Source organism: Rattus norvegicus, chromosome 9 (genome assembly GCF_036323735.1).
Source record: "Rattus norvegicus strain BN/NHsdMcwi chromosome 9, GRCr8, whole genome shotgun sequence".
Taxonomy (NCBI): Eukaryota; Metazoa; Chordata; class Mammalia; order Rodentia; family Muridae; genus Rattus; species Rattus norvegicus.
Window position 1 is genome coordinate 17,869,994 of NC_086027.1, and position 56,582 is coordinate 17,926,575.

A 56,582-nucleotide genomic window follows, 5' to 3' on the forward strand; every position below is an offset into this window, starting at 1 on the left:
TAGCAGGACCCAGGGCTTCTCCTTCCACTGGTGCTCTTACTAGGATATTCATTGCTACCTATGAGGTCAGAGTCCAGGGTCAGTCCATGTATAGTCTTTAGGTAGTGGCTTAATCCCTGGAGGCTCTGGTTGCTTGGCATTGTTGTACATATGGGGTCTTGAGCCCCTTCAAGCTCTTCCAGTCCTTTCTCTGATTCCTTCAACGGGGGTCCTATTCTCAATTCAGTGGTTTGCTGCTGGCATATGCCGCTGTGTTTGCTGTATTCTGGCTGTGTCTCTCGGGAGAGATCTACACCCTGCTCCTGTCGGCCTGCACTTCTTTGCTTCATCCATCTTGTCTAATTGGATGGCTGTATATGTATGGGCCACATGTGGGGCAGGCTCTGAATGGGTGTTCCTTCTGTGTCTGTTTTAATCTTTGCCTCTCTATTCCCTGCTAAGGGTATTCTTGTTCCCCTTTTAAAGAAGGAGTGAAGTATTCACATTTTGATCATCCGTCTTGAGTTTCATTTGTTCTAGGCATCTAGGGTAATTCAAGCATTTGGGCTAATAGCCACTTATCAATGAGTGCATACCATGTGTGTTTTTCTGTGATTGGATTACCTCACTCAGGATGATATTTTCCAGTTCCGACCATTTGCCTACAAATTTCATGAAGTCATTGTTTTTGATAGCTGAGTAATATTCCATTGTGTAGATGTACCACATTTTCTGTATCCATTCCTCTGTTGAGGGCATCTGGGTTCTTTCCAGCTTCTGGCTATTATAAATAAGGCTGCAATGAACATAGTGGGCATGTGTCTTTTTTATATGTTGGGGCATCTTTTGGGTATATGCCCAAGAGAGGTATAGCTGGATCCTCAGGCAGTTCAATGTCCAATTTTCTGAGGAACCTCCAGACTGATTTCCAGAATGGTTGTACCAGTCTGCAATCCCACCAATAATGGAGGAGTGTACCTCTTTCTCCGCATCCTCACCAGCATCTGCTGTGACCTGAGTTTTTGATCTTAGCCATTCTCACTGGTGTGAGGTGAAATCTCAGGGTTGTTTTGATTTGCATTTCCCTTATGACTAAAGATGTTGAACATTTCTTTAGGTGTTTCTCAGCCATTCGGCATCCCTCAGCTGTGAATTCTTTGTTTAGCTCTGAACCCCATTTTTTTTTATTAACTTGAGTATTTCTTATATACATTTCGAGTGTTATTTCCTTTCCCGGTTTCCGGGCAAACATCCCCCTCCCCCCTCCCCTTCCTTATGGGTGTTCCCCTCCCAACCCTCCCCCCATTGCCGCCCTCCCCCCATAGACTAGTTCACTGGGGGTTCAGTCTTAGCAGGACCCAGGGCTTCCCCTTCCACTGGTGCTCTTACTAGGATATTCATTGCTACCTATGGGGTCAGAGTCCAGGGTCAGTCCATGTACAGTCTTTAGGTAGTGGCTTAGTCCCTGGAAGCTCTGGTTGCTTGGCATTGTTGTACTTTTTGAACCCCATTTTTTAATAGGGTTATTTGACTCCCTGCGGTCTACCTTCTTGAGTTCTTTGTATATTTTGGATATAAGGCCTCTATCTGTTGTAGGATTGGTAAAGATCTTTTCCCAATCTGTTGGTTGCCATTTTGTCCTAACCACAGTGTCCTTTGCCTTACAGAAGCTTTGCAGTTTTATGAGATCCCATTTGTCGATTCTTGATCTTAGAGCATAAGCCATTGGTGTTTTCTTCAGGAAATTTTTTCCAGAGCCCATGTGTTCCAGATGCTTCCCTAGTTTTTCTTCTATTAGTTTGAGTGTGTCTGGCTTGATGTGGAGGTCCTTGATCCACTTGGACTTAAGCTTTGTACAGGGTGATAAGCATGGATCTATCTGCATTCTTCTACATGTTGACCTCCAGTTGAACGAGCACCATTTTCTGAAAATGCTATCTTTTTTCCATTTGATGGTTTTGGCATCTTTGTCAAAAATCAAGTGCCCATAGGTGTGTGGGATTATTTCTGGGTGTTCAATTCTGTTCCATTGGTCTATCTGTCTGTCTCTGTACCAATACCATGCAGTTTTTATCACTATTGCTCTGTAATACTGCTTGAGTTCAGGGATAGTGATTCCCCCTGAAGTCCTTTTATACTGAGGATAGTTTTAGCTATTCTGGGTTTTTGTTATTCCAGATGAATTTGCAAATTGTTCTGTCTAACTCTTTGAAGAATTGGATTGGTATTTTGATGGGGATTGCATTGAATCTGTAGATCGCTTTGGTAAAATGGCCATTTTTACTATATTAATCCTGCCAATCCATGAGCATGGAAGATCTTTCCATCTTCTGAGGACTTCTTCAATTTCTTTCTTCAGAGTCTTGAAGTTCTTATTGTACAGATCTTTTACTTGCTTAGTTAACGTCACACCGAGGTACTTTATATTATTTGGGTCTATTATGAAGGGTGTCGTTTCCCTGATTTCTTTCTCGGCTTTTTTCTCTTTTGTGTAGAGGAAGGCTACAGATTTATTTGAGTTGATTTTATACCCAGCCACTTTGCTGAAGTTGTTTATCAGCTTTAGTAGTTCTCTGGTGGAACTTTTGGGATCACTTAAATATACTATCATATCATCTGCAAATAGTGATATTTTGACTTCTTCTTTTCCGATCTGTATCCCCTTGACCTCCTTTTGTTTTCTGATTGCTCTGGCTAGAACTTCAACAACTGTATTGAATAAGTAGGGAGAGAGTAGGCAGCCTTGTCTAGTCCCTGATTTTAGTGGTATTGCTTCAAGTTTCTCTCCATTTAGTTTAATGTTAGCAATTGGTTTGCTGTATATGGCTTTTATTATGCTTAGGTATGGGCCTTGAATTCCTATTCTTTCCAGGACTTTTATCATGAAGGGTTCCTGCGTATTCTTGCTGGCGAGAGACAGCGCGGGACAGAGTCACCACACCCGGGATAAGAACACAGAAGCCACAGATGACAATGCCAAATGGACTCCCTCCTGAAATAATGGACCCATTAAAATTGAGGTTTAGCCTAACCTTAGGCCATTCCACTCCCTGCCCATCTGCCTGAGTTTTATGTTTGCTCTGAGTAAAAGATCAGAGTGTAGCGCCAAATATCCTCATGATTGGACTTGGAAATTCAGGAAGAATGATATTGGAGAAGGGATAGCCATGTGGTTACAATGTGGTAACTAGTTTCTGACCAGGAACCTCATCCTTAGCCAATGGGGACTTCAAGGCCAGGCCTCCTGCTTGTTCCAGTGCAGGCTAAGACTTGAGGGTCAGGCCAGCTCCTGAGCCCCACACAGGGCTGCCTGCATACCCTTGTGACTGCATTAGAGCCAGAGTGCTCTCTGCCCAATCCCCTTCTCTCCTCTTAGTCACAGCCATTGTCCCCAAGGGCACTTGTCAAACACTTTTATACATCTATGTCAATCTCAAAGTCAGGTTCCCAGAGAATCAATCCCTATAACTGACCATAAATGAGGATTCACTGTGTGTGTGTGTGTGTGTGTGTGTGTGTGTGTGTGTGTGTGTGTGTGTGTATAATGTTTTAGAACACAGAATGGGGATTCTTGGTGAAAGCTTCATGGACATGTATGTTTGCTAGATCTCTTTGCACTGGGATCTTTCCACATGACTTAGATATCCTTGCCATGGGGTCATTACCCGTCACCTTGCCATTTCACTTTTGTTTTTCTTTTCGATGCTACTGCTGTTTGACATAAGATCCAAGGATGAACTTCCATAATGGGTTATGGTTTCAGACTTGATTTACAGCCATGTGCCCCTCGGGTTGCTTCCTTTTGATCCTAGAGGTTGATTAATCTTTCCAGCAAGGCTTCCAGTACTTGATAGGATTGTGCTACATGCTGTCAGAGCAGAGTTACACAGAATTCACATGCTGGCCTTCCTCTGATGGTGCTTACCCTTGACTAGTCCTCAAACAGGGCAGCGTTTGGATAAAAAAACACTGCAAGCAAAGAAATCATATATGTGGGTCTACCCTGGCTCTGTGAGAAATGAAAGAGGAATATGTCTTGGCTTACTGGAAGTCTTATCCCAAGTCTAGGGAAGGGGACTCCCAGAGATCACGAAGCCTTCTCCTCATCCATCGTAGTCTGTACAGCCTGTGGCTTTCATTTGGTCGGTGTGATGACCTTAAAATGTTTCAGGTATTTCTGCCATGTTATGTCTGAATTATTTTTAATATTGCTGTGACCCTTTTCTAGCTTCTAGATGTAGATACATTAACTGATTAGAAGGTTTTATTTTTAAAGATTTATTTATTTATGTACATGAGCACTCTGTTTGCGAGTGTGCCTGCATGTCAGAAGAGAGATTCAGACAGAAGAGGGCATTGGATCCCACTACAGATAGTTGTGGGTCACCATGTGGTTGCTGGGAATTGAACTTGGGAGCACTGGAGAAGCAGCGCTCTTAACCACCATGTCATCTCACCAGCCTGATAAAAAAGATTTTAAATTTCATTCTTTTCGTGATTGTTTGCAATCTTTCTTCTTGAGAACACTGTGATGGAATGTCCAAATGGTGATTAGTGGCGGTTGGTAGAAGGAGCCATATGTGTGATGCTGCCATATGTGTGAGGGGCTGGCAACAAGGTGCAGAGCCAAGACCATGGCCCTGTGCCCTGAGGCTTGCCTGCTGGATGTGGGCTCTCAGCCCCATCAGGATGCCTTCAGGTGAGGACAGCAGGTGGTGGCTTGCACCCTGCTGAGCCGGCCTAGGAGAGTGGCAACCACAATCACCATGCCCAAGCCTCAAGCATGGGGCAGCTGGAAGCTCTGGAGGCGATGGCCGCGGTTAGGTCACGGTGGGCCTGGGGGCCGCAGAAGCCGCCCGGCCTCCGCCGAGCCCTGAGAGGGGACTGACTGGCCTGAGCGGAGCCGGGAGATCCACACCACGCGCCTCCCCGTGTCACGCCTCCCGGTGTTGTCTGCCCCACGGAGTGGGCACACGTGTCCTTCCCACCCCGCCGCACGACCGCGCCCGAGCCGGGCCTCAGGGTACGCGGAGCTCGTGGGTGAGCGCAGGGCCTGAGGGGGCGGGGCGCGCGTGTTATATTTCGCGCCCGCAGCAGCGCGAGTTCCTGGACGAGTTTTCCTTCCGCAGGTGCCAGCAGCCAAGGCGCCGCCGCCCAAGCTGACTCCTCTCTCTCCCTCTCCGACCCCGGCAGGGCCCAGAGGTGATTCTGCCTGCACGATGTCCTCCTTCCTGGAGACGAGCTCTTCGCAGGCGCCACGTCGCGAACAAAGAGAGAAAAGAAAAAAATGAAAAGAAAAATCAGAAGAAGCTGACAGAGAAGGGGGCGGTAACGGCGTTGGGGGGTCACCTCGGCCACGGGAGGGCGCGCTAAGACAGTGGCGGGGTTTCCAACCGGGACTCCACCCTGCAGTTTCCAGGGAAGAAGCCGAGGCTAGTCCTGCCAGGGGACCTGGAGGCCTGGCGCCCGCGCGGACCCCTAGCCCGACCTCCGGTCTGCTCCCCAGGGACAGCAAGCCTCAAGCAGGGCGGTCTGCACCTTAAGAGCAGTATCATCAAGGTAGGTAGGAGACCCATGCCCGCCCGCGCCCCTCCTTAGGCTCCTTCTGCTCCCCTCCCCCGCCCTGGGAAAGCAGTGGCAGAAGGAGGCAATGCAAAGTGAGCCCATTGGGTAGGGGAAGGGAGGGTTCAGGGATGTATGGAGAGCTGAAGCAGGGATTGGAAAGCCTATGGCATTGGGAAAGAGTGGAGAGGTGCTCTGGAGTGTGCATGAGAGCTGTGCTCTGACATCCCCAGAGCAACTTGGGGCTGTCACACCTCTCCAGATGACTTGGAATTAAATGGCCTGTACCTGCCAGGGCAGGACAGGCATTTCAGAGGCAGCTTAGCCTGGTGGCACACTCCCTGTAATTTTTCCATTGTATGTTAAAGGACAGGGATCATAGGAAAATATTTCCTTAAAACCTCAGGCAATGAATGATTATTTAATAGATTTCTTCTGTTCTACTTTGTAATTGGTTGCCCCTTGCAAGAAATTGTATTTGGAGGATGTAAAATACCCTCCTTCAATTACTCGGAGAAAGGGAACATAAACAGAGATTTCCTCTTTTTTAGCCTCCAAAAGCTCTGAGAGATTACAGTTCTGCATAATTTAATTCTTTCCTACCTGCTATGAGCAGGCCTCCAGATGAGCAAGTTCCTTTGGAATGGTTTTCTTGTTTTTGTTTATTATCCATGGTGCTGATTAGAAAGCCATGAATTGTTTTGTGAATTTTAAATTTCAAGAGGTGACACCCAGAGTTGATGGTGGTTTCCTTCAAACACTGCAGTGTAGTTGCAGCATAAAAAAAAAATACTTCTTGTGACAAGAAGTGGAAAAAGAAAGTTGATGAGCTAAGAAAAGTAGAGCCTTGAGCCAGATCAACCATTTGGCTTCCTCAAATATGGAGCAAGCATGGAATGTCGCTTTTTCAGAATCGAAGGGTGTTTTTAGGGTAGGGCAGTGAATACTGTGTGGTGCTAACTGTCACTTTTGTGGCTGACAACCCTTAGGAGACAGGTCAGAATGTGTCAACAGCACAGAGTTGGCACTGGTGGTGTTTGAACTCAGAAGTGCTCAGGAACTGTGAAAGTTTCTCTGTTATCATCCTGGAGCCATCTAGTGAAATAGACCACTGTGATGCTGTGTAAGAGGCCGTTGTGAGGGCTGGAGAGATGGCTCAGTGGGTAAGAACACCAAGTGTTCTTCCAGAGGTCCTGAGTTCAAATCCCAGCAACCACATGGTGGCTCATAACCATCTGTAATGAGTACTGATGCCCTCTTCTGTTGTGTCTGAAGACAGATGCATTGTCTCACATATAAATAAATAAATCTTACAAAAGAGTGTCATCTACTGCAGTTTCTATGTGGACAGGGCACAGTTTAAGGGCTTTAAGATCAAATACACTGCCTGTCTTTAAAGATCAAGTGTATCACCTAACTTTTAAACCAAGAAATGTAGTGTCTTTTTTGCTGCTTCTGTACCTTTTAATGATGTATCTTTTCTCCTATAACATCATTTGTTTCCATAATAGTTCTTTTCAAGTATATATGATCATTGATCCTATTTGCAGAGCTATTCAATATTTCTGTTTTCATTGGTTAAATATTTGTGGTATATTTACATTGTTATATCAGTAAAATGCTAAGTGAAAATTTTAGAGAATATACCGGTTTGGGTAATTGTAATAACCTTTCCCCTCAAGTGGTGGCCTGTTTACACATTAAAAAGACTGGAATGTATTACCATCCATAGCAGGATTGATAGGGAAGCACAATGGACAGCAACAGTGTTGTTCCCTTTGACAGTTTTGAGAGCCAAGAATGAAGTGTGAGTTGCCTATTTGTGTCTTACAAAATCAAGGCTTAGTGTCATTACTGTAGGAGCCCATGGAAAAAATGATGAGTTTTTCAGAAATCACCAGTTAAAGAAATGGTGGTATTGCTTATATTTAACTCTGAGTTTCAAAATTATGTTTCATTTTTCTTTATTCCTTAATGAAGCTTTTTATTAAGTTTTTTATTCACCATTACACCCTTAGATACACAGTGCTAGGATCGTAGTAGGTGCTCAATAAATCACTGACCATTGGGGAGGAGGAATGATAAGAAAGTATGTATTTTCTGTAAGTTCTGTTACTTTCAGGAACAGGGGGTTTTAGGCTTACCAGTTATAGAAACAGAGAGAGCACTACCAAATTCCTTCTCTGAAGGCACAATTACTCTTATACCTAAACCACACAAAGATAGAGTAATTCAGACCTATTTGATTTATGAATATTGATGCAAAAATGCTCAATAAAATTCTTGCAAACTGAATCCAAGAACACATCCAAACAATCATCCATCATGATCAAGTAGGATTCATGAAAGGATGCATGGATGGTTTAATATACAGAAATCCATCAACGAAATTCACCATATAAACAAACTCAAAGGAAAGAAAACACATGATCACTTCATTAGATGCTGAGAAATCATTTGACAAAATTCAATACCCTTTCATTTATAAAGTCCTGGAAATATCAGGAATTCAAGGCCCATATCTAAATATAGGAAAATGCAAAATACATCAAACCAGTAGGTAACATCAAACTAAACTGAGAAAATTGAAGGAATCCCACTAAAATCAGGGACTAGACAAGGCTGCCCACTCTTTCCCTACTTTTTCAATATGGTACTTAAGGTCCTAGCCATAGCAATCAAACAATGAAAGTAGGTCAAGGGATAAAAATTAGAAGGGATGAAGTCGAAATAGTAAAATTTGAAGATGATATGATAGTCTACTTAAGCAACACCAAAATTCCACCAGAGAACTACTTAACCTGATCAACAACTTCAGCAAACTGGCCGAGTATAAAATTAACTCAAACAATTCAGTAGTCTTCCTCTACTCAAAGGGTAAACAGGCTGAGAAAGAAATTAAGGAAATGACACCCTTCACAACAGTCCCAAATAATATAAAATAACTTGCTGTTACTTGAACCAAGCAAGTAAAAACCTGTATGACAAGAACTTCAAATCTCTGAAGAAATTGAAGAAGGTCTCAGAAGATGGAAAGATCTCTCATGCTCATAGATTGGCAGGATGAATATGGTAAAAAATGGCCATTTTGCAAAAAGCAATCTACACATTCAATGCCATCACCAACAATATTCCTACTCAATTCTTTATAAAGGTAGAAAGTGCAATTTGCCGTCATTTGGTATAACATAAAACCCAGGATAGCAAAACTATACTCAACAATAAAAGACCTTCTGGGGGAATCACCATCTCTGACCTCAAGCAGTATTACAGAGCAATAGTCTGTATGGTATTGGCATACAGACAGGCAGATCAGTGGAACATAATTGAAGACACAGAAAAGAACCCACACACCTATGGTCATTTGATCTTTGACAAAGGAGTTAAAACATCCAATGGAAGAAAGATAGTATTTTTAACAAATGGTGCTGATTCAACTGGAGGTCAACATGTAGAAGAATGCAAGTTGACCCATTCTTATTGCCCTGTACAAAGCTTAAGTCCAAGTGGATCAAGGGCCTCCACATCAAACCAGATACACTAAAAGTAATGGATAAAAAAGTAGGGAAGAGTCTCGAAGACAAGAGCACTAAGGAAAATTTCCTGAACAAAATACCAATGGCTTATGCTTTAAGATCAAGAATTGACAAATGGGACCTCATAAAACTGAAAAGCTTCTGTAAGGCAAAGGACAGTGTTATTAGGACAAAAAGGCAACCCACAGATTGGGAAAAAATCTTTACCAATCCTGCATCTGATGGAGGTCTTATATCCAAAGTATACACAAAACAGAAGAAGTTAGAGTACAGAGAGCCAAACACCCCTGTTAATAAATGGGGTTCACAGCTAAAGAAAACATTCTCATCTGAGGAATATAGAATAGCTAAAAAGCACCTAAAGAAATGCTCAATATCCTTAGTCATCAGGGAAATGCAAATCAAAACAACCCTAAGAATCCACCTCACACCAGTCAGGATGTCTAAGATCAAAAACTCAGGTGACAACAGATGCTGGCGAGGATGTGGAGAAAGAGGAACACTCGTCCATTGTTGCTGGGATGGCAAACTGGTACAAGAACTCTGGAAATCAGTCTGAACATTCCTGTAAAATTGGAAATTGCACTACCTGAGCACACAGCTATACCTGTCCTGGGCATATACCCAAAAGATACTCCCTCATACAACAACACATATAATCCACGATGTTCATAGCAGCCTTATTCATAATAGCCAGAAGCTGGAATGAACCCAGATGCCCTTCAACAGAGGAATTTATTCGAAAAATGTGGTATATATACACAATGGAGTACCACTCAGCTATCAAAAACAATGACAACGTTCAATTCATAGGCAAATGGAAAGAACTAGAAAATATCATCCACATTGAGGTAATCCTATCACAGAAAAACACACTTGGTATGCTGTTGGGAGCGATGGCCTTGAAGCCCTCCATTATTGATGTTATTATTATGGTGAGCATTAAGTATGACTGGGTTCATGGAAAATCCCCAGCCAGCTGCAGAAGACTAATACAAAAGTGGTGGTAAAATGAATAATCATATGATAACGTGTGACGTTAAGATACCCAATGTCATGACCTGTAACCTTTCTGATAAACCAACATCCTGCTGACTAATAGATATGACAAACCCGTGACCTTTCTGACAACCTGTCAACACCAGCCAATTCTCTAACCACAGGAATATTGTGTCCTTAGCGTGGGTAAATGTTTCTTACTTCCCCCCCTCTCTCTGTTACCCTTTTTATGGTACAAAATCAGCCTTGGGGAAAAATAAAAGTGTCGCCTTGATTAGACTCTTGTCTTGGAGTTCTTCGTCACATCTCTTGTCCCCCATTCTCTTCCAGGTACTCAGCACCCCTCATTGACAGTATGCACTCATTGATAAGTGGATATTGACCAAAACCTCGAATTACCCAAGATGCAATCTACAGATCTCAGGAAACTCAAGAAGAAGGATGACCAAAGTGCAGATGCTCCCATTCCTTCTTAAAATGGGGAACAAAAATATCCATAGGAGGGGATATGGAGGCCAAATCTAAAGCAGAGACTGAAGGAACAGCCATTCAGAGTCTGCCCCACATGTGGCCCATATATATATATACAGCCACCAAAACTAGGTAAGATTGATAAAGCTAAAAAGTGCTGACTGAAAGGGACAGAATATGCATCTCCCCTGAGAGACACATCCAGAGCATGTCAAATAAAGAGGTCAGTGCTAGCAGTAAACTACTGAACTGATAACAAGACGCCCTTTATGGGAATTAGAAGAAGGATTCAAAGAGCTGAAGGGCTTGCAACCCCATAAGAACAGCAATGCCAACCAAATAAACCACTAGCAAAAGACTATACATGGACTGACCCAGGGGTCCAACTGCATATGTAGGAGAGAATATCCTCGTTGGGGCACCTGTGGAAGGGGAAGCCCTTGTTCTTAACAAGGTTGGACCCTGAGTGCAGGGAAATGTCCAGGAAGGGGTTTCTAAGTGGCATGGATTTGGGGACCATACATATGGGAGAGGTCACGGCAGGGGGGCTTATGGACCAAAAGCTGGGAAAGGGAATAACGTTTTATTAAAACATATATATCTAGTAAAAAAACTGAAATTTAAAAAATGATACTGATACCAAAAAATAATCAAAAAATGTGAATAAGAAAGAAATTTTAGGTTTTGGAAAAAGATGAATGCCAGGTATTTAAAAAACTGTATGACCATGGTAAACACTTTAATATACTTGAGAAATTTTTTACATGTTAATGAACTGCATCTTTTTTTTAAATAGCGAATGGAAATCCAGTCCCTTCCTAGATGTGAGGCTAGGTATCCAGATGTAGTGGAATTCATTATTTGTTGAGTCCTGAACCTTTTAGTCTGCTTCTAAGTCAGCTTATGCCAAGGAAACTAGGCCAGGGTGATATCTAAGCCATTGACCAAACTATCTGGACTAACAATTACATGTGAAATTCCACCTTGTTTAAATGGGAGGAGAGGAATAAAAGATACCTTTAAGGATTTAAAAAAGATGAAATGTACCCAAAAAAATCCAATAAAAAAGTTTAAAATAAAAATAACTTAGGAAATACAAAATACTGGGGTGCCATTCCACAATCATGATGTGTTTCTTCTGTGATAGCTTACAGGTTAATTTACTTCTCTATAACTGTTTTCTTATTTCAAAGTAAGTTATGGCATCATCTGTGGAGTGGATGGTGAGAACAAACGCTTTGCCTAACTTGAATAATCGATCCCTCCTGAGCATGTGCTTAACATTCTAAGCACAGGGAAATTTCCTGAGGGGATTAAAGAACAAAATCCAAACATAAAACAGGAACAACAACGATTTGAAAACATTCTGCTCGCTGGGTATGAAGGCATGTTACAACTTTAATCAGCTTTGTAGGTATTTCTAATAAACACACAAGAAACAAAAATCCTATCACAGTCCTAGCAGTTGCATCCAACAAAGAGAGAGCTGTGAGGTAGTGCCTGCTACTTCTTTCCCCAGATATTCCTGAGCCTCAGGCCTGAACCCAGTGAGTTGGACCAAGAGCAGCCAGGTTGAAATTCCTGCTGCCATGGCAGGATTCTGCAGGAACATTTCCCTTTGACAACAAGGAACCTGTGTGGAGGAGACCTCTTGGTGAGTCCTCAAGGACTCTACATGTCCTGTTCTACAGGGAGAAGCCCTGCCAGGTCTTTGGCAAGGCCAGCCATTTGTATGGGGAAGTCTCTAGTCCTGTGGCAGAGAACGAGGAATGGCAGAAAGAATGGCAGCTCCACTGAGATCAAAGGATAACCCTTCTAGGCCTATGACCTCCTAATTAATTTATCTTTCACCCGATGCCCTATTCACATTTTCTTAATCTCATACAACTGTGATCTTGATGAGCAGCTGGGCTCTTGTTTTCTTAATCAGTTCTTTGTTGTAACAGACCTTTTTAACTTACTCCAGCCCCTGAGACTTATTCATACCTTCTGTATGCAGTAGGACCCTTGGTGGGACTGTCATCTCGAAAATAGAAGGTTCGGTAATCCAAAAGATTGGACTCCAGTTTACCTCAGGCCAGGAAAGAAGTCAGCCACCATTAGTAAAAGAGCAAGGGAAAAATTACATAGGAAAAAGAAGTGGCTTAATCAGTAGAAAAGATCCTCAACTTCTAAGGCCTGCACATCTGCACCCCTCTCTTCTGAGCTTTGTATAGTGATGTTGTATAACTCCAGATGGTAGTAAAAGGCAGAGTTCTTCCCAGCAAGGTCAGACATGATTTTCACTCTTACATCTCTGAGGTGGGCTGGCATTATAGCACACATTCATGTTGAATTATTATAACACCTATGATAAGAAGACAGAATCCATATATCACAATGCCAAATAGACTCCCTCCTGAACGTATGGACCCATTAAAATTGAGGTTCAACCTGAACTCAGACCATTCCACTCCCTTCTCGTCCTCCGGATTCTTATGTTTGCTACAAGTAAAAGATCATGTTGTAGTCCCCAATATTCTCGTGCCTAGACTTGTCTATTCACGGAGAAGGATATTGGAGAAGTGATGGTTATGTAGTTACAATGTAGTAACACAAGGTCCAGGTTGACATTTGCTCACTGATGTCCAATTTAATTGTCTTGTTATATTTGAGAAAGGGAGGATGTCCTACATAATATATAAAACAGACAGAAATTTATTCTTTTATATATGCCCTGTAGTTGATCCCTATGTTCCCAAGGAAAAGGAGTTTTTATTGCAAAAAAATAGGATTATAGACCATTGATTTTGTGAAATACATGGATATGTAAATGGAAACAATGTCGGCTTTCAAGGACTGCACAGTAAGCAAATATTTCCAGGTTTTATACACTCAGAGGTATAGAAGAAATATATTGGCCTCCAGAAAAAGGGAAAAGCTTAGAAATCGAAATACATGTCACATGCATTGTCTCGAGTAGTAGATTTACTTTTAAGAAAAATCTCCCTCCTCCTTGGTCCCTAGAGATTTGGGTGCTAAGAAAAATCTGTTCTCCAATTCAGGGTTGTAAGAAACCCTCTGCAGCAAAAGCAATGTTGACTTCTAATGAAGCAGAGAGACATATGTAGCTTTGAAATAGAGGTTGCCAAATGGTATTCCCAGTGACACATGGGAGACTGGAGGAAAGGGTCCCCACAGAAATTCATCAGTGTGGGGAGAGCTGGTTAGTAGGTAGGCCATAGAATTTTCCAGTGACATCACCAGTAAGCCGTTCACTGGACACTCTATTGTATCTAAGAGATCCCTAGAATCTTCTGTGATGTCACCAGTGTTGTGGTGACACCAACTGCCTTTGGGATATTACTTCAGTTCCCTTTGTGTTCACAAGCAGGCATGTTTCGCCAGCTGCTCAGGCTATTTCGGAAGGAAAGTGTTGATCAAGGAGAGACCGCACCAGGTCAGAGAGAAGCTGACCCCCTCTCTAGTGAAACAGGAAGGAGGAAATCATTCTGGAGAAGGCTTGGTGAGTCGTGGGCAGAGTTGGGGAACATCCTCAAGGAGGTAGGTTTGAGATGTGCCTTCTAAGACTAGGCCTTACAAGCAGGAGCCTTGGGATTTTTCAAAGGCAAACCAAGAGTCAGGAGTTCCTGATCTTTAATTTGAGAGAAAGCCATAAAGTTGTAAGACTTCAGTGTCTTTTCTTGAAGCTTTTTAACTGTGAGTTAAATGATTGGCAGGAGGAGGCACTGTGAGATTAACAATGTGACCATCCATGTTTGGGAGTTGAAGCACTTCATCCTCTAGATTACTGTAGGTTACATAAGTCTCTGATGGCGAGAACAAGGAAGGATGCACCCGTAGTCATGAATTGAGTTCTCAGACACTTTGGGCTGGACCACACTTGGTTAGAGCTTGATGGTGCTAAACATTATGAAGTCATTATGAACTCCAGGATTATCTGCACCACATCTGATATAACAATGTCACAGATGTTTATGTCTCAGTCATATTATAACTTTCAGTGCCGCGGGTTGTTTAATAGTGAGTGTGGCACGTGTATGGCTTTAGAGGTTGGGAACAGGGACATAGCTTAAGAATCAACCTTTAAGAAAGCTTTTCTGCTCTTTCACGGATTCACCCAGTCTCTACCATTTCCCCTTCCTCAACCTCCTTTTCGGATTCAGAATGATCTATTCTGCCCATTGGTTCAAATATGCAAATTCACTTGGGTTTATCTGTCTACAGGTTTTGGTAGGAAGGCATCATCCCAAAATGTCATCACTAAGGAAGAGGAGTGTCTAAAGGAACTGGAGGAACTCAAATTTGAAATCCAGAAGTGTCAATGCGAGAGGGATGAACTTTATCAAATCCTGGATCTTTATATCTATGATGAGTGGGACCACAGGTAGTCATTATGCCCAGTAACCTGTTCACTGTCTTGCGCTCTCTCTCTTCTACCTCAAGATTTACTCATAGCACGAGAAAGTTTCAACTCTCATCCTGGATTTTAAGGAGATTTGGCAGGCATTTGCTTGTGAGATGAGCTAGGTGCTGTGTGTTTAGGGTCAACCTCTTTTGTACTTGACCCTGAGCCTCTTGGATTAGCATTGGTTCTGTCAACAGCTAGAATGACCTTGTCACACTTGCTGCAACTGTGTGTGTGAATGAAATGCCTGCACGTCATCATTCTTTCCTCTGAATTTGTTCATTATACACTGATTCTATGGCACCTCCATGCATGTAGTTGGCATTCTAAATGTGTTTGGATATGGGTTGGTGTGTATATATGTGGCAGTATTTTTTTTTTCTTTGTTGTTTTTTTTTTTATTAACTTGAGTATTTCTTATATACATTTCAAGTGTTATTCCCTTTCCCGGTTTCCGGGCAAACATCCCCCTCCCCCCTCCCCTTCCCTATGGTGTTCCCCTCCCAACCCTCCCCCCATTGCCGCCCTCCCCCCATAGTCTAGTTCACTGGGGGTTCAGTCTTAGCAGGACCCAGGGCTTCCCCTTCCACTGGTGCTCTTACTAGGATATTCATTGCTACATATGGGGTCAGAGTCCAGGGTCAGTCCATGTATAGTCTTTAGGTAGTGGCTTAGTCCCTGGAAGCTCTGGTTGCTTGGCATTGTTGTACATATGGGGACTCGAGCCCCTTCAAGCTCTTCCAGTTCTTTCTCTGATTCCTTCAACGGGGGTCCTATTCTCAGTTCAGTGGTTTGCTGCTGGCATTCGCCTCTGTATTTGCTGTATTCTGGCTGTGTCTCTCAGGAGCAATCTACATCCGGCTCCTGTTGGTCTGCACTTCTTTGCTTCATCCATCTTGTCTAATTGGGTGGCTCTATATGTATGGGCCTCATGTGGGGCAGGCTCTGAATGGGTGTTCCTTCAGTCTCTGTTTTAATCTTTGCCTCTCCCTTCCCTGCCAAGGGTATTCTTTTTCCTCATTTAAAGAAGGAGTGAAGCATTCACATTTTGATCATCCGTCTTGAGTTTCCTTTGTTCTAGGGATCTAGGGTAATTCAAGCATTTGGGCTAACAGCCACTTATCAATGAGTGCATACCATGTATGTCTTTCTGTGATTGGGTTAGCTCACTCAGGATGATATTTTCCAGTTCCAACCATTTGCCTATGAATTTCATAAACTCGTTGTTTTTGATAGCTGAGTAATATTCCATTGTGTAGATGTACCACATTTTCTGTATCCATTCCTCTGTTGAAGGGCATCTGGGTTCTTTCCAGTTTCTGGCTATTATAAATAAGGCTGCGATGAACATAGTGGAGCACGTGTCTCTTTTATATGTTGAGGCATCTTTTGGGTATATGCCCAAGAGAGGTATAGCTGGATCCTCAGGCAGTTCAATGTCCAATTTTCTGAGGAACCTCCAGACTGATTTCCAGAACGGTTTTACCAGTCTGCAATCCCACCAACAATGGAGGAGTGTTCCTCTTTCTCCACATCCTCGCCAGCATCTGCTGTCACCTGAGTTTTTGATCTTAGCCATTCTCACTGGTGTGAGGTGAAATCTCAGGGTTGTTTTGATTTGCATTTCCCTTATGACTAAAGATGTTGAACATTTCTTTAGGTGTTTCTCAGCCATTCGGCATTCCTCAGCTGTGAATTCTTTGTTTAGCTCTGAACCCCATTTTTTAATAGGGTTATTTGTTTCCCTGCGGTCTAACTTCTTGAGTTCTTTGTATATTTTGGATATAAGGCCTCTATCTGTTGTAGGATTGGTAAAGATCTTTTCCCAATCTGTTGGTTGCCGTTTTGTCCTAACCACAGTGTCCTTTGCCTTACAGAAGCTTTGCAGTTTTATGAGATCCCATTTGTCTATTCTTGATCTTAGAGCATAAGCCATTGGTGTTTTGTTCAGGAAATTTTTTCCAGTGCCCATGTGTTCCAGATGCTTCCCTAGTTTTTCTTCTATTAGTTTGAGTGTGTCTGGTTTGATGTGGAGGTCCTTCATCCACTTGGACTTAAGCTTTGTACAGGGTGATAAGCATGGATCGATCTGCATTCTTCTACATGTTGCCCTCCAGTTGAACCAGCACCATTTGCTGAAAATGCTATCTTTTTTCCATTGGATGGTTTTGGCTCCTTTGTCAAAAATCAAGTGACCATAGGTGTGTGGGTTCATTTCTGGGTCTTCAATTCTATTCCATTGGTCTATCTGTCTGTCTCTGTACCAATACCATGCAGTTTTTATCACTATTGCTCTGTAATACTGCTTGAGTTCAGGGATAGTGATTCCCCCTGAAGTCCTTTTATTGTTGAGGATAGCTTAAGCTATCCTGGGTTTTTTGTTATTCCAGATGAATTTGCAAATTGTTCTGTCTAACTCTTTGAAGAATTGGATTGGTATTTTGATGGGGATTGCATTGAATCTGTAGATTGCTTTTGGTAAAATGGCCATTTTTACTATATTAATCCTGCCAATCCATGAGCATGGGAGATCTTTCCATCTTCTGAGGTCTTCTTCAATTTCTTTCCTCAGTGTCTTGAAGTTCTTATTGTACAGATCTTTTACTTGCTTGGTTAAAGTCACACCGAGGTACTTTATATTATTTGGGTCTATTATGAAGGGTGTCGTTTCCCTAATTTCTTTCTCGGCTTGTTTCTCTTTTGTATAGAGGAAGGCAACTGATTTATTTGAGTTAATTTTTTTTTTATTAACTTGAGTATTTCTTATATACATTTCAAGTGTTATTCCCTTTCCCGGTTTCCGGACAAACATCACCCTCCCCCCTCCCCTTCCTTATGGGTGTTCCCCTCCCAAACCTCCCCCCATTGCCGCCCTCCCCGCATAGTCTAGTTCCCTGGGGGTTCAGTCTTAGTAGGACCCAGGGCTTCCCCTTCCACTGGTGCTCTTACTAGGATATTCATTGCTACCTATGGGGACAGAGTCCAGGGTCAGTCCATGTATAGTCTTTAGGTAGTGGCTTAGTCCCTGGAAGCTCTGGTTGCTTGACATTGTTGTACTTTTGGGGTCTCGAGCACCTTCAAGCTCTTCCAGTTCTTTCTCTGATTCCTTCAACGGGGGACCTATTCTCAGTTCAGTGGTTTGCTGCTGGCATTCGCCTCTGTATTTGCTGTATTCTGGCTGTGTCTCTCAGGAGCGATCTACATCCGGCTCCTGTCGGTCTGCACTTCTTTGCTTCATCCATCTTGTCTAATTGGGTGGCTGTATATGTATGGGCCACCTGTGGGGCAGGCTCTGAATGGGTGTTCCTTCAGTCTCTGTTTTAATCTTTGCCTCTCCCTTCCCTGCCAAGGGTATTCTTTTTCCTCATTTAAAGAAGGAGTGAAGCATTCACATTTTGATCATCCGTCTTGAGTTTCCTTTGTTCTAGGGATCTAGGGTAATTCAAGCATTTGGGCTAATAGCCACTTATCAATGAGTGCATACCATGTATGTCTTTCTGTGATTGGGTTAGCTCACTCAGGATGATATTTTCCAGTTCCAACCATTTGCCTACGAATTTCATAAACTCGTTGTTTTTGATAGCTGAGTAATATTCCATTGTGTAGATGTACCACATTTTCTGTATCCATTCCTCTGTTGAAGGGCATCTGGGTTCTTTCCAGTTTCTGGCTATTATAAATAAGGCTGCGATGAACATAGTGGAGCACGTGTCTCTTTTATATGTTGAGGCATCTTTTGGGTATATGCCCAAGAGAGGTATAGCTGGATCCTCAGGCAGTTCAATGTCCAATTTTCTGAGGAACCTCCAGACTGATTTCCAGAACGGTTTTACCAGTCTGCAATCCCACCAACAATGGAGGAGTGTTCCTCTTTCTCCACATCCTCGCCAGCATCTGCTGTCACCTGAGTTTTTGATCTTAGCCATTCTCACTGGTGTGAGGTGAAATCTCAGGGTTGTTTTGATTTGCATTTCCCTTATGACTAAAGATGTTGAACATTTCTTTAGGTGTTTCTCAGCCATTCGGCATTCCTCAGCTGTGAATTCTTTGTTTAGCTCTGAACCCCATTTTTTAATAGGGTTATTTGTTTCCCTGCGGTCTAACTTCTTGAGTTCTTTGTATATTTTGGATATAAGGCCTCTATCTGTTGTAGGATTGGTAAAGATCTTTTCCCAATCTGTTGGTTGCCGTTTTGTCCTAACCACAGTGTCCTTTGCCTTACAGAAGCTTTGCAGTTTTATGAGATCCCATTTGTCTATTCTTGATCTTAGAGCATAAGCCATTGGTGTTTTGTTCAGGAAATTTTTTCCAGTGCCCATGTGTTCCAGATGCTTCCCTAGTTTTTCTTCTATTAGTTTGAGTGTGTCTGGTTTGATGTGGAGGTCCTTCATCCACTTGGACTTAAGCTTTGTACAGGGTGATAAGCATGGATCGATCTGCATTCTTCTACATGTTGCCCTCCAGTTGAACCAGCACCATTTGCTGAAAATGCTATCTTTTTTCCATTGGATGGTTTTGGCTCCTTTGTCAAAAATCAAGTGACCATAGGTGTGTGGGTTCATTTCTGGGTCTTCAATTCTATTCCATTGGTCTATCTGTCTGTCTCTGTACCAATACCATGCAGTTTTTATCACTATTGCTCTGTAATACTGCTTGAGTTCAGGGATAGTGATTCCCCCTGAAGTCCTTTTATTGTTGAGGATAGCTTAAGCTATCCTGGGTTTTTTGTTATTCCAGATGAATTTGCAAATTGTTCCGTCTAACTCTTTGAAGAATTGGATTGGTATTTTGATGGGGATTGCATTGAATCTGTAGATTGCTTTTGGTAAAATGGCCATTTTTACTATATTAATCCTGCCAATCCATGAGCATGGGAGATCTTTCCATCTTCTGAGGTCTTCTTCAATTTCTTTCCTCAGTGTCTTGAAGTTCTTATTGTACAGATCTTTTACTTGCTTGGTTAAAGTCACACCGAGGTACTTTATATTATTTGGGTCTATTATGAAGGGTGTCGTTTCCCTAATTTCTTTCTCGGCTTGTTTCTCTTTTGTATAGAGGAAGGCAACTGATTTATTTGAGTTAATTTTTTTTTTATTAACTTGAGTATTTCTTATATACATTTCAAGTGTTATTCCCTTTCCCGGTTTCCGGACAAACATCACCCTCCCCCCTCCCCTTCCTTATGGGTGTTCCCCTCCCAAACCTCCCCCCATTGCCGCCCTCCCCGCATAGTCTAGTTCCCTGGGGGTTCAGTCTTAGTAGGACCCAGGGCTTCCCCTTCCACTGGTGCTCTTACTAGGATATTCATTGCTACCTATGGGGACAGAGTCCAGGGTCAGTCCATGTATAGTCTTTAGGTAGTGGCTTAGTCCCTGGAAGCTCTGGTTGCTTGACATTGTTGTACTTTTGGGGTCTCGAGCACCTTCAAGCTCTTCCAGTTCTTTCTCTGATTCCTTCAACGGGGGACCTATTCTCAGTTCAGTGGTTTGCTGCTGGCATTCGCCTCTGTATTTGCTGTATTCTGGCTGTGTCTCTCAGGAGCGATCTACATCCGGCTCCTGTCGGTCTGCACTTCTTTGCTTCATCCATCTTGTCTAATTGGGTGGCTGTATATGTATGGGCCACCTGTGGGGCAGGCTCTGAATGGGTGTTCCTTCAGTCTCTGTTTTAATCTTTGCCTCTCCCTTCCCTGCCAAGGGTATTCTTTTTCCTCATTTAAAGAAGGAGTGAAGCATTCACATTTTGATCATCCGTCTTGAGTTTCCTTTGTTCTAGGGATCTAGGGTAATTCAAGCATTTGGGCTAATAGCCACTTATCAATGAGTGCATACCATGTATGTCTTTCTGTGATTGGGTTAGCTCACTCAGGATGATATTTTCCAGTTCCAACCATTTGCCTACGAATTTCATAAACTCGTTGTTTTTGATAGCTGAGTAATATTCCATTGTGTAGATGTACCACATTTTCTGTATCCATTCCTCTGTTGAAGGGCATCTGGGTTCTTTCCAGTTTCTGGCTATTATAAATAAGGCTGCGATGAACATAGTGGAGCACGTGTCTCTTTTATATGTTGAGGCATCTTTTGGGTATATGCCCAAGAGAGGTATGGCTGGATCCTCAGGCAGTTCAATGTCCAATTTTCTGAGGAACCTCCAGACTGATTTCCAGAATGGTTTTACCAGTCTGCAATCCCACCAACAATGGAGGAGTGTTCCTCTTTCTCCACATCCTCGCCAGCATCTGCTGTCACCTGAGTTTTTGATCTTAGCCATTCTCACTGGTGTGAGGTGAAATCTCAGGGTTGTTTTGATTTGCATTTCCCTTATGACTAAAGATGTTGAACATTTCTTTAGGTGTTTCTCAGCCATTCGGCATTCCTCAGCTGTGAATTCTTTGTTTAGCTCTGAACCCCATTTTTTAATAGGGTTATTTGTTTCCCTGCGGTCTAACTTCTTGAGTTCTTTGTATATTTTGGATATAAGGCCTCTATCTGTTATAGGATTGGTAAAGATCTTTTCCCAATCTGTTGGTTGCCGTTTTGTCCTAACCACAGTGTCCTTTGCCTTACAGAAGCTTTGCAGTTTTATGAGATCCCATTTGTCGATTCTTGATCTTAGAGCATAAGCCATTGGTGTTTTGTTCAGGAAATTTTTTCCAGTGCCCATGTGTTCCAGATGCTTCCCTAGTTTTTCTTCTATTAGTTTGAGTGTGTCTGGTTTGATGTGGAGGTCCTTGATCCACTTGGACTTAAGCTTTGTACAGGGTGATAAGCATGGATCGATCTGCATTCTTCTACATGTTGCCCTCCAGTTGAACCAGCACCATTTGCTGAAAATGCTATCTTTTTTCCATTGGATGGTTTTGGCTCCTTTGTCAAAAATCAAGTGACCATAGGTGTGTGGGTTCATTTCTGGGTCTTCAATTCTATTCCATTGGTCTATCTGTCTGTCTCTGTACCAATACCATGCAGTTTTTATCACTATTGCTCTGTAATACTGCCTGAGTTCCGGGATAGTGATTCCCCCTGAAGACCTCTTATTGTTGAGGATAGCTTTAGCTATCCTGGGTTTTTTGTTATTCCAGATGAATTTGCAAATTGTTCTGTCTAACTCTTTGAAGAATTGGATTGGTATTTTGATGGGGATTGCATTGAATCTGTAGATTGCTTTTGGTAAAATGGCCATTTTTACTATATTAATCCTGCCAATCCATGAGCATGGGAGATCTTTCCATCTTCTGAGGTCTTCTTCAATTTCTTTCCTCAGTGTCTTGAAGTTCTTATTGTACAGATCTTTTACTTGCTTGGTTAAAGTCACACCGAGGTACTTTATATTATTTGGGTCTATTATGAAGGGTGTCGTTTCCCTAATTTCTTTCTCGGCTTGTTTCTCTTTTGTATAGAGGAAGGCAACTGATTTATTTGAGTTAATTTTATACCCAGCCACTTTGCTGAAGTTGTTTATCAGCTTTAGTAGTTCTCTGGTGGAACTTTTGGGATCACTTAAATATACTATCATGTCGTCTGCAAATAGTGATATTTTGACCTCTTCTTTTCCGATCTGTATCCCCTTGATCTCCTTTTGTTGTCTGATTGCTCTGGCTAGAACTTCAAGAACTATATTGAATAAGTAGGGAGAGAGTGGGCAGCCTTGTCTAGTCACTGATTTTAGTGGGATTGCTTCAAGTTTCTCTCCATTTAGTTTAATGTTAGCAACTGGTTTGCTGTATATGGCTTTTACTATGTTTAGGTATGGGCCTTGAATACCTATTCTTTCCAGGACTTTTATCATGAAGGGGTGTTGAATTTTGTCAAATGCTTTCTCAGCATCTAATGAAATGATCATGTGGTTCTGTTCTTTCAGTTTGTTTATATGATGGATCACGTTGATGGTTTTCCTTATATTAAACCATCCCTGCATGCATGGGATGAAGCCTACTTGATCATGGTGGATGATTGTTTTGATGTGCTCTTGAATTCGGTTTGCCAGAATTTTATTGAGTATTTTTGCGTCGATATTCATAAGGGAAATTGGTCTGAAGTTCTCTTTCTTTGTTGGGTCTTTGTGTGGTTTAGGTATAAGAGTAATTGTGGCTTCATAGAAGGAATTCGGTAGGGCTCCATCTGTTTCAATTTTGTGGAATAGTTTGGGTAATATTGGTATAAGGTCTTCTATGAAGGTTTGATAGAATTCTGCACTAAACCCGTCTGGACCTGGGCTCTTTTTGGTTGGGAGACCTTTAATGACTGCTTCTATTTCCTTAGGAGTTATGGGGTTGTTTAACTGGTTTATCTGTTCCTGATTTAACTTCGATACCTGGTATCTGTCTAGGAAATTGTCCATTTCCTGAAGATTTTCAAGTTTTGTTGAATATAGGTTTTTATAGTAAGATCTGATGATTTTTTGAATTTCCTCTGAATCTGTAGTTATGTCTCCCTTTTCATTTCTGATTTTGTTAATTTGGACGCACTCTCTGTGTCCTCTCGTTAGTCTGGCTAAGGGTTTATCTATCTTGTTGATTTTCTCAAAGAACCAACTTTTGGTTCTGTTGATTCTTTCTATGGTCCTTTTTGTTTCTACTTGGTTGATTTCAGCTCTGAGTTTGATTATTTCCTGCCTTCTACTCCTCCTGGGTGTATTTGCTTCTTTTTGTTCTAGAGCTTTTAGGTGTGCTGTCAAGCTGCTGACATATGCTCTTTCCTGTTTCTTTCTGCAGGCACTCAGTGCTATGAGTTTTCCTCTTAGCACAGCTTTCATTGTGTCCCATAAGTTTGGGTATGTTGTACCTTCATTTTCATTAAATTCTAAAAAGTTTTTAATTTCTTTCTTTATTTCTTCCTTGACCAGGTTATCATTGAGTAGAGCATTGTTCAATTTCCACGTATATGTGGGCATTCTTCCCTTATTGTTATTGAAGACCAGTTTTAGGCCGTGGTGGTCCGATAGCACGCATGGGATTATTTCTATCTTTCTGTACCTGTTGAGGCCCGTTTTTTGACCAATTATATGGTCAATTTTGGAGAAAGTACCATGAGGAGCTGAGAAGAAGGTATATCCTTTTGCTTTAGGATAGAATGTTCTATAAATATCCGTTAAGTCCATTTGGCTCATGACTTCTCTTAGTCTGTCTACATCTCTGTTTAATTTCTGTTTCCATGATCTGTCCATTGATGAGAGTGGGGTGTTGAAATCTCCCACTATTATTGTGTGAGGTTCAATGTGTGTTTTGAGCTTTAGTAAGGTTTCTTTTACATATGTAGGTGCCCTTGTATTTGGGGCATAGATATTTAGGATTGAGACTTCATCTTGGTGGATTTTTCCTTTGATGAATATGAAGTGTCCTTCCTTATCTTTTTTGATGACTTTTAGTTGAAAATTGATTTTATTTGATATTAGAATGGCTACTCCAGCTTTCTTCTTCTGACCATTTGCTTGGCAAATTGTTTTCCAGCCTTTCACTCTGAGGTAATGTCTGTCTTTGTCTCTGAGGTGTGTTTCCTGTAGGCAGCAGAAAGCAGGGTCCTCGTTGCGTATCCAGTTTGTTAATCTCTGTCTTTTTATTGGGGAGTTGAGGCCATTGATATTGAGAGAGATTAAGGAATAGTGATTATTGCTTCCCGTTATATTCATATTTGGAAGTGAGGTTATGATTGTGTGCTTTCATTCTCTTTGTTTTGTTGCCAAGATGATTAGTTTCTTGCTTCTAGGGTATAGCTTGCCTCCTTATGTTGGGCTTTACCCTTTATTATCCTTTGTAGTGCTGGATTTGTAGAAAGATATTGTGTAAATTTGGTTTTGTCATGGAATATCTTGGTTTCTCCATCTATGTTAATTGAGAGTTTTGCAGGATACAGTAACCTGGGCTGGCATTTGTGTTCTCTTAGGGTCTGTATGACATCTGTCCAGGATCTTCTGGCCTTCATAGTTTCTGGCGAAAAGTCTGGTGTGATTCTGATAGGTCTCCCTTTATATGTTACTTGACCTTTTTCCCTTACTGCTTTTAATATTCTTTCTTTATTTTGTGTGTTTGGTGTTTTGACAATTATGTGACGGGAGGTGTTTCTTTTCTGGTCCAATCTATTTGGAGTTCTGTAGGCTTCTTGTATGCCTATGGGTATCTCTTTTTTTAGGTTAGGGAAGTTTTCTTCTATGATTTTGTTGAAGATATTTACTGGTCCTTTGAGCTGGGAGTCTTCACTCTCTTCTATACCTATTATCCTTAGGTTTGATCTTCTCATTGAGTCCTGGATTTCCTGTATGTTTTGGACCAGTAGCTTTTTCCGCTTTACATTATCTTTGACAGTTGAGTCAATGATTTCTATGGAATCTTCTGCTCCCGAGATTCTCTCTTCCATCTCTTGAATTCTGTTGGTGAAGCTTGTATCTACAGCTCCTTGTCTTTTCTTTTGATTTTCTATGTCCAGGGTTGTTTCCATGTGTTCTTTCTTGATTGCTTCTATTTCCATTTTTAATTCCTTCAACTGTTTGATTGTGTTTTCCTGGAATTCTTTCAGGGATTTTTGCGATTCCTCTCTGTAGGCTTCTACTTGTTCTCTAAGGGAGTTCTTTATGTCTTTCTTGAAGTCCTCCAGCATCATGATCAAATATGATTTTGAAACTAGGTCTTGCTTTTCTGGTGTGTTTGGAAATTCCGTGTTTGCTTTGGTGGGAGAATTGGGCTCCGATGATGCCATATAGTCTTGGTTTCTGTTGCTTGGGTTCCTGTGCTTGCCTCTCGCCATCAGATTATCTCTAGTGTTACTTTGTTCTGCTATTTCTGACTGTGGCTAGACTGTCCTATAACCTGTGTGTCAGGAGTGCTGTAGACCTGTTTTCCTGTTTTCTTTCAGCCAGTTATGGGGACAGAGTGTTCTGCTTTCGGGCGTGTAGTTTTTCCTCTCTACAGGTCTTCAGCTGTTCCTGTGGGCCTGTGTCTTGAGTTCACCAGGCAGGTTTCTTGCAGGGAAAAATTGGTCCTACCTGTGGTTCCAAGGCTCAAGTTTGCTCGTGGGGTACTGCCTAAGTCCTCTCTGCTGTGGCAGCAACCGGGAAAATCTGTGCCGCTCCTTCCGGGAGCCTCCGTGCACCAGGGTTTCAGATGACGTTTGGTGTTTTCCTCTGGCGCCTGGATGTGCACAGAGTGCAGTCTCTTCTAATTTCCCAGGCGTGTCCGCCTCTCTGAAGGTTCAGCTCTCCCTCCCACGGGATTTGGGTGCAGAGAACTGTTTATCTGGTCTGTTTCCTTCAGGTTCCGGCAGTCCTACGGGAACCCAGAGGCCTTATACAGTTGCCTCTTGGGCCAGGGATGTGGGCAGGGGTGGGCAGTGTTGGTGGTCTCCTCCGCTCTGCAGCCTCAGGAGTGCCCACCTGATCAGGCGGTGGGGTCTCTCTCCCACGGGGTTTGGGAGCAGAGAGCTGCTGCGGTCCGGGATCCGCTGGTGTGGGACTTCCGATAAACACAGGAAGTGCCCGGCCTTAGAGGAATTTTGCCTCTGTGTGTCCTGAGTTCACCAGGCAGGTTTCTTGCAAGGGAAAAGTTGGTCCTACCTGCAGTTCCAAGGCTCAAGTTTGCTCGTGGGGTACTGCCTAAGTCCTCTCCGCTGTGGCAGCAACCGGGAAGATCTGTGCCGCTCTTTCCGGGAGCCTCCGTGCACCAGGGTTCCAGATGGCGTTTGGTGTTTTCCTCTGGCGCCTGGATGTGCACAGAGTGCAGTCTCTTCTGGTTTCCCAGGCGTGTCCGCCTCTCTGAAGGTTCAGCTCTCCCTCCCTCGGGATTTGGGTGCAGAGAACTGTTTATCCGGCCTGTTTCCTTCAGGTTCCGGCAGTGTCTCAGGCGCAGGGGTCCTGCCGCTCCCGGGCCCTCCCCTACGGGAACCCAGAGGCCTTATACAGTTGCCTCTTGGGCCAGGGATGTGGGCAGGGGTGGGCAGTGTTGGTGGTCTCCTCCGCTCTGCAGCCTCAGGAGTGCCCACCTGATCAGGCGGTGAGGTCTCTCTCCCACGGGGTTTGGGAGCAGAGAGCTGCTGCGGTCCGGGATCCGCCGGTGTGGCTGTGGCAGTATTTGTTGGTGGTTTACTCTGGATCAGGACGTCTGGGACCTTTGAATGGGTCTGAGGATTTGTTTGATCAACAGTTTGCAGGTCATGATAGTGATGAGTACATGGAGGCCCACACTGATCAACACAGCACTTTGCTCCTTCTGTATACCTTGGTGGCACACAGGACTCTCCTGAGGGGAGGAGGTGCTATAAATCCTCTTCCCTGTCAAACATAGTTATGCCCTCTGGGAATTCATGTAACGATAGAAACCAAGGATTGAGTATACCTGCTTTCAAAACAAGAGAAATGTCATCACAGCTTTCTCTTGGGCCCAAAGCTGTGGCACAGACTGGAGGAATCTTCTTCCTGAACTAGTCAATTCCATTATGCTCACCTGGCCAGCTCTTGAAGGTCAGGTCCCTCCAACTGGTACCGTGACACTGTTTTCCTGTGCCCAGGATAATAAACTTAACCAGTACAAATACTTTGAAGGAGCAAGTATGTGGAACATACTGAGTTTAAGTAATAGAGAGAACAGTCTGATTTTACCTAATTTGTTTCACCTGCTTTGATCTTTAGTTTTTTTATTTTTTTAACTATCCAGGGATTGTTTATTGTGACCTAGAAATGGTCACTGTGGTCTTGACAGTTGTTATTCCCAAACAGGCAGCTCTCAGGCTCTGCCCCCTCCTATATAGTGAGTCTTTGCAGAACCATATCTCTCAGGATTCCAAGGAGTCCTTATTTCAAAACAAATGTTTGCTTATTTACATAGAAATATTTTCTGTGGATTGAGTCTCACTGTTGGGTTTTGGTCTGGTTTTTGAGTTTGCCATTTTCTTCCCTTCCACCATTCCTTGAATTTGAAATTTTTTATTATATATTTTTATTTACATTTCACCTAATTCTGAAATCGTGAGTTCAAAACATTATTTGTTCCTTTGGCCATGACCTAACCCAGGCTGCATGTCGAATTGCCAGTCCTTCAATCTGAACATGAGATGAGAATGATGGCTATGCAAATGATGACCAACTCAATAAGTGATGCCATGGACAGGTACAAGGAGCTCATACAAGTGAACAGTTCCTACCGGTGAGTCGCTGACAGAGATGAGAACCCAGCACTAGGCAGGGAATGCTTCTGTCCTGTATGACTTTGAACAAAAGTCAGGGCTCTGGTTCTGAAGTGTCTGACTCTTAACAAGAAGGCTGCCTCCTGGCAAGGGTCTTAGATTTGTAGCTCTTGGACTCAGTTGTCGTACATGTGAGGGGTGTAGAAGACCCTCCAATTGTTATTTTCCCAGTTAGAGTTCCTCTAGATAGAAAAGGTTTGCACCATGATGGGAGTATCAATCAACTCTGAATCTCTAGGACTCTGACAGGAGATTTAAAGATCTGTGATCCATGAGAAACACATGGAAAGAGTCTATAGCTATTTGGTCTTCAACTACCCCTCAGAGGGGCTTTCCCCGCAACGTGAAGATGGTTTCACCATACCATGGACATACGAGCTCCCTTATGGACCATCTCTTCTTCCTTGATTTATATAAACCGTCTTAGTGTCAGGATTTTCAGAAGTACTTTGATTCATGTGGAATGTGGGTTCTGGATTTGACCTCCTCTAATTGGTGCTAACCTGCATAGTGTGGCTCTATTCTGGGGATTTCTGAGGATGAGGACCCTTGAAGGGATGATTGTACTTGCAGGAGTGACAGGCAAATAGAAGCTGGCTGGGTTTTACCATTTTTTGTTTGTGGTTCAGCATCAGGCACTCCCAGCTCCTGCGTGAACAAGCTCAATTGAAGAACAATATACAGATTTTGCTGAATGAGAAGAGAGAACTGCTGGTGGAGCAGACTGAACTGCCAGCATCCTCTGTGGAGACAAAGAGGCTCTGTGAAGAGGCCGGAATGAACATCTGTGCCCCCAGTGCCACGCAACAGCAGGTAGGGTTAGGCCTCAGGGTCAGGTTGTCCTCAGGTCTTACCATAAACATAGACAAACCAATGTAACTGTCTATTGACTGATCCATGTCCTGACCTAGGTCTCATCCAAGTGTACATTCATGTGATTGTTTACAAGGCTTTCTGTGGAGATAGCCCCTTTTCAAGAAACTGCATGTTTCGAAAGCAAATGCTCCTGCTCTTCGAGAATCTGCACTTCATTATGGGAGATAGGTTGATCACACAGCAGAGCACTACATGCCATTATGTATAGAGGGTGCTATGTGGGAGCCCCTCTTTAGACTAGAGCAGGGCTTTGAGGGATGAAGCAAAAGCCCAGAGCCCATTTTCTTTACAGGGATGGTGTGAGACTCAGGAAGTAAGTAGTTTTCAAGGAGGAGAGCCTGGTGGAAATGCCAAAGAAATGGTTCTCATTGTCATTTGTGGTGGCTTTTGTTCTTCCTCCCCTCATGTCCCTGTATATGAAGGTGGTGACTTCATGCTTCATAGATCTTTGGTAACTACAGAGCCTGTGTATCAGCATGTCATTCCTGTCTTATTTGAGTGCTCCTGGAGAGTTCATAACTGGGCCTTAGAACCTGAAGCTGTTTAGAAGAGCAAGGATGTGGAAAAGGTTTCTCAAAGGCTGAGGGTTGGCATGAGAGACTTGAGACTTCAAGAACAAAGTTATCCGTATGTACCCCCAATTCTCACCAAGAAAGGTGCATTGCTGTGCTGACCTGCATCTTAGGGAGCATGCGGGGAGGCCAGTTCATGACATGCAGTTTTGTCCAGTCATTATCTAACTTAGTCCTTTAAGCCTAGGTCTCTCAACAAACATGAAGCTTCCTGTTTTGTGCTGGCCATCATTCGTCCAGTTCCAAGTGGAGCCCCCTCTCTTATTTGTCTCAACACATTCTTAAACCATTCAGCTATTTTAAAAATAAGGATTAAATTTCTTCACTTTACCTGAACAGAGTTATCCCCCGGGAAGATTCTGGATTGTCTTATTGGCTTCACCATGATATTGCATGGAATCCTAGAGTACAACCCTCTGCTGACATTGCTTTGCTGACTATATCATGGGCACTGCATTCTTTCAGGATAGATACCCTCTCAATATTGTACACAGTGCTGCATTTCAGAAAATTCACTGTATGTTATTTATTTAGCCTTTTTCTGACTGACATTGAGGTTGTTTTAATATCACAGGAACTCTAATGTGATGAAATGTTCCTGGGAACTGACCATGAGTCACTGTCTTCTCTGATGCTTCCAAAGTCTTCTATGAAGGAAACAGGGTAGTTTTAGTGAGGGGCCTATGATGAGTCAGCATAGAGCTTGATGGAGTCTTTTCCTAGAAATCTCTCTTGGGGATTTGATGATGTGTTGTTTAGGCTATCTGTTCAGAACATGTAACTTACTTGTCGGACCAGCAAGTATCTGCATAGAAAGGTTTCCTGAAGTGGAAATGAGTACAGGCCAGGGCAGCACATCTTGCTTGTGTCTAAGAGACTTGTACACAGCATTGTTCCCACTAATTCCTCACTCAACAGGAAATGTGCTGCATAAGAGCAAAGTTTTCATTTGTGCATGCAAGTGTGTATCTGTGTGTCTGTGTTTGTGTGTGTGTTTGTGTGTGTGTGTGTGTGTGGTGTGTGTGGGTATATGTGTGTGTGTGTTTTTGCAGTAGTGAACGTATGTTTCCCTCTATTTCCAAGTTTCATGAGAAAAGTACTCTAAGCATACACTTTACATCCATGAAACATGAAATAGAGCTGCCCAGTCATTTGGCATCTCCATTTAGCTCTGTACAGCAAAAGGACACTTAAATTACTAATTTATTCTTTCCAAAAATTTCAGAATGAATTATCTTGTGAAGTCTGGGGGAGGAGTGGAAATATGTTCAAGTGAGTCATGTTTCACAGGGGTAACAAATGATACAGGCCTAGAGCTTGCAGGTCCCTTTTTGTTATGGTGTAGAAGCAGGACAATAAAATCCTTTAGAAATGCAACCCCCAAAAAGAGGACACAAAAACACCTGTAAAGTTAGATTTTCAAGTGATTAGGGGCAAAACTACTGATCTGTATTGAAATCCTTTGGAGCACATCAAAGGAATGGAGTACTGGGAGGTAAGGGCAAGGCTTCTCTAGAAAAATTCATGAGTTTATTCTGCTTCTCTGTTCTTTGTGAATTGTGAAAGCCCACTGGAAGGTTATGTCACTCACTGTGTCTTCTCCAAGGTTGCTTTCCACATTGCCTGCTACCATTTCTTTCGAGCTACCTTGGCACACTACAACTTCCCCATGGAGTTTGGCTTGGATTTTATTCATTGAGAATGTGAGTTGCTTGGAATTGTATCGTCATCCAGAAAAAGTCCCATAGCTATGCTGTGGTGCAAGAACAGGGCAGTTTCAGGAACCCCTTTAGGTGCACAGATAATCCAAAGCGCTCCTCTATGTTATCTGTGTAGCATTCTGCAAGTGCTGTCGATCAACATCATTTTCTCTCAGTTAATTTCAGCATCAATGGGTTAGGAGAAATGATGAGCTTCAAATGGGTCTGACAGTGTAAGAACAGGTAGCCCTATGAGAAGCCATGTTCAGAAAGTGGAACAGAAGTTTTAGTTAACCCAGTGATTCCACAACAAGGAGTAGGTATTGCCATTGCAACTAGGGAGCATCAGTGTTGTAGTGGTCCCAGAGTAACCTTGAAGGAGAATCTATCCAGACGTCCATCAGCCAAGGAGTAAAAGTGTACCATACGATGGAGCCCTTCCATAGATTCTGATTCAGTGTGAGATAATCCATGCAAGCTTTTACTTACTTATTCAAATTATCTGTGGAACAATCACATTACGGGGAGAAAATTTGTTGATTTGGATCCTGGTTATGGAGATTTCCTATGATTCTAGCTTTGGGCATGAAGTCACTCAGGCTATGGTAAAGACAGCTCCGATTAGAAGAAGTTGCACACTTTGGGGAAAGTCTGAAAGAGTGAACAAGAACAAGAGTCTAGTCCACCACCAACATATGATCCTTTGCTGAGCAACAAGACAGCTCTACACAGCCTTTGGGACTTGCTAAGCCAGATTGTTAATGGGGAAAGAACCCTGAGTCTATGACGGTTTATGGGAGGACAGCACATCACTGACTGAGCTGTCTATAGGCTCTGGCCACGATGTACATATCCCACTCAACATTTGTTTTTATGCCTCCAGCGAATCCTGGGGAATCTTTACATTAAGCATTAATGTTCAGGTAGGAACATAGGCTGGAAGAGGCCATTTGAATATCCTTCCCTATATAAATATCCTTTTTGGGTGGATGACCACCCCACCTGGATTTCAGACTCAGGCAGTTAAAGAGCTACTCAGAGTATAGTTCTGGTACAGTTCATGTGAATTTTGCCCATGAAACAATATATATATGATCCTCTGGATTTCTTGCTATGTTCTACTCCTTTCTTCCTGTGATCTCTCCGGAAAGATCTGAGGACATTTTCTCTTCTGTCCTCTCACAATCTGCCTTGCACTAGCCATAGACTTACAGGGGTGCTGTTCTGTTTCTACATCACAATCACCTTTAATGTCCATGTGTACGCTGGGAAGATTTGCATGGAGCACATTCTCAGTGATTACAAGATCTGTGCGGTGAGCATGAATTTGAAGTGAGATGGCTTCTCTGTGTATTTGCAGATACAGTGGTTACAAATGGAAACTAGACGGGTTCCTTCAGTGCTGACATAATCAGAAATTTCACCTCAATTCTGGGCATGTTCTCCAGAAGGAATCCACATGGTATTCTATGTTGCTCATACCTCTCTTGAACTCAGATTCAGACATAGCTACAATGTTATTATTCAATGTCATATACCTGGACCAGTGGGAAAAATGCTCATTTTTCTCTTAATCCCAGTACAGTGCATAGTCCACAGTTCAAATTCTAGCAGTTTGAAAGGTGAGATATAAATCGAAGCACAGGTACTCTACTACACTTGGGGATGCAGGGACTGACCTCAGCTGACAGGTCATGCTGGATTATCCAACTGAATAGAGCTGATGTAAGAGGGAGAGCTGAATTGACAACCACTCACTAAATCTTTATTCCCTTGCTCTGCTAGGTCTGAAATTCTCCAGCAGAAACTCGAACATGACACAGTCCAGGACAAGATCTCCCTTGGAGAGAAGAACTACAGGAGGAGAACTAAGTGTGCAGAGCAAATACACCACTATAACATCTCATCTGTAATGTCCATAGCAATTGTGGACTGCATTTTCCTCCTTTAGTTTGATTTCTTTGGATTGAATACACTGTATTTTCACCTTGCCTCTCTCCAGCAAGTGTGCACTTTCTGAGGGACTCAGAGAAGTGCTGATGCACATCAATCAAGAGCTGCTGTTCATCCAGAAAGACCGTGCACGTGTAAATTTGTACTTGTCCTGAGTGGTCACCCAGAAGAGTTTCATGGAGATTAGTTCACAATATTGGAAAGACTTTGTGACAAAGTCTGTAATATCATTTATACTCAGTGTTGGATGGCTTTTTCCTTAATACCCCCACTCCAACAAAACAGACCTACTTCCACTCCTCTTGAAAAGATTATTACCATCACTAACTGCTTGTCTACTATGTCTCCAAGGCAAGCCACAGGCTATAAGTCTATTCTGCAAAAGGAGCAGCAAAAAATGCTTAGCGCAATTCCTCTATTTAAAGTATGCTTGAGTTTTGATTATTTTGGTTTTTTGGTTTTCCTTCTATTCATTTGAAGATTTGTTATTTATCTGTTGTTGTTTTGTTCATTTGCTTTTCTATTTTGATAAGGATATAGACTGTATATATTGACTACCTGCATCTGGTTACTATCCAGTAAATTGGATGTATTCTGGTGAATAAAGGGGTAATCTCAAACTCTTCACTCTTAAGAACCTTCTTTATTGATCATTAGTGTCAACATCTGAAGTCCCACAACTATCAGGGAGGGATGGATCTCTGCTTTCTCATGGGGACTGGGCATCAAATCACTTCCCAGTCAGACTGAGATTCACAGGCATTTATACAGTCACTGTGCACTGTGTTTCCAACTCTGAATTTCAACTTCATCATGCATACATTACCCACTGTGTATGCTTGCTGTCAAATATATAGTTACCTGTAAATTATACTCTGTCGATGAGAGTTTTGACCAAATTAATAGGATAAACATTAATTTTTCTGTAATACCTCCCAGGACATATAAACATGGTATAAGGGAGTTTAAAGCCATCGGGAACCCTGCACCCAAATCCTGGGGCAGAAAATGCTGAACACCCTGGAATGCAGATAATCCTGAGACCACAGGAAAGAAAGCCACTTCTGACCAGCTCTTCCCACATCTCTGGCCCAATATTAATCTGCATGGTGCCTCTGGAAACAGGAATAGAGGAGCAGTCAGTGGCAGGAACCTGCTTGGTTCAGCCTAGGCCCAGAACCTACCTGGGCCCCAAGCATATTTGAAGAAAACCAGAGGCATACAATTCTCTGTTTCCTGACTGTGGCTTTTTTTGATTTGAAGCTCAAAATACCATTTTGTTGTTGTTGATTTTTAGTTGGATATTTTTCATTTCGAATTCAAATGTTATTCCTTCCTTGTTTTCCAGAAATAAGTCCGAATATCATCGCCCTCCACCTCTGCTTTAAAAGTATTCCCTTCACCAGCCATCCACTTTCCCAGCCTAGGCAGGACCAAGGCTGCTCATTCCATTTGTGCCCAAGAAGACCATCCTCTGATACACATGCAGATGGAGCCATGGCACAGTCCCTGTATAGTGGTTGGGTACTGGTTTAGTCTCTGGGAACTCTGCTTGGCAGCCATGGTTGTTCTTATGGGGTTGCAAGTCCCTTCAGCTCTTTCAATCTCTCTGTAATTCCTCCAAATGAGGTCCAGTTCTCAGTTCAATGGTTTGCTGCTAGCATTCACCGCTGTATTTGACATGATCTGGCTGTGCCTCTCAGGAGACATCTATATCCAGTTCCTATCAGCCTGCACTTCTTAGCTTCATCCACCTTATCTAGTTTGAAGGCTGTATATGTATAGGCCACATGTGGGGTAGACTCTGAATGGTCATTCCTCTAGGCTCTGTTTTAAACTTTGCATCCCTATCCCTTCAATAGGGATTCTTCTTCTCCTTTAAAGGAAGGAGTGAAGAATCAGCATTTTGGTGATCCTTCCTGAGTTTCATTTGGTCTGTGAATCTTGGAGAATTTGAGCATTTGGGCTAATATCCACTTATCAATGAGTGTGTGTTACCATGTGTGTGTTTCTGTGATTGGGTTAACTCATTCAGGATGATATGTTTTAGTTCATTCTCTTTGCCTATGAATTTCATGAAGTCATTGTTTTTGATATCTCTGTAGTACTCCATTGTGTAGATGTACCACACTTTCTGTTTCCATTCCTCTGTTGAAGGGCATCTGGGACCTTTTCATTTTCTGACTATTATAAATAAGGCTGCTATGAACATGGTGGAGCATGTGCCCTGTTGTATGTTGGAGCATCTTTTGGGTATATGTGCAAGAGAGGTATACCTGGGTCCTCCGCTAGTGCAATGTCTAATTTTCTGAGGAACCTCTAGACTGATATCCAGAATGGTTGTACCAGTCTGCAATCTCACCAACAATGGAGGATTGTTCCTCTTTCTCACATCTGTGCAAGCGTCTTCTATAGACTGAGTGTTTGATCTTAGCCATTCTGAGTGGTGTGAAGTGGAATCTCAGGGTTGTTTTGATTTGCATTTCCCACATAACTAAAGATGTTGAACATTTCTTTTGGTGCTTCTCAGCCACTCCATATTCCTCAGCTATGAATTCTTTGTTTAGCTCTGAACTGCAATTTTTAATAGGGTTATTAGTCTCCCTGCAGTCCAACTTCATGAGTTCTTGTATATTTTGGATATTAGCCCTCTATCAGTTGTAGGATTAGTAAAGGTCTTTTCCCAATCTGTTGGTTGCTGGTTTGTCCTAACCACAGTGTCCTTTGCCTTACAGAAGCTTTGTAGCTTTATGAGGTCCCATTTGTCTATTCTTGATCTTAGAGCAAGAGCCATTCGTGTTTTGTTCAGGAAATTTTTTCCAATGTCCTTGTGTTCAAGATTCTTCCCCGCTTTTGCTTCTATTAGTTTGAGTGATCTGGTTTGATGTAGAGGTTCTTGATCCACCTGGACTTAAGCTTTACACCGGGCAATAAGAAGAGGATGATTTGTACTCCTCCATATGCTGACCTCCATTTGAACCAGCACCCTTTGCTAAAAATGCTATCCTTTTTCCACTGGATGCTTTTGTCTCCTTTGTCAAAAATCAAGGGACCATAGGTGTGCTGGTTCATTTCTGGGTCTGCAGTTCTATTCCACTGGTCTATCTTCCTGTCTCTGTACCAATACCATACAGTTTTATCACTAATGCTCTGTAAACTGCTTGAGTTCAGGGATGGTGATTCCCAGGGAAGTCCTTTTATTGTTGAGGATTGTTTTAGCTATCCTGCATTACTTGTTATTCCAAATGAATTTGCAAATTGTTCTGTCTAACCCTATGAAGAACTGGAATCGAATTTTGATGGAGAGTGCATTGCAACTGTAGGTCACTTTGGGAAAATGGCCATTTTTACTATCTTCATACTGCCAAGCCATGAACATGGGAGATCTTTCCATTTTCTGAGATCTTCTTCAATTTCTTTCTTCAGATCATGAAGTTCTTGTCACACAGATCTTTCACTTGTTTGATAAAAGTCACACTGAGGTATTTTTATATGATTTGGGACTATTATGAAAGGTGTCATTTCCCTAATTTCTTTCTCAGCTTGTTTATCTTTTGTGTAGAGGAAGGCTACTGATTTGTTTGAGTTAATTTTATACCCAGCCACTTTGCTGAAGTTGTTCATCAGGCTTAGGAGTTCTCTGTTGTAACTTTTGGGGTGTCCCATGTATACTACCCTATCCTCTGCAACAGTGATATTTTGACTTCTTCCTTTCCAATCTGAATCCTTTTGACCTCCCTTTGTTGTCTGAGTTCTGGCTAATGCTGGGGACAACATACAATGGAGACATCGCAGTAGCCCGCAGTAGCTTTTTGTAAAAACTGGTTGTTTCCATTTCTCCAAACCTTAGCCCTGGACAACGGCTTTATAGATTTCATTTGTGTGTGACTGCCTATCAGTTGGCCTTGGTTTGCACAATTATTGTATTATATCTGACTTTTCTACTTCTTTCTCCTTCTGCTCTGGTGAATTCTGTGAAACTAGATGTTCTTTGATGTTATGATTCTTAGACAATTGGAAATTGATGCATAGGGGCACAGCACAGCACAGCCCTAGTGGCCCAGGTGCATACTGTGTATTCTCATCTTGGAAAAAATGTAATAACTGCAGAATTGTAGTTCTAGATTAGGGTTTTACTTGCAAAGACAGCTTGAAGAAAATAAGAGAAAATGAATTAGAGCCAACATTGGGACCCTAAGAAAGGAAAAAGTTATTGAAGTTAGGAAGTAAGTTTTACATAATATTATAGACTAGTTAAGGAAGTATAGAATATATAAAATAATATACTAGTAAACTAAGTCTAACTACTGGACCCCTTATGAGAGTCATTGAGTGCAAGGAACAGAATGCTAGTGGAATTAGTGTGCTAAGGGTTACCTTGATTCTTTCTGGCCACTGCCTGGCAGTTTTGCCTATGTCATTTATCATTAGAGTGTCACAGGAAAATGCAATTAGCTGATCTCGGATCTTTGGACTCTGAAGTATAAAAGTAAAGAGTTAAAGTTTAAATAATGATAAGTTTACAATTATTATTATTATATTGGCCACAGGCCTGGGTATAGGGCAAGCCTGAAACTTTGGAGAACAGTTGTAATTCTTAGTTCTTGGTGAGATGTAGTCATTCTTTGCATTTGATTTGGCAATGATTATAAAATCTCTTTTTTCTACCCGCTTTTGGATTATTAATAAAGGACTGGGGCAAGAGAAAGGGTACAGAACATGTGAAGAGTAAATGAGAGAGAGCATGAGGGAGTGAATGAGAGAGTAAATGACAGAGCAAATGTAAGAACAAATGTGAGGGCGAATGAGAGAGCATGAGAAGAGCATGTGAAGAGTGAGTGGAGAGAGAATGTGAAGAGTGAATGAGGAAGCTAATGAGAGAGCGAGTCTGAGAACAAATGTGAGAGCCAGGGAGAAAGCATGAGGAGAGAATGTGAAAATGAGTGAGGAGAGAATGTGAGGTGTGTGTGAAGACTGTGTGTGTGCGTGACAAGAGAGTGCATGTGGTGTGTGTGAGATATGTGTGAGGTGTGTATGAAGATTATGTGTGTGTACGTGACAGGAGAGTGCATATGGTGTGTGTGAGATATGTGTGAGGTGTGTGTGAAGATTGTGTGTGTGCAGACAGGAGAGTGCATGTGGTGTGTGTGAGATATGTGTGAGGTGTGTGTGAAGATTGTGTGTGTGAGTGACAGGAGAGTGCATGTGGTGTGTGTGAGATATGTGTGAGGTGTGTATGAAGATTATGTGTGTGTACGTGACAGGAGAGTGCATGTGCTGTGTGTGAGATATGTGTGAGGTGTGTGTGAAGATTATGTGTGTGTGCCTGACAGGAGAGTGCATGTGGTGTGTGTGAGATATGTACGAGGTGTGTATGAAGAGTGTGTGTGAGAATGCAAGGGTAATGAACAGATGTGTACATGATTGTGGGAGTTTGAGAAAAGAAAACTGCAATAAAAAAACCGGAGTGCACAAAAGAATACAGCGTGTGTGCAGCCTCAACCTGAGAGAGAGAGAGAGAGAGAGAGAGAGAGAGAGAGAGAGAGAGAGAGAGAGACAATGACTTTAAGCCTTGAAGTTGCCTATCAGTTTGTACCCAAAGAGTCGTCTGTGGATATGTATTATGTGCCTTCCAGATAACCCTGCTTCCAGGTGAGAACTCTGATCCTGTGTGAGGGCCAGGAAAGGCTGACAGAATGGCTGCTCCCCTGAGGGCAAAGGATAAAACTTTTAGGTCTATGACCTCCTAATTTATCTTTTCACCTGAAGACTTACTATTCAAATTTTCTTACTGGGATAAAACTATGATCCTGGTGAGCGTCTTGTCTCTTGGATGCTCAGTCATTTCTTCGTTGTCACAGACTGTTTGAGCTTACTCCAGTCACTGGGACTTATTCACATCTTCAATTTTCCTGAACTTTTCAGATTTCTAACATTTGTGGCAAACTGTGTGGCAAAAGCAATGAATGTTGAGCACTTCCCTGGGGTCTAGTGCATATGGAGCTATGGGTGTATGGATATGGTAAGTCCCTAGGAGTTACTCTAAGAATGTAGGACTGAGCTCTTAAGACCCCTGCCTGACCTCACTTCACTTTGCCAGCTTTGTGGGCTTCTACACTGCTGCTCTGAGAAGAACTGAAAACTAAGGGAATAGATGTGTAGCCTCCCATTACCTTTGTTATTGTTAGGATATTAGTAGGATAGGTTTGATTGAAATATACTCTCAAAAATATTAACAAAACCATTGCCTCTTGTGTACCATCTGGATGAAGGACCAAGTTCACAGACATTTCTTCACAAACTCCCGAAAGCCAGCAAATTGGAGCATGAAGAAAGCCAAGTCCAAGGCATTCAAAACCAGCATCCTCACCAATGCCCCCAGGAAAGGCTTTGGTTAAAGAAGGGAGGTACTGAGACAGTTGGCCCTCATACACTCAGAGAAGACTGTGCCAGGAGAATTGGGGAAGGATTGTGGGAGAGTAATTAAGTATCAGTAGTCAGTGAGCAGAACGTAAAGTGAAAAAGAAAAAATATATAAATAGAAATAAAACAAAGTTCTTTAACAAAATGGGATACAATGTATTGCTGAACTAACTCTACTGTATTTACATTTGCACATGCTTTAACAGATAGAGAGACTAGATGTGATAAAGTAGGATGCCCTTGTCATTTACATATATTATGTATACAAGATAAATGAGGTGGAGAACATGCAGTTCAAAGATCCATTCTTCCCTCACATCTATGTGGCTCTGCTTCCCTTTATCAGGACTGTGGAGGCCTCTGCTCATCCAGGTCTCAGGGCTCAACCAAAATGCAGTCCCCTATGATCTCTGACCAAGTGCCCTTGTGTTCACAACAGAACTCTGCCTCAGGCTGCAGAGGCACTGAAGGGCCAGCCTTCACCTTCAAGGTGCAACCACTCTTTCAGTCTTTCCATGCTCTCAGTTACTCAACTGGAGGTTTCAACAGAGGCATTTCATCTCAATAACAGAAGCTTACCTAACCCAAAACAATGGGAAGCCATCCTACACTCCTGATTGCCTGCTTACCTGAGACCAAACTACATAGCTCTCTTCTTTATGCCTGTTTTCCTGATTTGAAAGTAAATAATGTGATCATCTGTGGTGTTGGTGGTAAGAATAAAATTCTTAACATGAATAATAGGACCATGCAGAGCATAGGCTTCACATTCTAGGTAGAGAGTGAAGAGGTAGAGGGAATTACCAAAGAAAACAATAAGAATCCTAACAACAATTACAGAAATAATGAAATGAAATAAAACAAAAACAAAAGGAAAAACAAAAATACCTTGTGGGTGCTGGTATTAAAGGCATGTATTAATTCTGACCAGCTTTGTAGGAATTTCCAATAAAAAACAAACAAACAAACAAACAAACAAACAGCCTTATTACACTTGCAGCAAGTGCAGGAGAGAAAGCTGGGAGACATCCTGTGCTGCTGCCCCCATGCTGTGATTCTGCAGCAACAACTTCCTTGGGAATAGGAACCTGTATGCAGTGGGATCCCTTGCTGGGCCTATCATCTCAAAAAGAGGGGCTTCCCTAATCCAAACCTTAGAATCCAGTTTACTTCAGGCCAGGAATGAAGTCAACCATCATTAGGGAAAGAGCAAGGGAAAAATTATACAGGAAAAAATATGTGCCTTATTCAGAAAAGATCCTCAACTTCTAAGGCCTCCACAATCTCCACCCCTCTCTTCTGAGCTTTGCATAGTGATGTTGTATAACTCCAGATGGTAGGAAAAGGCAGAGTTCTTCCCAGAAAACTCATACATGATTTTCACCCTGACATATGTGAGTTGAGGTGGCATCGTATCACAGAGTCAGCACACCCGGGATAAGGACACAGAAGCCACAGATGACAATGCCAATGGACTCCCTCCTGAACTTATGGACCCATTAAAATTGAGGTTTAGCTTAACCTTAGGCCATTCCACTCCCTGCCCATCCACCTGATTTTTATGTTTGCTCTGAGTAAACGATCAGAGTGGACCCCCAAATATCCTCATGATTGGACTTGGAAATTCAGGAAGAATGATATTGGAGAAGGGATGGCTATGTGGTTACAATGTGGTAACTAGTTTCTGACCAGGAACCTCGTCCTTAGCCAATGGGGACTTTAAGGCCGGGCCTCCTGCTTGTTCCAGTGCAGGCTAAGACTTCAGGGTCAGGCCAGCTCCTGAGCCCCACACAGGGCTGCCTGCATACTCTTGTGACTGCATTAGAGCCAGAGTGCTCTCTACCCTATCCTCTTCTCTCCTCTTTGTCACAGCCATGGTCCCAAAGAGCACTTGTCGAACACATTTATACATCTATCTCTATCTCAAAGTCAGGTTCCCAGAGAATCAATCCCCATAGCTGACCATAAATGAGGATTCACTGTATGTGTGTGTGTATATATAGTATTTTAGAACACAGAATGGGCATTCTTGTGAAAGCTTCATGGACATGTATTGCAGAACTAGAGTTTTAAAAAGGTTGCTCATTGTCAGAGTCCGGATGTGCAGGGCCGGATGTGCCTGAGGGAGAGCCAGAGATAGGACTTGCCAAACCAGCTATCAGCCCCAAGGACATTGACCATCTATAGCCACCCCCTCCCCTTCCTTCACCCCCCTGAGTGAGATGAGCCACCCTACCTGCCTGCCGAGCTGCTATAGAGCACGTACTCCTTGCTGATGTAATTTCGCGACGAACGTAACTGTGCACCATTTGAATTGACCAATCATGTGTAACCGAGAGAATGCCCCTAACCTCCCCTATATAAACCCTCGAGTTTGGAGGCTTGGGGTCGATTCCTCTGTCTCCTGTGTGAGATACGTGTCGACCCGGGATCCCGCTAAGACCCGGGATCTTGTTAATTAAAGCTACCTCTTGCTGTTACATCAAGAATGGCTACTCGTGATTCCTGGGGGCACCCCAGCCCGCGATCGGAGCGAGAGACGGGGCTCCCCGTTTTGGGGTATGCTCTTTCATTTGGGGGCTCGTCTGGGATCTGAGCATGACCCCCCCGGAACCAAGAATGCCACTTGGAGGTACGTTAGTGTGAGTGCTGGAAAGCGGCTGCTGTGTGTGAGTGTGTGTGAATTAAGTCTTGTAGTCTGTGTTTTTCAGTACCGGTTTAAGGTCTTGGTGCACTGTCTGGGCAGATGAAGGATTCCTGCCCTGTGCACGGGTGGAAGAAGGATTCCAACCCCATAGAAAGCTAGCTTGAGAGTGCACTGTCTGGGCAGAAGAAGGATTCCTGCCCTGTGCACGGGTGGAAGAAGGATTCCCACCCAGTAGAAAGCTACCTTGAGAGTGCACTGTCTGGGCAGAAGGAGGATTCCTGCCCTGTGCACGGGTGGAAGAAGGTTCCCCACCCCGAATAGGCGCCTGTGAGTAGATGAAGGATTCCTACTCCAAATAGTCTTTTTTTTTTTTCTTTTTCCTTTTTAGAAAGCGCACAGGGGGACGCCCCAATCGCGCAGGATCTGGGACGCATGAGAACGTTCCACGAGCTGAATTTTGCAGGGAGGACCCGGCAACTGACAGTCAAAAAGATTTGATTGTGTTTAAAATCTTGGACTGACGACTGTGTTTGAAATCATGTTTTGCTTTGTTCGTCGAAGAGTTTTACTTGGTCCCCTTAATGCTTAGTGAGTAAGAAACTTAATCTTATGGACCCTGCTCTAGTGGCGGTGTGTTGGTTGATAGCCAAAGTTAATTTTTTTTCTTTTTTTTTTTATTAACTTGAGTATTTCTTATATACATTTCGAGTGTTATTCCCTTTCCCAGTTTCCGGGCAAACATCCCCCTCCCGCCTCCCCTTCCTTATGGGTGTTCCCCTCCCAACCCTCCCCCCATTGCCGCCCTCCCCCCATAGACTAGTTCACTGGGGGTTCAGTCTTAGCAGGACCCAGGGCTTCCCCTTCCACTGGTGCTCTTACTAGGATATTCATTGCTACCTATGGGGTCAGAGTCCAGGGTCAGTCCATGTATAGTCTTTAGGTAGTGGCTTAGTCCCTGGAAGCTCTGGTTGCTTGGCATTGTTGTACTTTTGGGGTCTCGAGCCCCTTCAAGCTCTTCCAGTTCTTTCTCTGATTCCTTCAATAGGGGACCTATTCTCAGTTCAGTGGTTTGCTGCTGGCATTCGCCTCTATATTTGCTGTACTCTGGCTGTGTCTCTCAGGAGCGATATACATCCGGCTCCTGTCGGTCTGCACTTCTTTGCTTCATCCATCTTGTCTAATTGGGTGGCTGTATATGTATGGGCCACATGTGGGGCAGGCTCTGAATGGGTGTTCCTTAAGTCTCTGTTTTAATCTTTGCCTCTCCCTTCCCTGCCAAGGGTATTCTTTTTCCTCATTTAAAGAAGGAGTGAAGCATTCACATTTTGATCATCCGTCTTGAGTTTCGTTTGTTCTAGGGATCTAGGGTAATTCAAGCATTTGGGCTAATAGCCACTTATCAATGAGTGCATACCATGTATGTCTTTCTGTGATTGGGTTAGCTCACTCAGGATGATATTTTCCAGTTCCAACCATTTGCCTACGAATTTCATAAACTCGTTGTTTTTGATAGCTGAGTAATATTCCATTGTGTAGATGTACCACATTTTCTGTATCCATTCCTCTGTTGAAGGGCATCTGGGTTCTTTCCATTTTCTGGCTATTATAAATAAGGCTGCGATGAACATAGTGGAGCACGTGTCTCTTTTATATGTTGAGGCATCTTTTGGGTATATGCCCAAGAGAGGTATAGCTGGATCCTCAGGCAGTTCAATGTCCAATTTTCTGAGGAACCTCCAGACTGATTTCCAGAATGGTTTTACCAGTCTGCAATCCCACCAACAATGGAGGAGTGTTCCTCTTTCTCCACATCCTCGCCAGCATCTGCTGTCACCTGAGTTTTTGATCTTAGCCAATCACACTGGTGTGAGGTGAAATCTCAGGGTTGTTTTGATTTGCATTTCCCTTATGACTAAAGATGTTGAACATTTCTTTAGGTGTTTCTCAGCCATTCGGCATTCCTCAGCTGTGAATTCTTTGTTTAGCTCTGAACCCCATTTTTTAATAGGGTTATTTGTCTCCCTGCGGTCTAACTTCTTGAGTTCTTTGTATATTTTGGATATAAGGCCTCTATATGTTGTAGGATTGGTAAAGATCTTTTCCCAATCTGTTGGTTGCCGTTTTGTTCTAACCACAGTGTCCTTTGCCTTACAGAAGCTTTGCAGTTTTATGAGATCCCATTTGTCGATTCTTGATCTTAGAGCATAAGCCATTGGTGTTTTGTTCAGGAAATTTTTTCCAGTGCCCATGTGTTCCAGATGCTTCCCTAGTTTTTCTTCTATTAGTTTGAGTGTGTCTGGTTTGATGTGGAGGTCCTTGATCCACTTGGACTTAAGCTTTGTACAGGGTGATAAGCATGGATCGATCTGCATTCTTCTACATGTTGACCTCCAGTTGAACCAGCACCATTTGCTGAAAATGCTATCTTTTTTCCATTGGATGGTTTTGGCTCCTTTGTCAAAAATCAAGTGACCATAGGTGTGTGGGTTCATTTCTGGGTCTTCAATTCTATTTCATTGGTCTATCTGTCTGTCTCTGTACCAATACCATGCAGTTTTTATCACTATTGCTCTGTAATACTGCTTGAGTTCAGGGATAGTGATTCCCCCTGAAGTCCTTTTATTGTTGAGGATAGCTTTAGCTATCCTGGGTTTTTTGTTATTCCAGATGAATTTGCAAATTGTTCTGTCTAACTCTTTGAAGAATTGGATTGGTATTTTGATGGGGATTGCATTGAATCTGTAGATTGCTTTTGGTAAAATGGCCATTTTTACTATATTAATCCTGCCAATCCATGAGCATGGGAGATCTTTCCATCTTCTGAGGTCTTCTTCAATTTCTTTCCTCAGTGTCTTGAAGTTCTTATTGTACAGATCTTTTACTTGCTTGGTTAAAGTCACACCGAGGTACTTTATATTATTTGGGTCTATTATGAAGGGTGTCCTTTCCCTAATTTCTTTCTCGGCTTGTTTCTCTTTTGTATAGAGGAAGGCAACTGATTTATTTGAGTTAATTTTATACCCAGCCACTTTGCTGAAGTTGTCTATCAGCTTTAGTAGTTCTCTGGTGGAACTTTTGGGATCACTTAAATATACTATCATGTCATCTGCAAATAGTGATATTTTGACCTCTTCTTTTCCGATCTGTATCCCTTTGATCTCCTTTTGTTGTCTGATTGCTCTGGCTAGAACTTCAAGAACTATATTGAATAAGTAGGGAGAGAGTGGGCAGCCTTGTCTAGTCCCTGATTTTAGTGGGATTGCTTCAAGTTTCTCTCCATTTAGTTTAATGTTAGCAACTGGTTTGCTGTATATGGCTTTTACTATGTTTAGTTATGGGCCTTGAATTCCTATTCTTTCCAGGACTTTTATCATGAAGGGGTGTTGAATTTTGTCAAATGCTTTCTCAGCATCTAATGTAATGATCATGTGGTTTTGTTCTTTCAGTTTGTTTATATAATGGATCACGTTGATGGTTTTCCGTATATTAAACCATCCCTGCATGCCTGGGATGAAGCCTACTTGATCATGGTGGATGATTGTTTTGATGTGCTCTTGAATTCGGTTTGCCAGAATTTTATTGAGTATTTTTGCGTCGATATTCATAAGGGAAATTGGTCTGAAGTTCTCTTTCTTTGTTGTGTCTATGTGTGGTTTAGGTATAAGAGTAATTGTGGCTTCGTAGAAGGAATTCGGTAGGGCTCCATCTGTTTCAATTTTGTGGAATAGTTTGGATAATATTGGTATGAGGCCTTCTATGAAGGTTTGATAGAATTCTGCACTAAACCCGTCTGGACCTGGGCTCTTTTTGGTTGGGAGACCTTTAATGACTGCTTCTATTTCCTTAGGAGTTATGGGGTTGTTTAACTGGTTTATCTGTTCCTGATTTAACTTCGATACCTGGTATCTGTCTAGGAAATTGTCCATTTCCTGAAGATTTTCAAATTTTGTTGAATATAGGTTTTTATAGTAAGATCTGATGATTTTTTGAATTTCCTCCGAATCTGTAGTTATGTCTCCCTTTTCATTTCTGATTTTGTTAATTTGGACACACTCTCTGTGTCCTCTCGTTAATCTGGCTAAGGGTTTATCTATCTTGTTGATTTTCTCAAAGAACCAACTTTTGGTTCTGTTGATTCTTTCTATGGTCCTTTTTGTTTCTACTTGGTTGATTTCAGCTCGGAGTTTGATTATTTCCTGCCTTCTACTCCTCCTGGGTGTATTTGCTTCTTTTTGTTCTAGAGCTTTTAGGTGTGCTGTCAAGCTGCTGACATATGCTCTTTCCTGTTTCTTTCTGCAGGCACTCAGCGCTATGAGTTTTCCTCTTAGCACAGCTTTCATTGTATCCCATAAGTTTGAGTATGTTGTATCTTCATTTTCATTAAATTCTAAAAAGTTTTTAATTTCTTTCTTTATTTCTTCCTTGACCAGGTTATCATTGAGTAGAGCATTGTTCAATTTCCACGTATATGTGGGCATTCTTCCCTTATTGTTATTGAAGACCAGTTTTAGGCCGTGGTGGTCCGATAGCACGCATGGGATTATTTCTATCTTTCTGTACCTATTGAGGCCCATTTTTTGACCAATTATATGGTCAATTTTGGAGAAAGTACCATGAGGAGCTGAGAAGAAGGTATATCCTTTTGCTTTAGGATAGAATGTTCTATAAATATCCGTTAAGTCCATTTGGCTCATGACTTCTCTTAGTCTGTCTACATCACTGTTTAATTTCTGTTTCCATGATCTGTCCATTGATGAGAGTGGGGTGTTGAAATCTCCCACTATTATTGTGTGAGGTTCAATGTGTGTTTTGAGCTTTAGTAAGGTTTCTTTTACGTATGTAGGTGCCCTTGTATTTGGGGCATAGATATTTAGGATTGAGAGTTCATCTTGGTTGATTTTTCCTGTGATGAATATGAAGTGTCCTTCCTTATCTTTTTTGATGACGTTTAGTTGGAAATTGATTTTATTTGATATTAGAATGGCTACTCCAGCTTGCTTCTTCTGACCATTTGCTTGGAAAGTTGTTTTCCAGCCTTTCACTCTGAGGTAGTGTCTGTCTTTGTCTCTGAGGTGTGTTTCCTGTAGGCAGCAGAATGCAGGGTCCTCGTTGCGTATCCAGTTTGTTAATCTATGTCTTTTTATTGGGGAGTTGAGGCCATTGGTATTGAGAGATATTAAGGAATAGTGATTATTGCTTCCCGTTATATTCATATTTGGATGTGAGGTTATGTTTGTGTGCTTTCATTCTCTTTGTTTTGTTGCCAAGACGATTAGTTTCTTGCTTCTTCTAGGGTATAGCTTGCCTCCTTATGTTGGGTTTTACCATTTATTATCCTTTGTAGTGCTGGATTTGTAGAAAGATATTGTGTAAATTTGGTTTTGTCATGGAATATCTTGGTTTCTCCATCAATGTTAATTGAGAGTTTTGCTGGATACAGTAATCTGGGCTGGCATTAGTGTTCTCTTAGGGTCTGTATAACACCAGTCCAGGATCTTCTGGCCTTCATAGTTTCTGGCGAGAAGTCTGGTGTGATTCTGATAGGTCTCCCTTTATATGTTACTTGACCTTTTTCCCTTACTGCTTTTAATATTCTTTCTTTATTTTGTGCATTTGGTGTTTTGACAATTATGTGACGGGAGGTGTTTCTTTTCTGGTCCAATCTATTTGGAGTTCTGTAGGCTTCTTGTATGTCTATGGGTATCTCTTTTTTTAGGTTAGAGAAGTTTTCTTCTATGATTTTGTTGAAGATATTTACTGGTCCTTTGAGCTGGGAGTCTTCACTCTCTTCTATACCTATTATCCTTAGGTTTGATCTTCTCATTGAGTCCTGGATTTCCTGTATGTTTTGGACCAGTAGCTTTTTCCGCTTTACATTATCTTTGACAGTTGAGTCAATGATTTCTATGGAATCTTCTGCTCCTGAGATTCTCTCTTCCATCTCTTGTATTCTGTTGGTGAAGCTTGTATCTACAGCTCCTTGTCTCTTCTTTTGGTTTTCTACATCCAGGGTTGTTTCCATGTGTTCTTTCTTGATTGCTTCTATTTCCATTTTTAATTCCTTCAACTGTTTGATTGTGTTTTCCTGGAATTCTTTCAGGGATTTTTGCGATTCCTCTCTGTAGGCTTTTACTTGTTTATTAATGTTTTCCTGTGCTTCCCTAAGTGTGTTCAGGTCTTTCTTGAAGTCCTCCAGCATCATGATCAAATATGATTTTGAAACTAGATCTTGCTTTTCTTGTGTGTTTGGATATTCCATGTTTGTTTTGGTGGGAGAATTGGGCTCCGATGATGGCATGTAGTCTTGGTTTCTGTTGCTTGGGTTCCTGCGCTTGCCTCTCGCCATCAGATTATCTCTAGTGTTACTTTGTTCTGCTATTTCTGACAGTGGCTAGACTGTCCTATAAGCCTGTGTGTCAGGAGTGCTGTAGACCTGTTTTCCTCTCTTTCAGTCAGTTATGGGGACAGAGTGTTCTGCTTTCGGGCGTGTAGTTTTTCCTCTCTACAGGTCTTCAGCTGTTCCTGTGGGCCTGTGTCTTGAGTTCACCAGGCAGCTTTCTTGCAGCAGAAAATTTGGTCTTACCTGTGGTCCCGAGGCTCAGGTTCGCTCGTGGGGTGCTGCCCAGGGGCTCTCTGCAGCGGCAGCAACCAGGAAGACCTGTGTCGCCCCTTCCGGGAGCTTCAGTGCACCAGGGTTCCAGATGGTCTTTGGCTTTTTCCTCTGGCGTCCGAGATGTGTGTGCAGGGAGCAGTCTCTTCTGGTTTCCCAGGCTTGTCTGCCTCTCTGAAGGTTTAGCTCTCCCTCCCACGGGATTTGGGTGCAGAGAACTGTTTATCCGGTCTGTTTCCTTCAGGGTCCGGCAGTGTCTCTGGCAGGGGTCCTGCCGCTCCCCCACGGGAGCCCAGAGGCCTTATACAGTTTCCTCTTGGGCCAGGGATGTGGGCAGGGGTGAGCAGTGTTGGTGGTCTCTTCTGCTCTGCAGCCTCAGGAGTGCCCACCTGACCAGGCGGTTGGGTCTCTCTCTCACCGGGTCTGGGAGCAGAGAGCTGCTGCGGGCCGGGATCCGCGGGTGTGGGACTTCCAAAGTTAATTTTTAAAACAGTGTTTTATCTGTGCTTGTGCTCGCAGCCAGCTGAGATAAGCTAGAGAAAGATTTAAATTTTGCTTGGGAGTAAGGAATCTTAAAGGCAGAGTTTCAGCCGTTTTGACACTTAGTGCGTAGCTGCCTAAAAGATCAGAAATGCTTTCAACAGGCTATCAAAAAAGAGAGAGAGAGAGAGAGAGAGAGAGAGAGAGAGAGAGAGAGAGGCTGTGTTAGAAATGCCACAGGAGGAACTATCTGAAAAGGCTGAGAGGGAGGTGGGAGAGGACTATAAGGAAAACAAGAACAAGAAAGGAATTTCTGACATTTGCTCACAGTAGGAGAGCACTCATTTAGAGAAGTTCTTTAAGGGAGCCTGCCTTATCAGGAGGTGGCCAAGGTCAGCATTAATGTTTTCTTTTCCATGGGCCTTTAAACCCAGTGAGACAGTTTGGTAAAGGGCTGCTACTGAGGTCCTGATAGCCCCAGGTGAATTGGTTAAGATTCTTTTGTCAGCCACCTGGCATCTAGCACCCAGGTTCTAACCATCTCTCCATCCTTTGGTTATACTCCTTGAGGGAAAAATCTAAGTCTAGAGAGATAGTCGATAAAAGATCTGCTGCCTCTCTGCTCACCTTTCTGTTTCATAGACAAAGCTTGTGCTTATTTGTACAATGGCTTTTTGTCCAAGAAGGCCTCCTGGTTTAGCTGTGTGACTAAATGCTGTTTGCCCTCTTCATGCTTGTTAGTAACTGTTACAGGTTTTCTTTACCACTGAGGAAAGACGGGATCCTACTAGAGGCCAGAAAAAATGTTCCAGACACGGAGAGAAGGCCCTGACTTCTGCCTGCTCTCTTCAGACGCCTGAAGGTAGGGAGTGCTCCAGGTCTGCCGCCAGGCTCCAAGGGTGGTCTCTGAGGGGCTGGAAAATGCCCCACCAATTTGGCTAAGATAAGGAAAGGATATGAACAGAAAGTTACAGAAACTTGAAGGGTTAAGCTAAGTCACTGAGAGAGTTATTGTAAGTTGCAGAGAAAAATAGCTGTAGAAGAAGGTGCAGACAGAGAGATTGAAAAAAAGAAAGAAAGAAAGAGGATAAAAAGAGCAGGAAGCTAGGGAAGAAAAGAGACAAAAAGAAGAAGAAGTTAGAGAGCTAAAGAGAGATAAAAGATGAGAGAGGAACATATACTGGCCACAGTAGTTAGGGAACTTAGGAAGATAGTACCTGGCAACAGAAGAGAATTCCTGGCTAAAGATCAGTGTGCCTAATGCAAAGAAAAAGGACACTGGGGCAGGGACTGCCCAAGAAAGAACAAGAGGGGCCACTGGAGAGCTTCTTGGTCCTAGAGTGCTGGACAGGGACCCAATGCTCTGTGCTCCTATGCCCCCCAGTGGGCCAATATCCAAAGACCTTGAGTGCAAGGGGCTACTGGCAACGAACAATACTTATGGACTGCCCGAAGAACAGTGGACCTTGGCGTGGGCCGGGTAACCCACCCACTAATTCATGGTCATCCCTGACTGCCCCTATCCCTTGCTCATGAGAAAATTGCTCTCCAAATTGGCTTTCGTGGGCTAAAATCGCTGGGTGAGGCCATGTGTATGCATATCTACAGACTGTGAATGTGGAGCTTAAGACCTGTCTCAGTGCACCAGTACCTGATGCTGGGAGATGTGTGACTTAGTCCTGTTCTGCTTGGAACACACCGTTCCTGCCAGCCAGGCACTGGCAATTATCACCCAATCCAGGACTTAAACTGTGATAGAGTGGCTGATGTTTTGCCTTTAAATAGAGTGTCCCAAAAGATGGAACCACTGGTCAGCTGCCATGGACTAGATTCTCCACCGGTGGGGACAATCTGGTCACCTTGCTGCCCAATCCAGACCTGGAGCCACCACAGCACGAGTGTCAAGCACTGACAGAAGCCCATGGGTGGAGGAAAGACCTCTGCAACTGGCTGATTGACCCCTGCTGAAAGCCGAGGACCTTGTCCACACGACGGGAACAGTTCTCTTCATGAATGAAGGTCAGAGACAAGTGGGTGCTGCCATGGTGGACAACACGATGTCATCTGGGAGGGCTGAACTTCTACCCCCCAGCACATCAGCACTTCAGATGCCTTTACCATCTCTTGGATGCCCTGGTGAAGCCAACAACTGCAAGAGACGGCCTCGATAGTCATCAAGAAGATACTGGAAGAAATCTTCCCCCAGCCTGGAGTACCCAAGGTAATCTGGTCAGACAACAGCCCTATTTTCATTGCCAAGGTAAGCCAGGATATGGCCAAGTATTTAGAGGTCGATTGGAAATTACATTGTATCTACAGACCTCAAAGTTCAGGACAGGTAGAGTAAATAAATAAAACTCTAAAAGAGACCCTGTCCAAATTAAATTAACCATGGAGACTGGCGCAGACTGGGTGACACTCCTTCCCTCTTGCTCTCTTCAGAGCAAGAAATACCCCTTCCAGATTCAGCCTTACCCCCTTTGAGATCTTATATGGGGCCTCAGCCCCCCTGACTGTATTAGATGATGTTACTGAACCAACACGTCATAGTGCCATAGTAATAATGATTTGTGTGCCAGGCTAAAAGACCTACAGGTGATACAGAAAGAAATCTGCTCACAGCTGACAGCAGCCTATGCCCCGGAGACCCCTGAGACATCCCATCAGTTCCAGGTCGGAGACTGCAGCTACACTGAGCCCAGACACTCGAGCCTCGCTGGAAAGGACCATACCTGGTGCTGCTGACCACCCTGACAGCTGTCAATTCTCAGCCCTCACCAGTCGTGTACTAGCTGTTGGGGCTGAGAGCTGGGACCTAGAGGGAAATTCAGTCATGTTTGTCCCGGGTTCTATCAAGATAGGTGTCGGATAGGCTTGATTTCCATTACAAATGATGTAACATTGCATATGTTAGTACTCTTAATACTTCTTGGGACCGTGCCTCAGGGATCACAGTCTGTATAAGCTTAGAAGTTCTAAAAGCTAGTCATGACCTTGGTGTATAGGCTTAGATAGTGTCCAGATTAGAATCCTCATGTTAAGACAACAATACCAAGCTGTTATGCTAGATGAAGCTGAGTTCTCCATGAAGTTCTAAGATTAGAACTATTAACAAAAAAAAAGAAGTGGGGAATGTAGAACTAGAGTTTTTAAAAGGTTACTCATTGTCAGAGTCCGGATGTGCAGGGCCGGACGTGCCTGAGGGAGAGCCAGAGATAGGACTTGCCGGACCCGCTACCAGCCCCAAGGACATTGACCATCTGTAGCCACTCCCTCCCCTTCCTTCACCCCCCTGAGTGAGATGAGCCACCCTACCTGCCTGCCGAGCTGCTAGGGAGCACGTACTCCTTGCTGATGTAATTTCGCGCCGAAAGTAACTGTGCACCACTTGAATTGACCAATCATGTGTATCCGTGCAAATGTCCCTAACCTCCCTATATAAACCCCCCAGGTTGGAGGCTCGGGGTCGATTCCTCTGTCTCCTGTGTGAGATACGTATCGACCCGGGATCCCGCTAAGACCCGGGATCTCCTTACTAAAAGCTACCTCTTGCTGTTACATCAAGAATGGCTACTCGTGATTCCTGGGGGCACCACAGCCCGCGATCAGAGCAAGAGACGGGGCTCCCCATTTTGGGGTACACTCTTTCAGTATCTTTGCTACATGTCTTTTCACTGGGATCTTTCCACATGACTTAGATATTCTTGCCATGGGGTCATTACCCGTCACCTTGCCATTTCAATTTTGTGTTTCTTTTGGATGCTAACGCTGTTTGACATAAGATGCAAGGATGAACTTCCATAATGGGCTATGGTTTCATACTTGATTTACAGCCATGTGGCCCTCGGGTTGCTTCCTTTTGATCCTAGAGTTTGATTAATCTTTCCAGCAAGGCTTCCAGTACTTGATAGTATTGTGCTACATGCTGTCAGAGCAGAGTTATACAGAATTCATATGCTGGCCTTCCTCTGACAGTGCTTACCCTTGACAAGTTCTCAAACAGGGCAGCGCTTGCAGAAAAAAAAACCCTGCAGGCAATAAATCATATATCTGGGTCTACCCCTGGCTCCTTGAGAAATGAAAGAGGAATATGGTCTTGATTTACTGGTAGTCTTATCCCAAGACTAGGGAAGGGGACTCCAGAGAGCACTAAGCCTTCTCCTCATCCATCATAGTCTGTATAGCCTGTGGCTTTCATTTGGTCGGTGTGGTGACCTTAAAATGTTCTAGGTATTTCTGCCATGTTATGTCTCTATACCTACACATGACCTCAGGTGTACAGTCACATTGGAAATATACAAAACCTTGCATCTGAATTGTAAAATTCAATGTGTGTTATATTTAAAATACCACAATAATTGAGTGGCCATTGCTACAGTAAATATTATAAGGGGGTTTCTACCCGACCGTAGATCATTTAGTTCCCAAATAAAAGACACAAAACTTTTAGATTTATAATAAGGTTTAAAATACTAGAACTGGGCAGACATCAACCCTCTGTGCTATTTTTTCTGCTTCCCTCTCAATAACCCTGAGGTATTGCTTGCCATGCTCTACCTGGGCCACTCCTGTTCTGACAGGCTGCCCCTCATGCCAATACACTCACGATCCACCTACCGTATGGGGTGGTGTCTCCTTCCTTCTCCTCCATGTCCTTTCCTTCTCTTCGTGGACCCTGCCTGAGCCCCCAGGCCCAGGGAAACTTTGCTCTGTACCCTCTCTTCTGCCCAGCCCATGTTGTAGGGATTTTATTAACCAATCAGGGGTAACTTAGGAGGCAAAAAAAAAAAAAAGAAAATCTGGTATACATGAGGATCTCCTTGTCTTGGAGAAACCAGACCTTAGGGTACAGAATTTACCATTTGAATATACAGCAGCAGCAGACACATTATAGGCCGATCTACTTTGTAGTTGGACTCAAAGCTTGGCTCTCACATCCATTGGATGTTCAACCTGGAGAAGTTATTTTACCTTTGTGTGACTCAATTCCCTTATCTGCACAGTGAGGATGATAACGAGTGTTAATTCACAGAGTTGTCTTGGGGACTGACGAGTTAATATATCTAGTATTTAAACATTAAACATCATCTACTTTGCATAATTAATAAAAGTCTGTGGAAAGGGCAAAGTAATAAAGCCAGAAGAACATTTGATTTGGAAATGGGTCTATATAACTACCTCTAGTAACAAACTGAGAATCAGGGAATGATGGAAGACTAAGGCCAGAGAATTTGGAAATCAAGGCCAGCCTGGGCTGCCTAATAAGATCCTATGTCAAAATGTCAAGAAAAGTCAAGATTTATTATTATTTAATAATAAATCAAGAAATAGCCATTGTAAAGAATTTACAAAAAGCAAAGCAGTGGAGCAGAGTGGATGCTGTGTGTCAAGTCCCTCTGCTGTCCATCTCTGGGACCAAGTATGCATCAGATCAGTGACGGGAATGGGGTGCTGAGAGCCTGGAGCAAAGGGATGCTGGCTGCATGGCCACATTTGAACAGCACTAAAGCAGGACTAAATGCCAAGAAAAAAAGCAATATGCAAAACATGTAAATTTTAATGTCCTCCAGAAAGGCAAAACCACAATAATTTTACTGTTTCTCAAGCTGCTTGTGTCACCAAACTTCTAATATTGGTAAGGATGTGGAAAACTCTTGTGATGCAAACCAGTTGCCAATAAGAAGAGCACTGTGGTCCTGACCACAGTGACCTGGATGCTGTCAAATAGGCCGAGGCAGCCTGGACAGCCATGAGAGTATGTTTAACACACAGATATCTGTCATTTCAAAAGGGGGAAAATGAAGCCTGACTTTCCCCCCCTTTAAGCAAAACCAAGAATACTAAAGCATTGAGGATTACAAATAAAAATATGCCAAGAAACTTCATAGAATATACATTTCTTTTGTGTGTGCTCCTGAGTGTGTGTGTTTTGTATGTGTTTTGTGTGTGTATTATGTGTATGTGTGAGTGTGTGTGTATGTGTGTGTACTTGTGTGTGTGAGTGTCTGTGTGTCTGTGTGTGTATGTGTGTGAGTGTGTATGCAGGTGTGAGTGTGTGTGTATGCATGTGAGTGTGTGTGTTTTGTGTGTGTGTGCGTGTGTGAGTGTATGTATGAGTGTGTGTGTCTGTGTCTGTGTCTGTGTGCACTAATGCTTCAATTATCTGCTATGGTGAATATTGTCCCCAACTCAATTATGAAGGTTAGTATTAAGCTGTGAGTAGATGTGGAGAGTGGTCACAAAGAATAATTAGGAGTCCTCTTCTGTTAAGTTGTCTGAGACTTCCAAATGCTGCATGATGTGAGTGGGCCTCACATCTCAGCACACTAACTATATTAAGTAAATTCCCGTGTGTATTTCTTAAACATTTTTCTATGAAAACCTTTAATAATTTTTTCTCCCATTCATTTTTTTTGGGGGGGGCGCAAGGGTCTTTGTTTGTTTTTTGTTTTTGTTTTGTTTTTTGGTTTTCCTTTTGTTTGTTTGTTTGTTTTTTGCTTATTTTAGGTCCACAGGATTTTCTGTAGCCTTGGAGGAAGTCCTAGACTTAGGACACTGGATCTGTACCGTTAAGGGAATTAACCAGTTCACTGAGCACATTTTTTCTTTGTTTGGTTTCTGTTTTTCTTTTGAGATCTCACTGTGGGAGCAGAGGAAGCCCTGAGGAAGTACAGCCCTAAGTGGATGTGTGCTGTAAACATGATATGACCATGCCTTGGACCCAAAACCATTCATCCATGGGGAAAAGGCAAAGGCCCCCATGCCCCTTGAGGCTCAGGGACATGACAAATCCTTCTCAGGATGGTGTTTATAGTGTGTGCAGAAAAAGTCTACTCTACCTTTCTCCCTGGCCCCATCTGGATATTTACAGCGTGAAGACTGCTCCCTGCACAGACTGCTCATACTGAGATTAGCTAAATCTGCCCCTTGTCAGTTGCATATGCATAGTCCTCTCCTACTTGTTTATCTGCATGTAATGCCCACCTCCTTGCTGCCCTGTGCAACAGCCCTGCTTCCTGGCCAGCTCTATACAATAAACATGCTGAGCTTCTGGGATGCTGCATTTTCTCCAGCCCACGGACCCAGCCTTCCCCATGTATGTGTGTCCAATGTCATTCTTCATTTCCTCCTCATCCCTGGTCAGGCCCAAGTCCCTGGAGCCACACAAAGGACTTGGCAATCTAAGTCTGCTCC

At 42.8% G+C, this 56,582-nt stretch overlaps 1 protein-coding gene across 3 annotated transcripts; it reads left to right on the forward strand.

Moving 5' to 3' along the window:
• Nucleotides 1–5,102: 5,102 nt before the first annotated feature.
• LOC134480539 (uncharacterized) lies at nucleotides 5,103–33,848 on the forward strand. 3 transcript variants are annotated; one of them, XM_063268080.1, is made up of 7 exons: nucleotides 5,103–5,538; nucleotides 10,407–10,679; nucleotides 13,921–14,052; nucleotides 14,775–14,934; nucleotides 27,956–28,087; nucleotides 28,757–28,940; nucleotides 33,061–33,848. In XM_063268080.1, the coding sequence occupies exons 3-7, from the start codon at nucleotides 13,923–13,925 to the stop codon at nucleotides 33,064–33,066; spliced, it is 612 nt and encodes a 203-aa protein (XP_063124150.1). In that variant the 5' UTR covers nucleotides 5,103–5,538; nucleotides 10,407–10,679; nucleotides 13,921–13,922; the 3' UTR covers nucleotides 33,067–33,848. The 3 variants fall into 3 exon arrangements, with proteins under 3 accessions (XP_063124150.1, XP_063124149.1, XP_063124151.1); XM_063268079.1 differs by having other exon boundaries at nucleotides 5,109–5,538; nucleotides 12,067–14,052; XM_063268081.1 differs by lacking the exon at nucleotides 10,407–10,679 and having other exon boundaries at nucleotides 5,109–5,538.
• The last annotated feature ends 22,734 nt before the right edge of the window (nucleotides 33,849–56,582 follow it).

What these genes read in the sequence shown, in the direction of transcription:
- LOC134480539 (XM_063268080.1), top strand. Translation starts at nt 13,923, where the DNA reads ATGTTTCGCCAGCTGCTCAGGCTATTTCGGAAGGAAAGTGTTGATCAA. An exon ending in ATCATTCTGGAGAAGGCTTG is followed by an intron (nt 14,053 to 14,774) that starts GTGAGTCGTGGG and finishes ATCTGTCTACAG; the next exon opens with GTTTTGGTAGGAAGGCATCA. An exon ending in CAAGTGAACAGTTCCTACCG is followed by an intron (nt 28,088 to 28,756) that starts GTGAGTCGCTGA and finishes TTTGTGGTTCAG; the next exon opens with CATCAGGCACTCCCAGCTCC.